This window comes from Theropithecus gelada, chromosome 8 (genome assembly GCF_003255815.1).
Source record: "Theropithecus gelada isolate Dixy chromosome 8, Tgel_1.0, whole genome shotgun sequence".
Taxonomy (NCBI): Eukaryota; Metazoa; Chordata; class Mammalia; order Primates; family Cercopithecidae; genus Theropithecus; species Theropithecus gelada.
The window spans coordinates 102,829,603-102,889,758 of NC_037676.1; the positions used below are offsets into that span (position 1 = coordinate 102,829,603).

Genomic DNA, 60,156 nt, shown 5'->3' on the forward strand with positions numbered 1-60,156 from the left:
AGCTCTCCACTGACCTGACTTGAACTCAAGGCAGTTTCTACAACAGTGTGGTCCCAGAGAACTTTCTGTAAAAATGGAATCTTCTTTACCTGTGCTGCCCAAAAGTACTAGAAATGTGGCTAATATAATGAAGAAAGGAATTTCTAATGTAATTTAAACAGCCACAGGTGCAAGCGGCTACTGCATTGGACAGCATATAGGAAATTTTCAACATTGCCAAGTTTGATTGGACAGTGTTGCTCTAAAACATCCTCCAAGCAATACTCTCTAAATACTGTTATCAGCTAAGCTTTTAAGGAGTGTTAGGTAATGAGGAACTCCAGATTGTAGTCCTTGACATCTAAGGAGTGTGGCCAAATCTCTGTCCCCAGGTGAATGCAGACACCTATGCCTCTGGCTGTGGAGCAGTCTGGTTGTGCTGTGAAAAGTCAAGATTGGGCAACAGAACAGAATGCCAGCCTATGTGTGCTTCGAGGGGAGCCAAGGCCAAGATCCCCCCCTAGAAAATAGTTTTGAATCTACTTGGAGCACAAAGGAATGAACCTCATCTCAAAGTTCTACTTTAGCACAGCTGGAATTGCTTCGTCCTGAACAATTTTAAAGGTGGTTTAATCAGACACTGGCCTCATTTTCCCAAAATGTTCTATTAACTTTGGGAAAAGCTACTTCCTGGTGTTCACTCCAAGATATACTATTTGGAAAAGTTACATCAAGATGACTAAATAAGGCTGAACGCAGTGGCTCACGTCTGTAATCCCAGCACTTTGGGAGGCCAAGGTGGGCAGATCACTTGAGGTCAGAAGTTCAAGACCAGACTGGCCAACATGACGAAAACCCCATCTCTACTAAAAATACAAAAAGTAGCCAGGCGTGGTGATGCACACCTGTAATCCCAGCTACTAGGCAGGCTGAGGCAGGAGAATAGCTTGAACCCAGAAGGCGGAGGTTGTAGTGAGCCTAGGTCATACCACTGCACTCCAGCCTGGGTAAAAGAGTGAGACTCTGTCTTAAAAAAGATTAAATAAGTTAAGCTATACGATGGGTCTCAGATAAGTAGGAGTTAACAATTGTCAAAATCAATAAAATGATTTCACATAAATTATGTAATAGAAACACAAAATAAAGGGAAAGAAATTTATAATAAAATGTATATTTCAATATGTAAATGCTCAGGCCCAACTACATTAGAAGAAACAACAAAATCATTAATATCTGTAGTAGAATTATGTTGATGACTTAAGTATAAGTAGCACTGCTGTCAATAACAAGATTTTTAAAAAGCGGTGCAATTCTTGATAAAGTTTTGAACAAAATGAAGTCGAATCTTCCCTTAATTATCTTGTGGCTGTATTCTTAGAAAATTTATGATACATTAACACTATACCAAATAATATCTTGTTTTAAAATGTGAAATGGCTGGGTTTTAGGTTCAGATATCTAAAATTGTTTTCTAAACACATGAATGTCCAGCAGAACATTCAAGAATCACGTGGGATGTAGAACAATCCTTTGTTAGGCTGAACTGTCCCATGTACTGTGGGATGTAAAACAACTATGGTCCCTGCCCACTGATTGCCAGGAGTGGCCCCAATCACTTCTAAAACCATTAGTCCAAGCCTAACATATGAATTCTACCAACCCCACCCCTGCCAATGACTGGTTCATCAATCCAGGCCTAAGTCAACCTGTGGAGGGTATTGGTTGGTGTGAGAATGGGGTATGTGATATAATGTCAGCCAATGAAACAGCTTAAGTTTGCATCAAAGTCCCCTAAGAGGGAGTCACAGGAAAGACGGTCTCTTCTCTACGTGGTTGTAAATGGATGTGATGTCTAAAAATTCTGTACTCATCACAGAACCAGTCGGAGGAAGCAGTCAACAAAGAGGGCAAGGCAAGAGCACAAGGGAACTGGGCTAAAGATTCTGGATGATGTCACCCTTGGGGTCTACCCTACCTTTTTATGTAAATGGGCTTTATGTGACTGGACTTCCAGTTACATATACAAATACATTTCCTATGGGGTAAGCTGTTTTGAATTTGGATTTTGGTTCTTGCAGCTGAAAGCACTTTGATACATGCATAAACAATTTCACAAGTCAAAGACTGAGGCCTGGTTTTGAAATAAAAACATCGAAACCAAAACAGCAGCAGTGGCAGGTGAACATTGTTCCTGGGCTTCTATACCAAGCGGTAAACTTATGGCAGGTGCCGCTGATCAGAAGCCTGTATGCTCCACAGGTGTGGGGTCTCCACACTGCCAGCCTGTATAGTTAGTTCATCAAGCTACAGACGCGCTGTGGAAGGAGGACCAAACACAGTTCACACCTGCAGCTTGTTGCGGGGGATGCATAAAAGGCAAAGAGCTATTAAACCTGAAAAGAAAAAATATAGCTACAGGTATTGAAGTAATGTTATTAGTATTTGTGTACAAAGAGCTCTACAGGATGCTCTGTGGACAGATGAGGTTATAAAAACAGACCAAGTCCCTGCTCTCATGAAGCTTACAATTAAACAAGTTAGAAAGAAAATCATGTTTACAGAGAAACGGATGAAGGAATGCAAAATACAAGTAATAAACCTGGGTGTGGTAAGTGGTGGGGAAGGGAGGGGTTGGGAAGGAGGCAGTCAGGTATGGTTAACTGTGGAAGACTTTCTGACAAGCCAGGGTTGGACTTTGAGTATTAAAGTTTCTATCGTTGGGAAGATGTGTAAAAAAGGAAAAAAAGTAAGTATATAGGACCACGAGTGGAAAATTTAGTAATGTCCTGCTGAAATGGTATCAGGCGAGGTTCTGAATAAACATGGTTCCATTTCCAGATTCATGAAAGACAGTGGGACAGGAGGAAAGAGCAAGCATAATTGGGGCTGGAGCCTTAATCTGGAATCCCTCTTCTACCAAGACCTACCTGTTTGACCTTGGACAAGTTACTTAGCCTTCCCTGTGTCCATTTTCTCATCTTATAAACTGGGGACATGTAGTGCTCAAGGGAGCGTAGGGTAAAATGAGGTGAGGCATGCTAAAAACTTGCATAATTGGGAGGGGCTTAATTGTGGTAGTTATTATCATCACCCTTAAATCTACAAGCAATTCACTCAAACTAGTTTGAGTATTTATAAGGCAAACATAAATGAAACTCAATATACCTATTACATTAGGTTTGAAAAAAAGCTGTGTTTTAAAAAGCAGCTAATTGCAATCCGTTACAAAATCCCCAAATTACAAGAAAAACTATAATACACTTAAAAAAAAAAAAAAAAAGACAAATCATGATTAAGGGATATATAAATACATTTATTGGTAGTATTCCTGAATGATGAATGCAGAGAACAGAATACAAAATCAGCACATACAAGGAACTATTAATCTTCAAAAATGCTATATACTTACATTTTGACCAATTTTGCATATTTGTTTAGATTTACAAACAAATGTAAAGCAAAGTTTTCTTCTGAATATACTTCAAATTTGAATTGTAGTGTTCTCCATTCTAAAGCCAGCTGTTTTTTGCTGTATTTACACCAACTATGATTTACTTTGTTTGTATCTAACCTAAAAGCAAGACTCTGCAAGCTGATCCTGAAGCAGCCAGTTACTCAGGAATTTTACAACAGCTATTAGAGAGAGGATAAAGCCACATGAAAGAGCGAGCCTCAATACTAGATATACAGATACAAGAGAAAACACCAAGAAGCAAAAAGAATCACAGAAATACCAATTCTATTCTAAAGCATAATTTCTAATTCTAGCAGCAATTCAATTAGCAATAGCTTAGGTGCCTGTATTCCAAAAAACAAAACCATTAGTTCTTTCACTACAATTTCCTGACTTTACCCAATGAATAATTACCAAGCCTTCATATTCTTTTTTAATAACTCAAGAACATAATTCATACATTACAGGATCATTAACAAAAGAGGCCTTCAAACATATTGCTGAAAGCTGCAATATAGTTTGAGGGCCAGATTTCAATTTACATAATATTACCATTCATAAAGAGTTTATGACACCCAGTACAATACTGTTCAGCACGTTAACTCAGAAATGCTCCATCCATTCTTGCCATCAGAGAATTACAGATATGGATGGGATTGTTAAAAGTCTAACAGGGCCTCTAAATAGAACTGCACATGAAATAATTATGAACTATGATAAAACTGTGACAACACAGCTAGCTTATAGAACTGAATTTTTCACTATAATAGCACTACAGATTTATGACAGTTAAATATCAGAATTATTTTTCCCTGCTAACCCTTCAATAGAAAAAGGATTTTCTGACTGTAATTCTGATGAATGGTTATCTCTGATGAATAGGGTACTAGGGAAAATCGGAAAGTGAACAAAATGAACTCGTTTATTTTTCACAGATATTAACGAGCAAAGCAGTTTACAAAAAATCAAAAATTAACCTAAAAACAAATAAATATAAGATCAAATCAATCACCTTTGAACAAAATATAGCTCACTTTCAAAAGTTTTGTTTGGTTTGTGACTAGACTTAAAAATACTAAAATAAGCCGAACAGATTCTAACAATACTAATTTGCTGCACAAGATTTGAAAAAAGTACTTCAAGTTTTAAATTATCTCTTGTCCCTAGAGACAGTAAATAAAAAGTGGCTCTTGCAAAAATAAATGAAAACAAAACCACCAACAAAAACTAATCATATAAGACATTGTTTTTCTTTTTGAATACTTCAATTGGTCCTATATTAGGATAAGGTTTTGATAGCAAGGACTTCCTAGCCTCTTCCTTTATCTTCCATTCTCTAGTCATTTGTGTTTTTACCAAACAAGGCTATGTGCAGGTTTTCCTACAAAGTCAGGTTGAGTCAGAGGTAGCGTTAGGATGCAATATACTTGATCATAATATGTAGTTAGTTCAAATGAACACATCGTTATCTAAAAGGATTACAATAATTAAAAATGCAAAAAGAAACATGTACCGCCCTCACTGCTTTGCATTAAGAAAAATTCTGAGAAACTGAGAACAAACATTGGAAGCCAGGAAATAGGCAATTCATTGCCTCATCTTCCATGAGCTCCTTTAATGCACCAGTTCAGGCTGGTTTTCCACAAAGGGCAGCACCCCGCTCACATAATAGGCAATGCCAAGAGACAGCAAAGCAATGACGAAGATCAAAAGCAACACTCTCCAGAAGCCCAGATCCTCCACAAACTCCTGCCACGTGGTTCGGAAGCTGGAAAGGACCCCTTCACCTTGCTGCAGGTTGGGATTGAGGAGTGAATGGCTTTCCATAGCACTGTGGAAGAAGAAAGAGCAAAAAGGGCATTAAAAAACACAGCAATTCCAAAAACATAAAACTATAGGACTATTATTTAGAAAAGACCAAATACACACACACACACACACATATATACACTCTTACATGCTTATGTATCTGAACAATATATCCTAAACTGTAAATTGCTAAATGGTAATGAGTATGTTTCTCTTGGTTTAGAATTTAGTAAAGTCAAGTTAAAAATTCTGTTAAAAAGGTCCTGGTTGGGCATGGCGGCTCATGCCTGTAATCCTGGCACTTTTGGAGGCCAAGGAGGGAGGATCACTTGAGCCCAGGAGTTCGGGACCAGCCTGGGTAACATAGTGAGACCCCATCTCTATTTCTTTTAAGGTGTCCTGAGCAGAAGTCTTGAAATAGGTTAAATGAGTTGTTTCCATCAAGATATTAAACCACAATACATTATTGTTATGTTAAATTTAGAAGATTCAAAGGGTAGACTCATAATTTAAGAATGTATTAATATGAATAATCAGACACGCAGGTGATAACACCTGAAGAGGACAGTCATCTACAAGTCAAGCAGGGAGGCCTTAGAAGAAACCAACTTTGTGACACCTTGATCTCAGACTTCTAGGCCCTAGAACTGAGAAAACAAATGTCTGTTTGAGGGGGCAGTGGTGGGAAAGATGAGTAAATCTAAAAAGTCACTTATATAGTGTGTGTGAATCTTAAAGTTAAAAGGGAATTTTTATTAATTTAGTTCAATAATCTGACCAATGAAGGAATTCCTTCTTTAAGTGTAATTCTCTAATAATGGAAGCTTACTCTTCAGCCTGTTGTCCATGTGGACTCGTCTAGTTATCAGAATTTTTTTTTTTTTTTTTTTTTTGGAGACAGAATCTCACTCTGCCGCCCAGGCTGGAATGCAGTGATGTGATCTCGGCTCACTGCAACCTCCACCTCCCCGGCTCAAGCAATCCTCCTGCCTCAGCCCCCCAAGTAGCTGGGACTACAGGTGCACACCACCATGGCTGGCTAATTTTTGTATTTTCAGTAGAGACAGGGTTTCGTCATGTTGACCAGGTTGGTCTTGAACTCCTGAGCTTAGGTGATCCACCTGCCTTGACCTCCCAAAGTGCTAGGATTACAGGAATGAGCCACCACAGCTGGCCTAGTCATTAGGAATTCTTAATAGTTTCTTCCTACTGGTTTTAGTTCTATCTTGTACAATAAGACAGAATATGTTCATTTCTCTTCTGCATAAAGGCTAGTCTAATTGAAAATAAGGTAGTGCAAATACCATAAAAACACTGATTCTGGTTTTCAGAACTTTATCAATGAGAAATATGACTACCACAAAGAGAAACTGCATCTGACTTTGGTACTTGGAAGCACTAAGGGAAGAGCACCCATGGTTATGTCACAACATACAGGCCCAATAAGAGGGTATCATTTAGATTAAAGCCACAATGACCATGATCATAGGAACCAACTATCTACTGGTTATCAAAGTTCATTACTATCCTTCCTAACTCCCATAAAACAATCTCTTAGAGTCTCATTCACTATGAACTATGAGTAAACATGCACAACTGGCATTTTTTTAACCTACAACTTTATTTTACTTCTTGATACCATCAAACAAAAGTCCTTCAGCCTTTACCATCATTAGAGGTCTTCTCTGATCATGGGAAACTGACTTCCTAATGGGCCAGTCTACTTAACACCCAAACTTTTTTTTAAATAATTAAAACATGTTTATTCTCTGAATAAGAGATGATGTTTTCAGTGGGAATCTACAGCAATACAGTAATTTCGGACAACTTGAGAGCAAGTTTAAAAATAAGATTAGAATTTTGAGAAGGCCTAAAAGAGTAAAACCACAAATGGATAACAAAGTTCTGGAGAGGCTTAGTTTGGCCTATGTAAAATTTACTGATTATGAGTTGACATGCCCTTATACTCAAACATGTTAGGTATAAAATGAAAATTCAATGAGCATTCTCTCATTGCTCTTCAGAGCTCATGAAGCGCTGCCAATCAGGATCTTCTATAAAGACTTTATCCAATGAAATGCTTTCTACTGTCCAGGGAATATCTGATTCTAACATAATGGGGTGTGTGTGTAATCCTTTTTTAAAAACGTGGTATCTACACTGTCTTTGGGGGTTGTGTTTGTGTGTACCTTTTTAAAAAAATGTGACAGCTAAACTGTTTTTGTTATCCCACACCTACAAAGTAAAAAGGAATTAAACTTAAGAGTTTATATGGAGGAGTGGGGAAATATCTTCCATTAACTTGATTTATAGTCCCTTCTAAGGCCTGTAGAAGTTGTGCTGTCTCGGGGGACTCCTAAGAGAAATGAAAAATATTATAGTAAACACATTTAAAACCCTGCTTTATCTTCTGCTCTAGAAAAAGCTGTTACACAATTATGCCATAATGCCGTGTGCTAGCCAATCTCTTTAAACCTTTTCCTCTACTTTTTATTGAGATATAATTCACATCCCATAATATTTACCTTTTGAAACTGTACAATTCAGTGGCTTTTCATATATTCCCAAAATTATACAACCATCTCTTCTAATTCCAGCACACTTTCAGCACCTCTATCAGAAACTCTGTACTATTAGCAGTCACTCCTCCATTGCCGCTTCTCCCAGCTCCTAGTCTACTTTCTGTCTCTATGGATTTGCTTATTCTGGATATTTCACATAAATAGAATCATATAATATGTGGCCTTTTGTGCCTGGCTTCTCCCATGTAGCATGTTTTCAAAATTTATCCATGCTGTAGCATGTATCAGTACAAAATAATCATATTAATAATATTCCACTGGATGAACAGATGATGTGTATTCCTTCGTCAGCTGATGGATGTTTGGGTGGTGTCCACGTTTTGGCTATTATGAATAATGATGCTATGAACATTCATATATAAGCTTTTGTGTGGACATATGTTTCAGTTTTCTTTGGTATATTCCTAGAAGTGGCACTGCTGGTCAGACGGTAACTCTATGTGTAGCTTTTTGAAGGACTGCCAGACTTTTCCAAAGAAGCTGTTCTACTTTCCATTCCCATCAGCAGTGTATGAGGGTTCCAATTTCTCCACATCCTTCAGAGCACTTGTTATTATCTTTTTAATTGCAGCTATCCTAGTGGGTGTGAAGTGGCATTTCACTGTAGTCCTCATCTGCATTTTCCTAACGACATTACCTTTCAACTTTCTGATTTAAACTTCAACCACTGAATTTCTACCATGAAACTGAGGGGTAGAAGTAAGATAGGAAAACTAGGCAATAAAAGTGTTAATAACTCAATTTTTGAGAAACGAGCTTTACACAGTGTTACAATTAATACAAACTCTCATGCTGCAGTGAAATGGCAGGTATGTGAAGGAAGCAGGAGTACTTCAACTGCTCATCCAATGGAATTTTTTTTTGTACTAATCACTTCTTAGTAAGTAATCACAACTGAGGCAAACTAAGGCCAAAAGTATATTTCTGCTAAAGAGGTGCCAAGAAACTGGCTATTAACAAAATAAAGGCCCTAAAAATATTCCAAACAAAAACACATTCTTGGCTGTTTTTCATGGTAAAGAAGCTTAAAGTACTTAATGTTATTTTATAAAAAGATAAAAATAAATTTCAAGTTATTTTGGAGGAACAAATCTGTAACAAATAATAGTTAACTCAATGTTGTTAAAGTGCTTATGCCATTCTGTCAATCCAAAGTACACAGGAGAGAAAAAAAAGGGCTTGTAAATACATCTCTGACTTCTTGTTTATCTGTCAGCTTTCAGTGATCACTCATGAGGAGTATGCACTGTTCCAGAAGTAAAGCTCCTGGATTTCCTCAGGACTGTACTAAGTGCTTGAAAGTATCTAAACAAAACAGACCTAAGCTTCAGAGCGGAATTAATGGTCCCCAAAGAGCACATCAACTGGCACAGAGAGGAGGAAAGCAAAAACAGGTACAAAGGAATCAAATGAACGGTGAGCTATGAAAAACAGAGAGGATTTCATCTAGAACTCACAGAAACAAGGATCCCAATGGTCTAAGTGGATTATGTGATTCTAAATCCAAGTCCTAGTCCATCAGCTACTAGGTAAACAGCTGATGTGGGCCCTTGTTTATTCTACTTACAACCTACCAAGAATGTTGGGAAGAGACTATGGAAGCTCAGCATCCTTTTTCCTTCACGTGTATAAAGTGCATGGTGGTCAATCAGACTATATGCTACTGGAACTAAGTCTGGCCTATTAACTTTACGTATTGAGCCCAGTGATGTCAGGAGAAAAGATGGTTTGCCACCTTTTTGGAGCTTCCTGAACTGTGTTCTCCATTGCTTCTAGATGAGACATGATGAGCTATTCAAGACCCAGTCAGTCACCACATCTTAGCTTCAATTACTTACAGGAGTCCAAATTTCATTAGCTCCAACTCATATGATCATCACTTTCACTTTCACATTACTGAACTGTGCATGTGTTAAATACTATCGTGCTTTCCCTCTCCTGTTTTCTTGTTTCTCAGCAGTCCACTTCCCTATCCGTGAAACTACCTTTTGGTCTTTTCTAAAATTGCCCACGTTCTTGGCTTTACTTATACTTCTCTTTTTTTTTTAAATTCCATTCTTTTTGTGACCTGTACTTAAACCAAAGCTCCAGTTTCCTTCCCTTAGATTCAGTTGTTACTATTTCTTCTTTGTACTGTCAATACAGCAGGTGGCTAACAGAACATTATGTGCACATGACATGTAGTACTTTCTGTTAATAGCTTCTCAATTGTAATCTGCAGCCATAAGGTCCTATATAAAGTTCAAGTTGCACTTAAAAGCAAATGAATATTAAAGTTCACAAAGTTACCACAAATCCAGGTACTTAAAGTGACTTTCCCCTTAAAATCATATTATCTTGCTGGGCGTGGCTGCATGTGCCTACAGTCCCAGCTAGTCAGGAGGCTGAGGCAGGAGGAATGCCCAGGAGTTCAAGTCCAGCATGAATAATACAGTGAGAGAAAAAAAAAATTTCCGGTACCTTTCACTTTCAGCTGTCTGCATGGTCTCCAGTTTCGAGTGGGCTCCTCTGTTAAATCCTTTTACCTCCTGTTCTTCCAAAGATTCCAGCAATCGGATGACATCTTTATTTACTCCTCTGCGCTTTGCCAGAACTAAAGGGGTGGCACCTTGATGATTGCTAAAAAAAGTTCATAAAAATAAAGAAGCCATCATAGCAGTTACACTACATTGTCAGTTCCATTTTTAGTACCCATTTGTATAGATCTCAGTGAAGAAAGAATGGGCCCAATTAGGACCTACCCTAGGGCCGTGGGGAACCAAAGGAGTATTTGGCTCACTGCAACTTTTCTACCATAAGCCTTGACCAGCAGGCTGCAATCAGACTTTGCCTGATGGGATTTCTGCACAGTTCATCACAGAGGCCATTATCCTCTTACCCAAACACGTCCCCCACCTCCAGCCCCATCCTCACACTGAATGTCTCCTCAACAGCAGATTGTGGTGGACGTTATAGCCGTGTGCCTCCATTTTTTTTCTGAATTGTACTACAGAAAGTGTTTATGAAGAATAAACAAATCACCGGGGGGGGGGGGAAGATGGGTCCAATTAACTCAAAAGTAAAACCCAGAGCTGAGCCAAACATCCAGTGGAGCTGAATTTTGAATTAACCCTTGTTTTTCTTTCTTTCTTTCTTTTTTTTAGTTCCAGGGAAAAGGAAAAAGAGAACATATAGTCAAAAAAAAAAAGTGGATAAATCTAGTTCTAAACTCATTCTTATTTGATATTTATATTTTATGAGACGAGTACTTTTTTTTAACGTCTAAGAAAAAAATGTCAAATAAGCTGCCGTGGTTCACGCAGCTATTTAACGCTAATAAAAGGAGAGAACCACATTAAATCCTGCAGTCAATTCCTACCCCATTGTGTCCTGCAGAAACAGAAGCATTTACTGTCTTATTCAGATTTAGGGGCGTTATGGCATCAATAAATTAGGGCAGTATGTAACTGTAAAATTTAAAGGTCAAGCTCAGTTTTACAGGTGACTTGACATCATTCCCACTGAAAAAGCAGAGTATCACTAAAACAAACAAAAAGCCCCATGACTTCCTCAAATTGTTCAGTATAAAAAGGATCTTGGACTCCAGGGAGATTACGAAGCTCACATGGTGCATTACATGACAGAAGGCACACAAGCGTTAGAGTCAGCGGAACTAGGTTCAAATTCCAGCTCTGTCCCTTATAAACTGTGACCTTTTCAAATCCTCTATAAACTGTGTGAACTTTGTCCAATCCTTTTTTTGTCTTAACTATCAAATCTGTAAAATGAAGAAAACACCTATCGTGAGAGCTCTTCATTCTGAGGACTAAATGAGCTAACAAGTAAACAGGGTCCAGCTCATAGATTTTCAACAAATGTTCTTTTCTTCTTCTTCCCTTGTTGTAACACTACACAATTAATTAGTAGCAGAAACTACCCACTATTTTCATAGAAAAAAATATGCTGCTTCAGCAAAAACCCAGAGGTCAGCCCCTCATTCCCTTACTTGCCTAACAGGATTACACTGTCTTCAATGCCTTTCTGAACTTATTTCAACTGATTAATGAGAAAACAAAATCCAAAGACCCGAGATAAGACTATCAGCTGAGAGACTAATGGGAAGAAATGACTAGACTTCTAAAACCATAGAGAACTTACCAAATATCAATTTTGAGTCCATTGGAAACCAAAAACTGGATAGTATCCACATGGCCACAGAGGTGAAGAGCCGTGTTTCCTTGATAATCTGTGGCCAGAAGATCAGCACCGAATTTATGCAGTAACTGGCAGATGTCTACATTCCCTCGAGCTGCTGCAAGGTGAAGGCCTGTTCTGCCCCTGCTGTCACGAATATTTGGGTCAAAGCCACTTTCCAAAAGCCGCTTGGAATAATTAAAGTCCCCATCAATACAGGCTTGTAGCAAGGGCACGTTAGTCTGAGAAGAATCATTTACAAAAACATACGACATTGTTCTGATGTGGTGGATGGAACACACCTGTAATGAAATAGGTGAGTGAGATGCCATGAAGACAAATGAAATCAAGGCAAAGGAGTCATTTAGAAAAGCACTATTTCTCATCCTTTTTGGCCTCCTGCCTCTAATAAATTACTTTACCAAACAGAAACAACAACAAAGTTATCAATTATATTTTATTTTCCATTAAAACATTTTATTTTCTTCATATCTGCTGGATTAAAATTTTAATTACTGTAGGCCGGGCGCGGTGGCTCAAGCCTGTAATCCCAGCACTTTGGGAGGCCGAGACAGGCGGATCACGAGGTCAGGAGATCGAGACCATCCTGGCTAACACAGTGAAACCCCGTCTCTACTAAAAATACAAAAAACTAGCCGGGCGAGGTGGCGGGCGCCTGTAGTCCGAGCTACTCCGGAGGCTGAGGCAGGAGAATGGCGCAAACCCGGGAGGCGGAGCTTGCAGTGAGCTGAGATCCGGCCACTGCACTCCAGCCCGGGCTACAGAGCAAGACTCCGTCTCAAAAAAAAAAAAAAAAAAAAAAAAATTTTAATTACTGTAAAGCTCTATTTTGCTTTTCATCATGTAAAAAGATTAAGAGATATTTTTAAAGTTAAGCAAGATATAATAGCTTAGATTTAAGTATTACGTTGTCAGAACACATAGATAACATGATGTTTAAACATCAAAGAACTACCCATATATAAATGCTACCGCTGGTAGACATTCTTATTTAAACAAACTGATTATCTTTGATATATTTGCTGCTTCTTGTATTTGAGATATTCTACATGGTAACTAAAACTACTTGCATGAAAAGAAGTTATACTCAACAAAGACCTGTAGAATGTTATGTTTATAGCACAATTTTTTTTTTTTGAGATGGTATCTCACTCTGTTGCCCAGGCTGGAGTGCAGTGGCATGGTCTCAGTTCACTACAACCTCCACCTCCTGGGTTCAAGCGATTCTCCCACCTCAGCCTCCCAACTAGCTGGAATTACAGGCGCTTGCCACCATGCCTGGCTAATTTTTTGTATTTTTAGTAGAGATAGGGTTTCACCATTTTGGGCAGGCTGGTCTTGAACTCCTAACCTCATGACCTGCCCGCCTCAGCCTAGAAAAAGTGCTGGGACTACAGGCGTGAGCCACCGTGCCTGGCCTATAGCACAAATTTTAAGAGAAAGGCTAAGGAAAGTAACAAACTGAATTTAAAAATCAGAGCATGAAATCAATTCAGATTATGTTTCTTTTTACAGTATTGATCTTATTCTGCTGTGCTCTGTGGTTATCTCAATATGTGACTGTGCCAAATTCCCACTGTCCAAAGACTGAGAGGTGAGGAAAAAACAAGTAGGGCTGTCTGGGAATACCAAGTCAGGACAAAGCAGCAATCTCAACCAGGTCTGATGTGAATTTCATCTCTGAGACTCATCCAGCTCACCAGTTTGCCCACATCTCTTTCACGGATGTTTCCCGGCCCCACTGGTGCACCTGAACTCAGGCGAGAGTTCAGCACCTGCCTGCTGCACCTGAACTCTCAGGACATTCTGCTCTACCAAAGTGCATACAACTAGGTCTCTCTCTCTTCCCCTAGGTTCATTTAAGAAAGACTTAAAGCCTGTCAAAAGAAACTTCGCTACAAAATTGACAAGAAAACAGAAAGGCAGACACCAATGCTTTTCTAGAGATGGCTTTTTAGTTCTTAGGTTACAAAAGCTTAGTCACAGATGGACTTGGCTTATACAGCTGATCAGGTAAAGTCTCTTTCTGAAACACTGATGGAACTGGATGCTAGACCCATCTATTCTTGTGCCTAACCTCAAGGGGATTCAGGGAAGCCTGGTTGCTGAGTTTGGTGAGATCGCTGCCCCTATTCCTTTCAACTTGGCTTCTCAGCAGAGCCATTGTCCCAAAATCTGGGGCTGCCTTACACAAGGGCTCTGCTGCTACCATGGGCTCTCTGTGGGAAGAGTGGGCATTAACATATATTGAGACTTGTTCTGAGCCAGGTGCCAACTAGGAGGTTTTAATGAATTTAATTTAATCTTCCTAACAACTCCACAGTAAGGTTTTTTTAATACCTGAATTTCAGTGAGGAGCCACTGAAGGATTTTTTGTTTTAAATTGAGACAGGTTCTCGCTCTGCCACCCAGGCTGGAGTGCAGTGGTACAATCATGGCTCACTGCAGCCTCAAACTCCTCGGTTCAAGCAATCCTCCCACATCAGCCTCCTAAATAGCTGGGACTACTATTTCAATGAGTCCAGCCCATTGAAGGATTTTAAGTCAAAGAAATGGCACAGTCTTATTAGTCTTTCAGAAAGATTACTTGGATGGCAATATGGAGGGTTTGGATTGTAGAGAAAAAGACTGGAGGCAGGGAGATCAATCATTAGGTCACTGCAGCTATCTAGGCAAGAAATGAAAACCTGATCTAAGGCAGTGGCAGGCAGAAGGGGACACACTGGAGAGGAATAGAGAAGACAGAATTAGCACAACTTAATGACTCACTGGATATGAAATGAAGAGTGAAAAGGGGCTGTTAAGAATAATTTCAAATAAGAAAAAAATATATGTTTATGATTTAAAAATACAGAGATTAAAATAAACTTCAGATTATGATACATATGATGACTTTTTAAAAAATCTGGCTGGGCACAGTGGCTCACACCTGTAACCCCAGCACTTTGGAAGGCCAAGACAGGAGGATAGCTTGAAGCCCAGGAGTTCGAAACTAGCCTGGGTAACATAGCGAGAGACCCTGTCTCTATAAAATATTTAAAAGTTAGCCAGGCATGGTGGCACATGCTTTTTGTCCCACCTGTTTGGGACGTTGAGGTGAGAGGATCACTTGAGCCTGGGAGATTGAGGTTACGATGAGCTGAGATTGAGCCACGGCACTCCAGCCTGGGCATCAGAGTGAGACCCTGTCTCAAAAAAACAAACCAAACCAAACCAAACCAAACCAACACACAGAAAAACTCAATGAGAAGAATTTACTCAATAAAATAGTCAGGAATTCTTTTGTGAGGGTAATCTAAATATTTTCCCTTACAGCAAGGGTGTCCAACATTTTGGCTTCCCTGGGTCACACTGGAAGAAAAATTGTCTTGGGCTACACATAAAATGCATAATGATAGCTGATAAGCTTTAAAAAATTGCAAAAAAAAAAATCTCAGGGCCAGGCGCGGTGGCTCAAGCCTGTAATCCCAGCACTCTGGGAGGCCGAGACGGGCGGATCACGAGGTCAGAAGATCGAGGCCATCCTGGCTAACACGGTGAAACTCCGTCTCTACTAAAAAATACAAAAAAAAAAAAACTAGCTGGGAGAGGTGGCAGGCGCCTGTAGTCCCAGCTACTCGGGAGGCTGAGGCAGGAGAATGGCGTAAACCCGGGAGGCGGAGCTTGCAGTGAGCTGAGATTGTGTCACTGCACTCCAGCCTGGGGGACAGAGCAAGACTCCGTCTCAAAAAAAAAAAAAATCTCAATGTTTTTTAAAAGTTTATGAATTTGTGTTGGGCTGCATTCAAAGCTGTTCTGGCCTGCAGGTTGGACGAGCTTGCATAGCATTGAATCATAAAAATGGAAAAGCTATCATAAACCTTTTTAAAAATGAAATGCCACATATGAAGTACTTTTCAAAAGGTAATGTGTTTTGGTTAAATTTTTAAGAATAATTTTTAAAATCTACTTGGCGTTTTTGATTCAAACACAGTAAGAATTCTTGTGGTTTGCAGACTAGGATTCTTCTGAATGTTGGCTCAGCAAGAAATACAAGTCTCTGTGTCTATTTTTCAGGTGAGAATAAGTGTGTATTTTGTCAGTTTCTCTGTGTCCCTGAGCAACTGCTAAACTTAATCCCACATTTAATAAGCCCAATGATAGATATTTTTCATCTTGATCACAGAACTGAATCTGCCCTAAAGCAGTTCACTGAAGGTTTCACATCTTGTGAGGAAGTCCACAGTAGTAAATACTCACGTAAGTCTAAAGATTAGATCTTTCGTTCAGTGGTCACTCAGCAGTTTCTCTGAATTCTCAAGAAGGTTCAACAAAAATATTCTGTAATGTGCTGGCAAGGATCTACAGTAAATAGAAAATTCAGTTATAACAGAAGCGTGGTGAGAAAAAGAACTCACTGTTCTATTAAATACAGACAGGTTACTGAGCCTGTAGAAATTCTCTAGAAAATCTGTAGGTGAGGCATCAATTGTGAAGCCAGAAAAATACATGATGAGTAACAAAGTAGTGAAAAGGAAGGAAAGGCCACAGACTTAATAGAAGCTGCTCTGTGGCCCACAAACAAGAAAGCAAGACAGAAAGATAAAAGAATAAGAACCAAATTATGTGCCATCAGTAAAGAACAAACTGGGCTCCAAAAATTCTCTCAGTCATTACTTGGAATTCAGAATGCATATTTTTCACATTATAAATGGAGGCTACATCCCAGATTAGTTCACAAAAGCATTTTTATAAATAAAATACTATTCATAATGGGAAAAAAATGAAAGTTAAAAAAGCCAGTACTTGTATTTAAACCAAACAGGATACATTTAAGAAAAAATGTTTCTAATCTACCTTGAATGCTGATACTTAAATCTCTTTAAATCTGTTCCCTTCCCTGTCTTTTCAGTGTGAAAGAAAACCTGGCCCAAATCTATCTGTAATCTTCTTTACATAGCCTGACCCTGCTCCCCCTTAACTGTGGTGCTGGCCTGCCCAGGCTATACCCCTCTGCACTGAGAGAGACTACAAGGGCACCCTGTCTACCCGCTCAACTCTTCTCTGGAGGGACCATGGAAGCAGGGCCATGGGCAGGCAGTAAGGACCACAAAAATAGCAATATTAGTTCATGAAACAAACATTCACTGTATGCCTGAAACGTGCTAGATACCATGCTATCAAGTCCAAATCCCAAATTCCTGGTCAGGGTGAAATACAGGTTAACTTTTTACTGGTCATCCATGCTCATCGTTATCGAATCCCTGTGAACAAATTTATATAGGGAAATAATTAATGGTATTTTATGGAGCTCCATTTACAATATGTAAGTCAGACTGTATCATAAAGGCTATCAGTGCTAAGCTGGAACTGATGACAATGGCTGACAAACTGTACGTGAGGACCAATCCCACATGAGGGTCAGCAAATTTCACGAAGACATGATAATACACCAAACATCTACGCTCCTCATTTCCTACTTTTTTTTGTGATACTACAGTATCAATTTAGACAAACTTCGTATCATGGAGCCACTTAACTTGGTTTCCTTAAACAAATATTATGTATTCACCCAAAGCCTAATATTTTTCCTCTCTTGTTCTGACAGCTAGAGCTGGGTCTTTAACAACTAGAGCCTGTCTTTAATGTATGATTTGGTTTCAATTTTCAATGTTAATTAAAATGGTGCAAGTGGGTTATTCTGGATGTGGCAGAGCTCACATTATGGAAAAAGAATAACTTTTGTTTTTTATCTAGAGATAGAATTATAGTTCATATGGCTATGCCCGCCAATAATCCTAATGTTCTCTTAAATCCACAAGAAAGACAATGCTTCTGTAATTTTCTTTTTCCCTTTTTTTTTTTTTTTTTTTTTGAGACAGAGTCTCGCTCTGTCGCTCATGCTGGAGTGCAGTGGTGCAATCTTAACTCACCTGCGGAGGTCTCCTGCATTCAAGTGATTATCCTGCCTCAGCCTCCCCAGTAGCTGGGACTACAGGCATGTGCCGTCATGCCTGGGTAATTTTTGTATTTTTAGTAGAGATGAGGTTTTGCCATGTTGGCTAGGCGGGTCTTGAACTCCTGACTTCAGGATCTACCCATCTTGGCCTCCCAAAATGCTGGGATTACAGGTGTGAGCCACCATACCCAGTCTGCCATTTTCTATGGATATTACAATGCCCCATAAGAAAATACACTTGAACAAATGACAGATTTGTGTGATTTCATATTAATATTACACAAATTCATTAGACTAAATTACTAGAAACCTGCCAAGAAAACTTCCAAGACCTCAATTAGACCTTACTCACTAGACTCTATTAATAGCTGACCTAAGAAGTCATAAAGTGAATACAAATCAGAGCACATATTTAACGACTGTCAAATGAGTGGAGTAAAGACTTTTTTAAATTAAACTTTTTGAGATAATTATAAATTCATATGCAATTGTAAGAACTAACACAGTGATCCTGTGCACCCTTTACCCAGTTTCCCCAATGGTAACATCTTCCAAAACTATAGTACAACATCACGACCAGGATACTGACACTGACATAGTCAAGATACAGAACACTTCCATCACCACAAACCATCTCTCATATATTGCCCTTTTATAGCTATTTCTGCTTCCCTCCCATTCCAGTCTCTCCTTAACACCTAGAAACGACTACTTAGTCTTCCATTTCTTTAATTCTGTCATTTCAAGAATGTGTAAATGGAGCCATACAGCACATACAAGAACCTTTTGGGATTGGCCTTTTTCACTCAGTATAACTCTCTGGAGATTCATCCAGGGTAGCTATGTGTATCCATAGTTTGTCCATTTTTTATTGCTGAACAGTATTCTGTGGCATGGGCGTACCACAATGTAACAGTTCATCTACTGAAGGACATCTGGTGTCTCCAGTTTTTGGCCATTGTTAAAATTTCTACAAACATTTTTTTGTATGTGGCTGTAAATCTTCATTTCTCTAGGATAAATGGTCAGGAGAACAACTAGTGAGTTGTATGAAGGCCTAAAGATTGTGACTAAAAGACTGTTGAGCATGATGGTGTCTATTTTCCCCATTCAAGAAGAACGTAAGGTCATCTTTGGAGTCATGTGTCTCAGTGTCAGGTTATTTATGGAAGAACCTGTAGGACCAAGCATTTGCAAGGTCACATGTGGATATACTGGTATTTACCAAAGGGAGTGTTTAATAAAAACCATTCTACAAACAGAATTAGAGGCACTAATTAAAGTGTCAACAATGAACCAGTAATCTTTCAAGATTCACTGAGGACTGAGTCTGTGCCCCTGTGAATGGATGTGAAACCTAAGTAAACACAATGAAGCCTGCTTGTAGAGGTGGGAAAAGTAGGGGGGAGAGATATGTGATAGTCTGACTCTCCTGAAAGGCACTACTCTTACGAGTGTACATAGAGAGACAATTTTCTTGTCAGATGCTGTTAAAAGAACTTGATTACTCCACCCGGAACATATATGGAGCTGGACTGCCTGGGTTTGAACCCCAGCTCAGCTACTTACTAGCTGTATGACTTAGTACTCAAAAATAAGTTATTATCCTTTTCAGGCTAGCACAGCTCTGGGGAGACCGTCCTCAGCTGTACAGAAGAAAGTTGGCATACAGCACTGAGCCCCTGGTAATAAAGCAGCTTCTGATAATGGGGTGACATCTAGTGGGGAGTGAAGACCTCCAGGAAAGAAAAATAAAATAACTGGTTCCTGGCAGAGGAAAAACCACGTAGTCTAGTGCAAGAACAGCCAATATGGGAATAACCACGCCCCAGAAAGGACACTGGTTGCTGACCAGCGCCCTGGTTCCCAAGGAACAGTGTCCATGAGGAACAGTGTCCAACGACTGGTTCAGAGGCAGACTAGCTGGCATTGTTAAAAGCAGAACTTTGGGGGTCAGGTTTTAGAGGGCTGGTGCAGCCTGACACTTAAAACTCCTCACTCTGTGTTCTGTGCCACAGCCTGAGAGACTCGATGAAGATAGAGTCATTTATCCTTTCTTCACATGGCGCAGTCACTTAGATCTCGGCAACAAGAGCTTCTTATGTCAACCAGCGCGCTTGTCCCAACCCAAACAACAATAAAAAGATTTTGATGGAAGCTTGTGATTCACTGACTTGAGGAAAAGTCATGCCTAATTTTCTTTTATATCTCAAATTCTGGATCCACAATCTTAGGTCAATCTGTAAAACTTTAAGATATAATAGTATCCTTAATGGTTTACAACTAATGGAGAAAATATGTTTGGTTAATGCATACTTATAATAACTAAAAACTGTTCTATATCCAATATCAACAAGAATACATAATAGATTGATTTTTCATTTTGAAAGGCCATTTGGAAAGGCCGGACTAAGTACCACATTCTTGCTTCAAATGGACTGACTATATTATGCCTACACAAGCAATTTTGGTCAGAGATCAAAGCACCAGACATTTCAGCAAAACACAAGGAAGAAACGACACAGCTGGAAAGATATTCTATCAGATCTTATTGCCTTTGCCATTTTCTAATGTCAAAGAAAAGTACTAAAACTGAAAAAATGAACGATCCACAGTAAATGAAACCCCAAATCTAGATTCTATCACTTGGTTATTCTTATCCTTTTACGAGGATGCAGTTGTTTCAAAATACAATCTCAGAGAATTATAAAACAAAAATTTCCAGTGAAGTCATTAAATCCGTTAAACTGCTAGTACTTTAAAATTACTGTTCTTAAAACCTGAGCTCTGCAAAAATCCAAAGATATTGGGCAAGGAAAAAAGCCATGTTGAAAAGAAATTTAGCTGTAAGCAAGTAAGAATTTTAACAATTTAAAATCCTTCCCAAAACATTAACAATATGTTTCTTCAGTCTGCTTATCTTCAGCAGCTATTTAAACAGTAACTATTTCTCTAACAGAGTGATCTTAATTCCTAAGGCCCACAGGCATTGAGTCTAGGGCCATACTGCTTTAAGTGGCAGGGTGACGCTTCATATTTAGTTTATATATTTTCAATGTGCCCTGCAGCCACTGTAAGTTGTCAAGATAATCAGGAGAAAACAGTTCATGTAAAACTTTGTTGCTTGTTCACAGCCGTCCTAAAATTCCTGCCAGAATATGTTTCTAGAAGCCAAGAAATGGGTCTGATTTGTCTATATATACTGGCTGACTGTAATGCCTGGTACATTAATTTTTCTTGAAGTCTAGACATAGGGAAATCCAATAATTCTTTCCTGAATGTACACTCAAGTTCATTGTCACAGGATTTTAAAGTAATATTTTTTTCTTATGACTAGTTCTGCAGTGCATTGTAAAAATTTTTAGGAAATAAATATGAAAAAAGAGAAGAAACTAAAGGCTGCACACAATCAAATCAAATTCATGATTCAACCAACCATGAATCAAAAATATTCGGGGAAAAAAATTGCATCTGTACAGAACACGTAAGTACACTTTCTTTCTTATTTCCTAAACAATACAGTGTAACAACTACTTCTGTAGCATTTACATTGTATTAGGTATTATAAGTAACCTAGAGATGATTTGAAGTATATGAAAAGATGTGCATAGGTTATATGCAAATACTGTATCATTCTGTACCAGGGATGTGAGCACCTGTGAATTTGGTAACTGCATGAGGTCCTGAAACCCATCCCCCATGGATACTAAGGGATGACTGTATTCTGGGTATGTACCATAATTTTATTGAATTCCTTAGCACATTAAAAGAGAATACACATTACGTATTCTCTGTTGGAGAAACAGTTATTGTTTAAATAGCTGCTGAAGATAAGCAGACTGAAGAAATATATTGTTAATGTTTTGGGAAGGATTTTAAATTGTTAAAATTCTTACTTGCTTACAGCTAAATTTCTTTTCAACATGGCTTTTTTCCTTGCCTATAAATTTGTCCTATATTTTTCCTGTCACATAGATTCATTGACATTTTTGGCTAATCAAAATATAAACAGAATTTTGTGATGCAGATGAAAGCTGTCTAATGTATGGCTGTGGAACCAGTCTCTGACCGGTGAACAGTTTTACTGTGATGACAATCTTGATGCAATGCTTTCTTTGCTCACTGCAAAACTTCTAAGATTCTGGTTTACGGTTCATCCTAAATCTGGCTGGATTTAAGTTCCTTATTTCTCTATTTTTTAGAAAATTGTATTACAAGGGCCTAGGAAGTAAATTCTCCCTGATCATATGGCTAGGACCCCAGTTTTTAACCTTTTAGTGATCTGTCCTAAATAAAGATAAAATATGTGAATATTTATTTGGATTCTTAGGAAAAGAGTTGCTCTCTTTCTGCAGGAAGTAAATAAAAGAAGGAACTAAGAATACTATCCTTTTAGGATATCCCAGTACTATGAAGAACATTGGAAGGAAAAAGTTTATAAGCAGAATCTTCTGAATTTTATTTCCAAGGCTCAATAATAACAAAAGTTCCAATTTTTAGCAACTTTTTAGAGCAATTTTTAGGCAGATATGGATCTACCACAAACACACATTTTTATTTTATATCCAACTTTGTAGAAAACACACATTTTGTGTTATTTCCAACATTTTAGTCTAATGTGGCTGTGTCTAAAATTAACTTCGTGATGTCTTCAATACAAAGCTATTAGTAACTTCATAATTAAAACTATTAATGCAGTAAAAGTGAGGTTAATTTGAAGTATGTGAATTACAGAATGATACTTAAAGACAGGTCACTAGCCAGGTGCAGTGGCTTATACCTATAATCCCAGCACTTTGGGAGGCCAAGGTGGGAGGATTGCTTGAGCCCAGGAGTTCGAGACCAGCCTGGGCAACAATGCAAGACCCTGTCTGTACAAAAAACAAAAAAGGCCAGTGCATTGTGTTAAGTTCATATAATAATTAAAACTCGGTTAATCAGCTATTACTTAGATGATGTTCTGGAATTAAGCTTAATGAAAAGGGAAAAAAGAATTTCTTGTTTGTTATGTCTGGTATTACTATGCAAATAATTACTTGGCAACATCTGAGATACACAGTATTCTACATTTATTAAGTTACACTGCAGGCATAGTTCTAAGTGTTTTTCCTGTAATAACTCATTTAATCCTCATAGAAGCCCTACAAGGTACTGCATACTATCATTATAACCATTTCATGAGTTAAAAAAAAAAAAAGTCACTAAGTTTGTTTCATAAGATTTTTTGTCTAATGAATTAGCTTAGCAAATGTCTTCAATCAAACATAAGAACATTAGTCTAGCATATACATTCCATATAACTCTTTACAATCATTTCATTCAAACTGAACTTCTTTTTAAATTGTAGAAACAATACTTGGAAATGTCTTTTACTTTACAGAAAATATTCTAGCACACATAAGCCAAATTAACTCTTTTTAATCATCTTATACAAAGTAACTTTTTAAAGTATGGAAAAATAACAATAAAATATTTTTGGAAAAATCTTCTGCTTCACAGGTGACTAAATTCTTAGATTCATTATTCTCAAGTACTTCTTACTGACTGGGATAACAAGAAAACACCTAAATTTTTCTTTCTCCTTCAGGAAATCAAAAAACACCAAACAAGGATTTCTGATATATTTCTGGCAATATTTATATTGCTTAACTATTATTTGTTTGCATTATTAAAGTTTAGTTACAATTCAACTTTTAGAAAAGGTACTGGCTTAAGACAAATCAAAATTAATTGTTCACAAAAGGAATGCTGGTTATTTTGGATATTTTATTTCACATTCTAATATCTTAGTATTTTCCAAAATCTTTACTACGTAATTTTACCATGTTTAAAATTCTTAGCAAGGGACTTCGTCCTCAGGAGGCTTCCAGTTTATTGTCTATCATTACATAATAAAGTTATTTGATTCTTTAGAACTGTTTTCTCTAGTTGCAACAGCACTTTACTTATATGGCCTAAGAGTGCCACCTTGTGGCCTGCGTAGGCTTCAAGTTCAACAGCATCTAGTATGGCATAAGGTGAGAAGACTGTACCTCTGAAGTTTCACCGTTCCATTTCAAGTTATTTACCATAATTCTCACTAACTTAATTTGTGAAAATCTAAAGTTGGGATGAAGTTCAATTTTCCTTTTAAAAAAACTTTATCAAGAAAATTAATAGCAAAAATATGATTCTAGGCCTATTCAGAAATCTAAACCTCATTAAACTCACCTTAGCAGACTGTATATAAAGTGCTGCTTAAATGGCATTCTAACTTATTCATTTATTGTGTTGTTTCAAAATATAAGAATTGTAGCTTTTGCAAAATATTCCTTATTTTCTAAATAGTCTACAAAATTTAAACCAGACTTCACCCTAAATAAGTTTGAAGGTATGAGACTGTATTCTTAGAAGAAGCTTAACTGTAGTAGCCATGTGTCGCTTAATGATGGGGATATGTTCTGAGAACAGCACTGTCAGGTGCTTTCACTGTTATGTGAACATCAGAGTATCCTTAGGTTCCTACACAAGTCTAGAGGACATAGCCTACTACATGCCCATGCTATACACGACTGTATTTCCACAAAATTCTTAGAGCTGGAAGGCCATCCAACATCATTTAACTCAATCTCATTATTTTACAAATAAGGACACTGAAACCAGAAAGGCTGTAACTTTGCTACTTTACACGTTACCCCTTATCCCCACAGGTTCCAGTCCTATTCATGATTCACTGTCGAAATACAAAATGCAGTCGTGCACTGCATAGTAACATTTTGGTCAACGATGGACTGCATATATGAAGGTGGTCCCGTAAGATTAGAATACAGTATTCTTACTATAACTTTTCTATGTTTAGATACAAATATTCACCACAGTGTTAAAACTGCCTACAGTAGTCAGTACAGTAACATACCGTATAGGGCTGTAGCCTAGGAACAGGCCATACCATATGGCCTGGGGGTGCAGTAGGCTCTTCTATCTAGGTTTGGGTAGTAAGTACACTCTGCAATGTTTACACAATAGTGAAATAATCTAATGGTGAATTTCTCAGAATGCATGTGCCTGTCATTAAGCAATGCATGACTGTACATCATCTTCAACATAATAGTTTATTTTTCACAATTCTGTTGTAATTTGTTCCTTTCCACGCTCTAGATTATGTGCTAGATGGGTACAAGCATGTACTGCATCCTTCACACAAAACACACCTAACGACAGTGGGTGGACAACGGCCCTCCTCCCTACACTATAAAACCCTGGAGGATCTAGTGGACTTCTTTAAGGTGGGGTCTGCTGTGTGTGAAGCTATGCAAATCACTCTAGCCTACATTTACCATATATACATCTATGGCCTAGGTAAACCCTTAAAATTCAGAATTCCTTACGTATCCTTATTACACCCACATCCCACCTCACTCACTCCAACCTTCTGGGGCCCTCGTAAATAAGGATATACAATAAAAGACAACTGGACAGTGGACTAAAGAGATGGCTTAGTCAAACTGTATTTTTAAAATGGCATGTTTCTAGAACAGACGTGAAACAACTGAGGAACAGCAGAATGACTCGTATGTGTGGTATTAGATGTATTTCTTTTCTCTCCACTGGAAATGTTGATTTAATGCTGAGACTTTTGGTAGAAAAGGAATAAATAGTCTTATATCTAAGGGAGTTGAGCAGTGTCTGTGGGTTTAAAGGGAATGTGTGGCTCTTTTCCTGCTGTCCCTGCTCTGGACTGGGGGTAACCTATTTTGGGAAGGAGTCTTTTCTGCAAAGAAAGTAGGAAGTACATGCTTAGAAAGGGCTCCAGATTCACAAAAGAAAAACAGAGATTCGCTGCCCCCCAGGTTTTCTAGCCTAGTTTATGAGGATAGAAATAAATAAAGGATTATAGGCAGAAGTTGTAACTTTTGGCTAGCGCCTTCTTCATGCTGCCAATTAGGAAGGGGTGGGGCAAGAAGTGGAAGACATCAATATTCTAAAGCAGAGCTCAATCACCAGTCCTGATAACTTCTTCAGTAGAGTAATAATTTCAAGCAGAAGACAATGAATTACAGCAATTCTCTTTCTGACTGAGCCCTGGCCCCTACACACAGCCTCTCCTATTAAAATGGTGAATCTGTGAGTTAGCTCAGTTTACATGTGTGCACTCAGCGCATTCTGGACAATCTTTTAGAAAAGGGAATAGAGGATGACAAGTTCCTGTATCAGTTTCCCATGGAGCTATTTTTGCAAACTGCCCAGAGACCAGAGACCTGCCCATTGTGACTAACATGGGAAAGAATGGTCAAAGACTATGGATCTTAAGTTTTAATAGCTACATAGCTCTTCCAGATTTGCTGCTTTCTAGGAAATGTCTTTAATAAACAGGCTTTGTTTAAACACTGTCAATTAAAACTAATTCCAAAACTAATTCCTAGTGTTAGCAACTGTTAATACAAACCTTATTTCCTTCTAATTCTTATTCTCAATCTCAAAACCATTTAATATTTTGCCATTCGTTCTATAACAAATACTAAGGAAACTGGAAATAATATGGTAAATTTCTTTATCTCAAAAAACAATTTTCTAAATGACTTGTAGATAGGAGCAGGACACAATATAAAGCTGTTAAGAACTCGTTTTTAAAAGTCTGAACAACTGCTACTTTAAACTTTTGTCCTTGTACTCAAGAGAACTACAGTGTTAAGCAAAGATAATTATGATTTAAAAATTGTTCTTTAAAATGCTATCAGAAGATAACGGCTTCACAGTCTTCAAACAATAAGAGAGTAAGTTTCCTGTTTTTAAATAAATAAATTACACTCTGAGGATTGACAAGCTTTGAATTTGGGGAAATTAACTATAATATAAAATGTTATATCTTCAGCTGTAGAGAAGTATAAGAAAAAACACACAAAAACAAATTAAAGGCAAACTTTCAGGTTTATGGTAGCTATTAAATTTACCACTAATATTTTTGCATGTCTTCTTCAGTGACAACTACCAAAATAAATCTATTCCAAATACATCTAAATATTTTATTCAAATAGTGTCCTTTCATACCATGTCTCCCTGGCCCAAATTTTTGTTTTTAATTTTATTTTATTGGATGGTTTCAGCAGTGTAATCATTTAAAGATTAACCCCAGAGTTTTTAATGTCAAAGACCTTTATCTCCACATCACTTCCATCACTTAGTTGGACTTTGCACACTTAGAACTTAACTCCACCACCCAGATCTTGACTCACAACTACCTTTTCTATTCCCTTACACTTTAGGAAATATTTCTCATTTATGTCTCTCAATCTCTCGCTTATCCTCCTTTTGGCTACCCCTAGCAGGAAGAAATCTGCCTGTACCACCATCCCTAACTCTCTTCAGCCAGCTTCTGGTCCATCTAAGGCTCAAAGCAGATCCCTTCCACTTCCACCAGGAAAGAAAATCCCTTACCCATCCATGAGATCAAGACATACAGAAGCAAGGACAATGAACATAAGTATAAAGTTGGGGAGAGGCCTAGCAATTGGAGAAAAGACTATAATCAACATCTAGAAAGAACTGAGCATTGGATCAAATCTCAGTGTCAGGATTCTGCTAACCTCAAAGTACAACTTGCCTCTCACTCTAGACAAGGCTGAAGCTAGGAAAAACAATCAAGTGATCTTAAATGATAAACAGCGAAGGCAGACTTCCAAACTTGAATCAAGAGATCCATGATCTGTGAATTTATCCAGAATTATTTTTCAGGATAAGCAATAAGTACTACACACCAATCAAAAGGTTTGCATCTTAGGTCCCAACTCTGCCATTTTCTAAGGTACTCTCTTGAGTAGTCCAACTCTAAGAGTCCCAGTTTCCTCATTTGCAAAACTGGGATAATATCTGTCTTACCTACTTCACAATATTTTTGTACAGAACTTTGAAAACTATAATGAAATATACAAATATAAGATGCCATATATTTTTTTCTTAGTTTCTTAGTAAAAGTTTCCCTCAAAATAAGTTCACTTTGAGTTAAGGGTAAAATGATTTCCACATCTTGGTAACAACAAGTAAAAAGATTTCTGCCTTGAACGGGGTCAGAGCAACTTGTAGAGTTTGGTGCTCTTTACAGAGTGAACAAGCAGAGAAGCCCAAGGAGATAATAACAGTATTGTACACTGGCACAGGAGTACGTACATAGGGCAGATCAAAGTCTCAAATGGATATTTTGCCAAAGCTTTAATATCATATCTAAAACCAGCACTCCAGAGGCTGGGTATGCTGACTCATGCCTGTAATCCCAGCACTTTGGGAGGCAGAGGTGGGAGAATTGCTTCAGCCCAGGCATTCGAGACAAGCCTGGGCAACATAGTGAGACCCTGTCTCTTTAAAAAAATATACATATATACACATATACACACACACATATATATATGTGTGTGTGTGTGTGTATGTATTAGTTGGGTGTGGTGACACGCACCTGTAGTCCCAGCTACTCGGGAGACTGAGGTGGGAGGATGGTGATATGATTTGGCTTCGTGTCCTCACTCAAATCTCATCTTAAATTGTAGTCCCCACATGTCAAGGGAGGGACCTGGTGGGAGGTGAATGGAGCATAGGGGTGATTTCTCCCATGCTGTTCTCATGATAGTGAGGGAGAACTAACAAGATCAGATGGTTTTAAAATTGACAGTTTCCCCCACACACTCTCTCTTGCCACCATATAAGATGTTCCTTGCTTCTCCATAACCTTCCACCATGATTCCAAGTTTCTTGAAGCCTCCCCAACCATGTGGAACCACGCATCAATTAAACCTTTTGTTTATAAATTACCCAGCCTCAAGTAGTGTCTTTTCTTTTTTTTTTTTTTTTTTTTTTGAGACAGAGTCTTGCTCTGTCGCCCAGGCTGGAGTGCTGGGGCGCAATCTTGGCTCACCGCAAGCTCTAGTTTGTGGGTTCACACCATTCTCCTGCCTCAGCTTCCCAAGAAGCTGGGACTACAGGTGCCCGTCACCACGCCCGGCTAATTTTTTGTATTTTTTAGTACAGACGGGGTTTCACCATGTTAGCCAGGATGCTCTCAATCTCCTGACCTCGTGATCCACCCGCCTCGGCCTCCCAAAGTGCTGGGATTACAGGCATCAGCCACCGTGCCTGGCCTCAAGTAGTATCTTTATAGCAGTGTGAAAACAGACTAATACAGAGAATTAGTACCAGGATTGGGGCGCTGCCATAAAAATAACCTGAAAAAATGGAAGTGACTTTGGAACTGGGTAACAGGCAAAGGTTGGAACAGTTTGGGGGGCTCAGAAGATATGGGAAAGCCTGGAACTTCCTAGAGACTTGCTGAATGATTTTAACCAAAATGCTGATAGTGATATGGACAATGAAATCAAGGCTGAGGTGGTCTCAGAAAGAGATGAGGAACTTATTGGGAACTGGAGTAAAGGTCACTCATGCTATGCTTTAGTAAAAAGACCGGTGGCACTTTGCCCCTGCCCTAGAGATCTGTGGAACTTTGAACTTGAGAGATGATTTAGGGTATCTGGCAGAAGAAATTTCTAAGCAGCAAAGCATTAAAGATGGGGCCTGGATTTTTCTGAGTGTACAAATGTGTTCACAAAGAGATAATCTGCAATTGGAATTTATGCTTAAAAGGGAAGCAGAGCATAAAAGTTTGGAAATTTGCAGCCTGACTGGTAGAAAAGAAAACCCCATTTTCTGGGGAGAAACTCGAGCATGCTGCAAAAATTTGCCTAAGCAACAAGGAACAGAATGTTAATAGCCAAGAAAATGGGAAAAATTTCGCCAAGGCATGTCAGAGATCTTCATGGCAGCCCCTTCCATCACAGGCCAGAAAGCTTAGGAGGGAAAAATGGTTTTGTGGGCTGGGATCAGGCCCCTGCTGCTCTCTGCAGTCTCGGAATATGGTGTCCAGCGTCCCGGCTACTCCAGCTCCAGCCATGGCTAAAAGGGGCCAGACTACAGCTCAGACCATTGCTTCTGAGGGTGCGGGCCCCAAGCCTTGGCAGCTTCCATGTGGTGTTGGGCCTGCAGGTGTGCAGAAGACAAGAGTTGAGCTTTGGGAACCTCCACCTAGATTTCAGAGGACATATGGAAATGCCTGGATGTCCAGACGGAAGTCTGCTGCAGGGGCAGAACCCTTATAGAGAACCTCTGCTAGGGCAGTGTGGAAGGGAAATGTGGGGATGGAGCCCCCACACCGAGTCCCCACTGGGGCACTGCCTAGTGGAACTATGAGAAGAGGGCCACTGTCTCCAGACCACAGAAAAGTAGATCTAATGACAGCTTGCACCGTGCGTCTGGAAAAGCAACAGGCATTCAATGCCAGCCCATGAAAGCACCACAGGGGCTGTACCCTGCAGAGCCACAGGGGCAAAGCTGCCCAAGGCCATGGGAGCACACCCCTTGCATCAGCATACCCTGGGTGTGAGACATGGAGTTAAAAGAGATTTTGGAGTTTAAGATTTAATGACTGCGTGGCTGGGTTTCAGACTTGCATAGGGCCTGAGGCCCCTTTGTTTTGGCCAATTTCTCCCATTTGGAATGGGAGCATCTACCCAATGCCTGTGCGCCCATTGTATCTTGGAAGTAACTAACTTGCTTTTGATTTTACAGACTCATAGATGGAAGAGACTTGCCTTGTCTCAGATCAGACTTTGGACTTGGACTTTAGGTTAATGTTGGAATGAGTTAAGACTCTGGGGGACTATTGGGAAGGCATGATTGGTTTGAAATGTAAAAAGGACATATTTTGGAGGGGCCAGGGGCAGAACGATATGGTTTGGCTCTATGTCCCCACCCAAATCTCATCTCAAACTGTAATCCCCATATGTCGAGGGAGGGACCTGGTGGGAGGTGACTGGATCATAGGGGCGGTTTCCCTCATGCTGTTTCCATGATACTGAGGGAGTGCCCATGAGATTTGATGGTTTTAAAAGTGGCATTTTCTCTCCCTCTCCTGTCGTCATATAAGATGTGCCTTGCTTACCTTTTACCTTCCCCAGGGATTCTAAGTTTCCTGAGGCCTCTCCAGCCATGAGGAACTGTTAGTCAATTGAACTTCTTTTGTTTATAAGCTATTTAGAGCAGTGTGAAAACAGACTAATTCAAATGGCTTAAGCCTGGGAGCTTGAGGCTGCAGTAAGCTGTGATCATGCCACAGCACTCTAGCCTGGGCAACAGAGTAAGATCTTGTCTTAAAAAATAGAATAAAATAAAATAAAACCAGTACTCCATACATACACTCCAAAGACACTGCTCCAAAATTCTCTGCCGGTGGTAACAATACCTCCCTAGAAACCCTGTCTTCAAATCCTTGATGCTTTCTTTTCTCCTGACACTGAATCAGACACAAAGCCCTGTCAGTTCTTTCATTGTCTTGCAAATTCTTTTTCCATTTTATTGACACTGCCTTCACTCTTAATTTGTGCCCTAACAAACAATTTTATACATGAAGTTTTCCAGTATCTTCCTAACTGGTCTCTCAGTCTCATTCTCTCTTCTGTCACCCCCTAACCCCAGTCAATCGCATGAAGCTACCATGCTCATTTTTTCATCCCATGCTTTGTGAACATCACTTCCAAGCTAAAAGTATTTTTAGTAGCTCCCATGGCCCAAGCATGGCCTTCTACTTTAGTTATTCTCCATTTCCACTTTTGCCTCTCTACAATCCGTTCTCAATACAGGAAAAAAAAATCTTCCAAAAACACAAACCATTTCCTTACCTGAAATATGTCAATGGCAGCCCAATGCATTTAAAACAGCCAAAATCCTTAATAAAGGATAAATTATAAGGCTACAAAGCCCTGATAATTTTGTTCCTGCCTACTTCTCCAAATTCATCTTTAACCATTCCCTTTCTTGTTTTCTATACTCTACCCGTGATTGCCTCCTTTACATTCCCTGAAGCTCCTTCCTGCCTAAGGGGTGCACTTACTTCTCTTTCTGCTGGAATGTACTTCCCCTGGATGGAGAATCATTCAGGTCTCAGTTCAAATGTCACCTACTTCTCCCCACGTTACTTCTCACATCACCCTGCTTACTTTGTTCGTGTTTTCATTACAATCTATAATTTTCTTATTTATGTGCTTAATCATGATGTACACATCTCCCCAGTTTGAAAGTAAACTCTGAGTGCATGAGTTTGTCTTGTTCTGCACTATCCACAGTATTTCACATTACCTATTACACACTGAGTGCTCAACCTGTATCTTTTCTGTTAAGTGAATGTATGGTCCAAACACAAAATATGCATTCAAACAAGTCTTTCAGTGGAGTCTGGAAGTCAGTATAAATGCTTATATGATGACAATGAAAATGAAGGAATTGGCAGGGCGCGGTGGCTCACGTCTGTAATCCCAGTACTTTGGGAGGCTGAGGCGGGTGGATCACGAGGTCAGGAGATCGAGACCACCCTGGCTAACATGGTGAAACCCCGTCTCTACTAAAAATACAAAAAATTAGCCGGGTATGGTGGCAGGTGCCTGTAGTCCCAGCTACTGGGGAGGCTGAGGCAGGAGAATGGCATAAACCCAGGAGGCGGAGCTTGCAATGAGCTGAGATCGTGCCACTGCACTCCAGCCTGGGGGACAGAGCGAGACTCCATCTCAAAAATTAAAAAAAAGAAAGAAAATGAAGGCATTCACTGAAGGTACCCAAAAAATATAACTAAACTAAAAATGTATGACAAAAATTGGGTACCAATAAAATTGATATCACATTTAAAAAGAAATCATGTTCACATGACTACTTCTTGAACATCTTTTAATGTCCGAGAAATAGGAGTATTTAGAAATAATAAACATTTGTTGACTCTTCCCATAAGCAGGTACATATTAGATAGAAATGCAATATGATATACACCTATTTATGTATCCACAAAAATTTTTAGAAATAAGAAATTTTTTTAAATTAAAAACAAATTTTAAAGATCTACTCAGAAATGAAAAAAAAAGAAAGAAAGAAATGCAATAGCAATATGAAAGCAAAACAATAGTTTGGGTATTTCACACTTATTTTACATAATATGGAACATTAGCATTAATGCTGGTTATTTTTTTTTTTTAATTCAGATTTTTTTTTTAAACAGATGGTGTCTCACTATGCTGCCCAGGCTGGCCTCAAACTCCTGGGCTCAAGTGATCCTCCTGCCTTAACCTCCCAAAGTGCTAGGACTACAAGTGTGAGCCACTGTGCCCAGCCTGGAATGTTTTAACAAGTTAAATATTCAACACATTTGAAGTAAAAAACAACATTTCAGAACATTAAAAACCCATAAATGTATAAAAATACAAGTGTTAAACATATATTGCCATTCTAATATAAATTAGGAAAAGAATAAAGTGAAACATTTTAAAAGAAGCCATATAAAAATGGGGAAAATTTAAATAATCACCAAAAAATTGAGAATAACATTCTGATTTCTTCAAAAGCACAATTCTGCAAAAAAAATTTTTAAAAAAACTGCATTACTAGTATCACGACTGAGCTGTGAACATATCTTTCATTATTTATCTTTTTAAAAATGGTCTTTATTTTTTAGATCAGTTTTGGGTTCACAGCAACACTGAGCAGATTTCCCATATCCCCCACCCTGCCACCACCAGAGGGTACATCTGTTATGACTGATGATCCTACACTAACACATCATTATCACCCAGAGTCCATAGTTACATTAGGTGAACCCTAATGTAAACTATGGGTTTAGACAAATGTATAATGGGTTTAGACAAATGTATATGGGTTTAGACAAATGTATAATGACATGTATTCATCATTATAGTATCATGCAGATTAGGTTCACTGCCCTAAAAATCTTCGGGGCTCTGCCTATGCATCCCTCCCTTTACCCAACCCCTGATATTTTTATTGTCTCTATCATTTTGCCTTTTCCAGAATGTCATATAATGGAAATCATACAGTATGTAGCTGTTTCAGATTGGCTTCTTTCCCTCGTAATATGTATTAAGTTTCCTGTATCTTTTCACGGCTTCATAGCTTCTCTTTATGACTGCATAATATACCATTCTTTGTATGTATTACAGTTTATCTGTTCACCTACTGAAGGACATCTTGGTTGCTTCCATGTTCTGGCAATTATGAATAAGGCTGATGTGAACATCCACATGCAGGTTTCTGTGTGGACAGTTTTTCACTCCTTTGGCTAAATACCAAGGAATGTAATTGCTGGATGGTAAGAGCATGTTTAGTTTTTTTAAGAAACCACCAAATTGTCTCCCAAAGTGGCTGTACCATTTTGCATTCCCACTAGCAATGAATAAGAGTTCCTGTTAATCCACATTCTCACCAGCATTTGGTGGTGGTGTCAGCATTCTAGATTTTAGCCATTTTAGTAAGTGTGTAGTGGGATCTCACTGTTTTAATTTGCATTTCCCTGATGACATATGACGTGGAGCATCTTTTTCATATGTTTATTTGCCATGTGTATATCTTCTGTGATGAGGTGTCCATTAAGATCTTTGGCTTATTTTTAAAATCAGGTTGTTCATTTTCTTTCTTTCTGTCTTTTTTTTTTTTTTTTTTTTTTTTTTGAGTACAGGGGACTTCATTGATGGTACACGACAAGGTAGAGCTTTGTGGGGTCTGCATGGAAATTGTGAGGAGGGGAGATTCCAAGTGTGGTGGGGGACTGAGCGTGACAGGGACTCCCCAGAAGCTGAAGGTCTCTCTCTTCCTCTTGTGTTCTCACTGGGGCTGGCTGTCGAGGAGTCTTACTCCTTGGAGGCCATATGGGCCACCACCCTGTTGCTGTAGCCAAATTCATTGTTGTATGAGGAAATGATCTTGACAAAGTGGTCACTGAGGGCAATGCCAGCCCCAGCACTGAAAGTGGAAAAGTGGGTGTCACTGTTCAAGTCAGAGGAAACAACCTGGTGTTCAGCGTAGCCCAGGATGCCCTTGAGGGGCCCTCCAACGCCTGCTTCACCACCTCTTTGATGTCATCATATTTGGCAGGTTTCTCCAGATGGCAGGTCAGGTCCACAACCAAGACATTTGCAGAAGGGAACATGGAAGGCCATGTCAGTGAGCTCCCTGTTCCGCTCGGGGATGGCCTTGCCTACAGTCTTGGCAGCACCAGTAGATACAGGGATGATGTTCTGGAGAGCCCCACAGACATCATGCCACAGTTTCCCACGGAGACCATCCACAGTCTTCTGGGTCACGAGTCCTTCCACAATGCCAGAGTTGTCATGGATGGGCTTGGTCAGTGGGATTAAGCAGTTGGTAGTACAGGAGGCATTGCTGATGATCTTGAGGCTGTTTTCATACTTCTCATGGATCATGCCCATTATGAACATGGGGGCATCAGCAGAGGGGGTAGAGATAATGACCCTTTTGGCTCCCCTGTTACATAAGCCCCGGCCGAGATTCTCCACGGTCATGAAGATGCCAGTGGACTCCACAGCGTACTCAGCGTCAGCATCACCCCATTTGATTTTGGTGGGATCTTGCTCCTGGAAGATGGTGATGGGATTTCCATTAATGACAAGCTTCCCATTCTCAGCCTTGACGGTGCAGTGGGATTTGCCATGGGTAGAAATACTGGAAGATGTTGACCATGTAGTTGAGGTCAATGAAGGGTCACTGATGGCGACAATATCCACTTTACTAGAGTTAAAAGCAGCCCTGGTGACCAGGTGCTCAATATGGCCAAATCTATTTACTCTGGCCTTCTTCACCTTCACCATGGTGTCTTACAGACATGGCTTTGAGAAGAGGATGGTGAGCACTGAGCAACCCCGGCCAGCGCCCATACCCACCTTTTTGTTGAGTTTTAAGAGTTCTTTGTGTATTTTGGATAACAGCCTTTATCATATATGTCTTTTGAAAACATTTTGGGCTGGGTGCAGTGGCTCACACCTGTAATCCCAGCACTTTGGGAGACCGAGGTGGGCGGATCACCTGAGGTCAGGAGTTCGAGACCAGCCTGGCCAACATGGTGAAACCCCATCTCTACTAAAAATACAAAAATTAGCCGGGCATGGTGGTGTACATCTGTAATTCCAGGAATTCAGGAGGCTGAGGCAGGAGAGGAGGTTGCAGTGAGCCAATATCGCACCACTGCACTCCAGCCTGGGTGACAGAGTGAGACTCCGTCTCAAAAAAAAAAAAAAGAAAACATTTCTCCCAGTCTGTGCCTTTTATTTTTATTCTCTTAATAGTGTCTCTGCAGAGAATTTTAATTTTAATGAAGTCCAACTATCAATTCTTTCATACTGTACAATTTCAATTAAGTGACACTCTGGGAAGGACAAAATTAAAGAGACAGTAAAAATATCCATGGTTTGGGGTTAGAAAGGAGGGAGAAAAGAACAGGCAGGGCACAGACGATTTTTAGGGCAGTGAACCTAATCTGTATGATACTATAATATGGATACATGTCATTATAAATTTGTCCAAACACACAGAAAATGTAACACTGAGTGAACCCTAATCATGAAAGAAATCATGCCTTTGGTGTCGTATCTAAAAAGTCATCACCAAACGCAAGGTCATCTGGATTTTCTCCTATGTTATCTTCTAGGAGTTTTATAGTTCTGTGTTTTACATTTAGGTCTGTGATCCACTTTCAGTTCATTTTTACGACGGATGTAAAGTCTGTGTCGAGATCAAAATTTTTTGCATGTAAATGTCCAGTTGTTCCAGCATCATTTATTGAAAAACTATTTTTCTCCATTGTATCCTTTGCTTTTTTGTCAAAGATCAGCTGACTATATTTATGTAGGTCTATTTGTAGGCTTTCTATTTGGTTCCATTACCATAGCTTCCCAGTAAATCCTGAAGGTGGGTAGTGTCAGTCTTCCAACTTTGCTCTCTTCCAATCTTGTGTTGGTTATTCTGGGTCTTTTGCCTTTCCACATAATCTTTATAATCAGTTTGTCAATATCCACAAAACAACTTGCTGGGATTTTGACTGGGATTGATTAGGTTGGGAAAAAGTGACATCTTGACAATACTGAGTCTTTCTATACACAAGCCTGGAATATCTCTCCATTAGTTTAGTTCTTCTTTGATTTCTTTAATCAGTTTTGTAGTTTTCCTCCTATAGTCTAATGCATATTTTGTTAGATTGCTTTTGGAGGGTGCTAATGTAAACAGTATTGTGTTTTTAATTACAAATTCTACTTGTTCATTGCTGTTATATAGGAAAGCAATTAATTTTTGCCTATTACCTTTGTATCCTGCATTCTTGCTATAATTGTTTATTAGTTCCAGGAGGGGTTTTGTCAGTTTATTCAGATTTTCTACATAGATGATCATGTCATCTGCAAATAAAGGTAGTTTTATTTCTTTATTCCCAATCTGTATAACTTTTATTTATTTTACTTTATGTTTTGAGATGGAGTCTCATGCTGTCACCCCGGCTGGAGTTTAGTGGTGCAATCTTGGCTCACTGCAACCTCTGCTTCCTGGGCTCAAGCGATTCTCCTGCCTCAGAATCCCAAGTAGCTGGGATTACAGGCGTGAGCCACTGCGCCCAGCCTGTGTGATTTTTCTTTTCTTTTCTTACTGCATTAGCTAGGACTTCCAATATGACATTGAAAAGCAGTGGTGAAAAGGAACATCACTGCTTTGTTCCTCATCTCAGTGAGAAACCTCCAAGTTTCTCACCATTAGGTATATTAGCTGTAGGGTTTTTGAAGATCTTTTTTTTTATTGAGTTAAGGAAGTTCTCCTTTATTTGTAGTTTACTGAGAGTTTTTTCGTAATCATAAACAGGTTTTAGATTTTATTAAATGCTTTTCTTACATCTACTTATAGTATCATGTGATTTTTCTTCTTTAGCCTAATGAATGTGACGAATTACATTAACTGATTTTCAAATGTTGAAGCAGCCTGGCATATCTGGGATAAATTCCACTTGGTGAGGATGCTAAGTATTTTTGTACATTGTTAGATCTGATTTGCTAATATTTTGTTGAGGATTTTTGCATCTTTGTTCATGAGAAATATTGGTCTATAGTTTTATTTTCCTGTAATGTCTTTGGTTTTGGTATTAGGGGAATGTTGGCCTCATTGAATGAGTTAAGAAGTATTGCCTCCGCTTCTATCCTCTGAAAGAGGTTGTAGGCAGTTGGTATAACTTCTTCCTTACATGTGTGGTAGAATTCACCAGTGAACCCACCTGGGCCTGATCCTGTTTTAGGAGGTTATGCATTCTTTATTAAATTTCTCTAATGAATGAATATACGCCTATTCCGATGGTTTATTTCTTTCTGTGTGAATTTTGGTAGCTTGTGCTTTTCAAATAATTGGTGAATTTCATCTAGGTTATCAAATTTGTGGGCAGAGAGTTGTTCGTAGTATTCCTTTATTATCCTTTTAATGTCCATGGGATCTCTAGTGATGTCCTCTCTCATTTCTGATATTAGTAATATATGTCCTCTCTTTTCTTAGTGTGGCTGGAGGCTTATTAATTTTACTGGTCTTTTCAAAGAACCAACTTTTGGTTTCCCTGATTTTCTCTATTGATTTCTCTTTCAGTTTTATTAATTTATGCTCTAATTCTTATTTCTTTTCTTCTGCTTACTTTGGGTTTAATTTGCTCTTCTTTTTCTAGTTTCACAAGGTGGAAGCTTTAGATGGTTGATTTTGGATATTTCTTCTTTTCCAATATATACATTCAATGCTATAAATTTTCCTCTAAGCACTGCTTTTGCTGTATCCCACAAATGTCAGGCTATGTTTTCACTTTCATTTAGTTCAAAATATTTATTAATTTCTCTAGAGATTTCTTCATTGACTTACGTTATTTAGAAATGTGTTATTTAATTTCTAAGTATTCAGTGATTTTCCAGCTATCTTTCTGTTATCAAATTCTAATTCAATTCCTTTTGGTCTGAGATCAGATATTGGATGATTTCTATTTTGGCCAATTCCAAAACAGCTACAGCCTCACTCATTACTTTGTGCTTGTACTCTATAGAGATGGTTAACCTATTTACTATTCTGACTATACTTTGGGGCTTTTTTTTTTCTCATCAGTTATTGCCAGGTGCCCAAACATGAATTTAATATATTACTTTGAGTGAAAATCAACTATGTGTTTTTAATTTCCTCAGATGTCCACGGCCTACCTAGACTCCATTCCCACCTGTTCCGCTGATACTCAGCTCTACTACTCTTCACTGCTCATATGCTCTGGAGGGGTCAGTCTTCATTATCTAAAGCCATGTAACAGATCACATTCCCCCAGCTATTGTGGTTTATTTAAAGGTGAGCAAGTGACCAGTGCAATAAAAACTCTTTGCTTGGAATGCCAGAGAAATACATTCACTTTATTTTTCTAAAAATATGGTGTGTAAATGAGATATCTAAAACTGCTTTTGTCATTTTGATATATATTTCATAGATAGCAAGTATACAGAGTGAGGCAGAACCGATAAACAGGGCCAAGCCTTGGGCTTTTCATATTACAGGTATCAAGAAAGGATCTTTTTAAGACAGTTTAAATTAGGTTTTCTGTTACTTAGAACAAAATATCTAAATGACACAGAATCTGAAGTGGTCATTACTATTTGATTTCCACTCTTATCTGTTTCTGTCATTGCTTCTTAAAAAAGGAAAAAAATACTGTTTGTAGTACATGTTTCAGCAAAAGACAAAGGTCAAAGGAAGGGTGAAGTACACTGATATTTAACTCCCTTTGAGAAGGAGTTGAATTAAGGCCTAAGAAATCTCATGTTCAGCACAGGAGATTGAACACTGACTGAGAACTTGGTAAATTCTAGGAAATAACCAAGGAGATAACCTGAAGAACAAGCTGAAAGGATATTCTTAATAAACAAGTGAAATAAAAATAAGCCTATTGTGGGAAAACTCTTTTATAAGCAATCCACAGTTTCTGTTGTGTTTAAAAAAAAAAATCAGCATTAACAGTCAATGGGCAAAATACAGCCAAAAGACTGAGGAGAGGGCAGAGGGGCAGATTTAAATTAAAGTAGCAGCACTGCTGGGCTAATGGAAAAAAGATGACTGATAGTAGGACTAAAACTGCCACCAAAGTTAAAATGCCTATATAAGTTGTTTCAACAAAGTCACACTCATAACATTTTTGTTTTTGTAATTAAACTTAGGCAGGTTGGGCTCGGTGGCTCATGCCTGTAATCCTAGCACTTTGGGAGGCCCCAGTAGATCACTTGAGGTCAGGAGTTTGAGACCAGCCTGGCCAATATAGTCAAACCCCGTCTCCACCAAAAATACAAAACTTAGCTGGGTGTGATGGCATGTGCCTGCAGTCGCAGCTACTTGGGAGGTTGAGACAGGAGAATTGCTTCAACCCAGGAAGCAGAGGCTACAGTGAGCTGAGGTTGCACCACTGCACTCCAGCCTGGGAGACAGGCAAAATTCCACCTCAAAAACAAACAAACAAACAAAAAACAAAAAAACTTAAGTGAACCAAAAAAAGGCATCATAATGTAATAAAAGAAAATACAGGTTATTTAGCTAGTTTTCATATGTTTAGTTTAAAAAATAAAATACAGTGGAGTATCGAATGTCATAAAGACCCAATATGGAAAGGTAGCTAAATAAACCATTTGTGCTCTTACATTTGTTTCTGATTTACTTGGTACCATACCTAAATAATATTGTGCACAAATCTTTTAATTGATTGTATTCAGAAATTTATTAAAAGTACCACTTACTAGTTTATTAAATGCATGCAAGTATCTGTATATGATTTCTTTGGCATATGTGTGTTTAAGGCAACATGAGAGAGAGCTAGAGACAGGAAAGCTGTCCATTTTAAAATCAAATTGGTGTATATCTCCTGTTTATTCAACATGTTTTGGCCTTGGAATTGTTTCTCTAATAATGTACTGGCAAGTCAGACATTAAGTTATTTAAGGTATCTAAACACTGATTTGGTGGAAGTGCTAACAATCCTTGTGAACAAAGATAAGCTTCAGAAAAACCGAACAGCACTAAAAAAAAGTATCTACTTTGGAAAATAATGATCCTTTGTAATTGATTTTGGTTTTAGATATAAAGTTTACATTGGTAATTTCTAATGTCTGTTTACCAGTTTAATTTTAAAAAGTACTTGGCTGGGTGCAGTGACTCACACCTGTAGTCCCAGCACTTTTGGAAATCTGGAGCAAGAGGATCACTTGAGCTTAAGGATTCCAGACCAGCCTGGGCAACATAGTGTGAAACCCCATCTCTACAAAAACATTTAAAAATAAACCTTGCATGGTGGTGCGTGCCTGTTGTCCCAGGTACTCGAGGCTAAGGCAGGAGGATCACTCAAGCCCAGGAGGTGGAGGGTGCATTCAGCCATGATTGTGCCACTGCACTCCAGCCTGGGCAACAGAGCAAAGCCCTGTCTCAAAAAAAACACAAGGAAAAAAAAAAAAGTACTTAGCCAGGCACAGTGGCTCATGCCTGTAATCCCAGCACTTTGAGAGGCTGAGGTAGATCACTTGAGGTCAGGAGTTAGAGACCAGCCTGGCCAACATGGTGAAATCTCATCTCTACTAAAAATACAAAAATTAGCCGGTGTGGCGGTGTGTGCCTGTGGTCCCAGCTACTCAGGAGGCTGAGGCAGAAGAATCGTTTCATGCAGTGAGCCAAGATTGTGCCACTGCATTCCAACCTGGGTGACAGAGTGAAACTCCACGTCCAAAAAAAAAAAAAAAAAAAATACTTTCACAAAGATATAACCATAAACTTAAGTTTTAATAATACTGAAAGTTATTTTAAATAGAAATCTTTTACAAACATCACAATAGTGTTTTTTATAGAATGCCTAGACAAAACCCAATTCTCTATTTTCCTTATAGGAAATCTAGAGAAAATCTTCAGTAGAATGGTACTAGTATGACAAATTCAAAATTATAGTCTCAAAAGTTCTTTCATTTTTAAAGGATAAAAAAAAAAAAACAAAAGAAAGTCAACATGGAGTCAGTGAAAAAATTCTACACCAGAAGCAAAGAGGTGCACTAGATCTACATGAAGAAAAGCACACCACTGAGAATTATTTACCATAAGAAAATGAAAAAAATCCAGAAAAATATGGTGCTCTCAGGGACATACAAAAAATTAAGAACTCAGGGTGCAGGAAAAACAGTATTGGAGAAGATTGGGACTTAAAAAAAAGACTAAGTTAAATAAAAACACAACAGAAATTTAAAATCCAAATTGCAAGCAGTAAGGAAATCAGTGATGGAAGGGCCTAACTTAAGAAGCTATGCAAAAGAAAAAAGTTAGAAAGGATGTGTGAGATGACAGCAATGGGAACAAGAAAGGAAAGCCAACCAATGAAAAATTCCTGGAGAAAAAAACAAGAAGAAAACAAAAGGCACCAACTTAATATTTTCCTCAGCTAAAAAGAAAAAAAGATTTCAATGTATAAAGGACCTGTCACCTTTTAGATAAAATTATTGGATTTAAAAAATCAGTAGCTATAACCCTAAACTTTGAAATATTTTAATCATTTTACATCTACAATGCAACAGATGGCTGTATTTGCTATGGAAAAGGCACATGTGTTCAGTCAGGATGGTGTAAATCTGGTATTTTACTGCATACCTTGATTATTTTGTATTTGGGTTTGGACATTAACTTGCTGAGGGCAGAAACAAGAACCTGAACTCATGTCTTAAGGTTAAAATTGCATTCTTTTTATACACTTACTACCTTTTGAAACTATGCAGTGGCTCAATCATGGCTCACTGAAGCCTCAATCTCCCAGGCCCATGAGATGCTTCCACCTCAGCCTTCCAAGTAGCTGGGACCACAGCTGTGTGCTACCACGCCCAATTAATTTTTAAATTTTTTGTAGAGATGAGCTCTCCCTATGTTGTCCAGGCTGGTCTCGAACTCCTGAGATCCTCCCATCTCAGCCTCCCAAAGCATTGCGAATACAGGTATGAGCCACTGCGCCCAGCTCCCCCAAGCATTTTTATGGGCTCTGAAATGTACCATGTAAAAAGGACAAGCTTTACTGGTTTAGAAAGTTAAGTATACATTATTATTATGATTAGCAGTAGGATAGCTATTTTATTTCCACCAGTCATTGATAAAACAATTCAAGTGTAGTAGGTATTAATCAGTAGCTTAAGTTAGAAATAAAAATTTATTATGGGAATGACTACAGTACTTTCAAATAACCGACATATGAAAAATTTACAGCTAACCTCTTCCAAAGAGCTGCCCATACTGCAGTCTCCAATTCCTTTCCTCCTGTTGTCTCCTGAAACCACACCAATCAGGTTTTCTTCCTCACTATTCTCCTGAAAATGCTCTTGCAAGGTTACCAAGGACCTTCCTATTACTAAATCCAATGGTCATCTCCTCATCTTGTCAATCAGCAGGAGGTGACACAGTTGGCCACTTTCTCCCTGAAATACTCTTTACTTGGCCTTCAGTACTCCATACTAGGCCCCTTTCCCTCCTACCTTCAAAAGCCTCTCCTCTGTAGTCTCCTTTGTAATTATTCATCTCTCCAATATCTGAATGTGGAAAGCCCTAGGGCTCAATTCTCATTTCCTTACACTAGATCTCATAGGCTCATGGCTTTAAATACCACCCCCCTTCCATGCAGGGGTGGCCAATCTTTTGGCTTTCCTGGGCCACAGTGGAAGAACAACTGTCTTGGGCCACACATATAACGATAGCCGATGAGCTTAAAAAGAATGCAAACAATCTCATAATGCTTTAAGAAAGTTTACAAATTTGGGTTGCACAAGCTTGCATTAGTGACTCCCAAACCTCTATTTCCAGTTGGACCTTTCTCTTCAACTCCCGTCTCTATAACTCCACTTGAACAGGCATCTCAAACCTGACTAAAACTGGCTCCACCTACCTTCACATTCAGTCTTCTCCATCTCAGTACACTGTAACTAAAGCCTTCCAATAGCTCAGGCCAAAGGCCACAGAGTCATGCTTCACCCTTTCTCTCATAAGCACATCCAAACCATAAGCAAATCCTATCAGCAATATTCAGAATACGACAGCTTCTTACTGCCTTTCTTACTACCCACCTGGTCTAAGCCACCATTCTCTCTGGCTTCCATTACTGCATCAACCTAACAGGTTGCCCGCTTCCATCCTTGCCCTTACAGTCAACTCTGAACACAGCAGCCAGAATGATCCTTTAAAAATCCCCTCACTCCTCTGCTCAAAACCCTCCAACCACCTCCCTTCTTACTCAAAGTAAAAGCAAAAGTCCTTACCCAGGCCCATTAGCTCTCTGACCTTGTCTCACCCTCCTTCCCATCGGGTGCTCAAATCTACTGGCCCCCTTGCTCTTCCTCCAACAAGACTGACAGGTTCTGGGCTTTTGCCCTTGCTTCGTATGCTCTTTCCCGAGACAGCTGCACGGCGGTCCCCAATGCCTTCAGTTTTGCTTGAGTCTTTTCCATGGCACCAGTCCTTATTTTAAAACTGCACCTGTTCCTGCCTTGGTGCTTCCTATCCCCCTTTGCTACTTTATTTTTCTTCTTAGTAACTGTTACCAGCTAACTGCAGATACATTAACTTTCACAAACTCTGTTTATTGTCCCCAACCCCACCTTCCCCCAGTGACATGTTAGCTCCTGGAAGACAAGGACTTCATTTGTTCACTCTCACATCCCAAGTGCTTAGAACAGAGCCTGGCCATAGAAGGCACTCAATATATGCTTGCTACATGGATGCCGAATATGCAAATTCTTAAATCTATAATAGGTAAGGCTGAGAAGTTTGGGACTATAAAGCCCAACTTCTTTCCACAATGGGAAATACAATTTCCCTTTTGACAAAGAACTGTGAGAATCCCTTGTTTTCCATAGTAAGTAACACAATTTACTCTAAATAACATGCCAAAAATTCCTTATCACTTCACAGCCTCTCTCCAATGCCTTTCCTGTATTCTGTAAAATATTAACTATCATCAAAAAATATTTGATTTCCCTCTGGTACTGCTATCATAATATTGCAAAGGCAAAGTGAACTCATTAAAAATGGTATGGAAACATAAATAATGAAGAAATGTAATAAAGTGTGTTAACAACCAAACAAATTCATCTCGATTTCAAATCAAATTGTACTGGCACAGTGAGAACCCCAGTCCAAGTTTAACTTTATTATCACTATAGTCCTTAATGAGCTAACATTTTTCTTATTAAACTCCTTTTAAACTAAAAAGGAGTTCATATAGGACTCCTGCATATAGCCATGAAAACTAAGCCTCAGAGAAAACTGTTCAGGCTACAAATCTAATTGATAAAACTCTTAGCACTACATGTCTGGCTAGATAACAGACGCAGGGATACTGAGGTAAGGAAGATGAGACCAAATCTCGCTCAGCCTTTGCTAGCTGTCTGACCTTGGACAAGTCAGACTCTCGGTGCCTCAGTTTCCCTATCTGTATAATGGAAAAGGTACCTGATAGGGTTGCTTCAAGGATTAAAGGTACTAGGTATTTAAAGCAACGGCACCGTGTCTGACATAAAATAAGCACTGAAAATAGCTATTACTAGAGCATAAAAATAATCCCCACACCACTCATATCACAGCTCTTTAAGAGGCTCCTAGGTACCACCGTCATTTTTTAAAGATTGAGAAGTGTTACTATTCAATGGCATATTTTTACTTTATTACGTTCTGTAGCCAATTCCGAATACCGTGGAACGTTTTAAAAAACAGATTTTTTTTTTTTTTGAGGTACTTTTGGGAAAACCTCAGAGAGAACGATCTGCTTTTTAGCATTGCACGCCAATTCAGAAAGGAAGTTTGCGATTACCCGAGCCCTAAGAGGAAGGTGTGCAAATCCTGCCTTTTAACACGGGCACCCCGTGTTAAATGTGCCATTCTGGAGAGCTCACTCACACCCCAACAGCTTGTCCCGGCGCCTGAACTGTGCGCTCCTCCAAGCACACACCGCGAAAGCACCGTCTCGCCCCGGCCGAGCGGCTGGACTTGCAGCGGGGCTTCCGCGCTCACCCCCAGATTAACCGCGAGCCAGCGCTGCCCGCGCCGCCGAGGGGTTCCCCAGACCACAGCCCTAACCCACAAGCGCAAACGAGAAGCCTCGCAGGCCTCTTCCCGGCCCTCTTGAACACACAGACCGCGAAGAAGCCATCACGGACCCGCGGTCGCTTCCTCGGCCCGGCTCCCTCCAGTCGCCGCGGAAGGTGCGGGGAGCCGGGGCACCCTCGCCCCTCAGGGCCCTCGGCCAGGCCTACTGGACCTCCAGTGCCACAGGGACGGTGCAAGAGGTATCAAGTGGCTCTCGCCCAGGCTCTGTCTGCCCATGGGCCCCGGGCCAGTTACCTGCGACTCCAACGAGCGGCGGCGACGGGCGGAGGGGAGGGGCCAGACGGGCGCAGTCGGAGTCCCAGCTGGGCCAGAGCGGTCTCGCGCTGCAGCCCCCGGCGCGCCCCCTGCAGGTGGGCTGTCCTCACGGTGGCTCGGGCTGCTCTGAGTCAGAGACTCTGGGAAAGCTTGCTCTGAATTAGGGAAAGCATCAAAACTGTGGCTTCAGAAGAGAAAGACAACCTAGAAGAGGTTTATCCGATCTGAGTCCGGGAGCATTTCGCACTTTTCACGTCCTATTCTAAATTCACATCCAATCTCCTTAGCTAAATGGGGGCTTCAAAGGCAAGGGCAGTTTCATTAGGTGCTATAAGTAAGCATCAATTAATCGTTGCTGGCCGCTAGGCAGGTCTTCTATAGACCCCAAATTGACATATCAGGAATAGCCACTAATGATTGGCTGCGCTATTTCTAAAATATAACCCTGCATTTTTATTTTTTTCAAAAGCAGTTTGAATTTTTTTTCTTTAGACGGAGTCTCACTCTGTCGCCCAGGCTGAAGTGCAGTTGCGCAACCTCGGCTCACTGCATACTCCAAACTCCGCCTTCCGAGTTCAAGCGATTCGGTTTTAATCCTTCCATCCTACTTTGTAGGGTTCCTTGGTTTATTGCAACATGTACAGTCAAGACTAACTAAAAGCACGGTGGGACATTTATATGCTGGAAACATTCTTTCATGCAAAACTAGTTTTTTCTTTTTTTCAGTTTACCAACTCCAGTCCTACAGCCAAGACACTCCCACTGCACAGTGACCGTCCGCTGATTTCTAGCACCCTCATCCAACCAAGCCACCCTCTATGGCAAACTTGTCCAACCCATGGCCCACACCTGCAGGCTGCATGCAGCCAAGACAGTTTAGAATGCAGCACAACACAAATTCGTAAACTTTCTTAAAACATTATGAGGGTTTTTTTTTTTTTAATTTTTTTTTTAGCTCATCAACAATTGCTGGTGTTAGTGTATTTTATGTGTGGCCCAAGACAATTCTTCTTCCAATGTGGCCCAGGGAACCCAAAAGATTGGACACACCTGCTCTAGGGTATCTCATGGTTCATTCATTCAAGGACCATCTACCCCGTCCAATAATTTGTTCTTGAAAATGTCATGTAAAGGTTTAGGACTATTGTCATATTTGAGGAAATCACTATTAAATTTCTTTCACGTAAGAATTTTAAGATCTGGCCATGCACAGTGGCTCACACCTGTAATCCCAGCACTTTGGGATGCTGGGGTGGGCAGATCACTTGAGGTCAGGAGTTTGAGACCAGCCTGGCCAACGTGGTGAAACCCCGGTTCTACTAAAAATACAAAAATTAGCCAGCCATGGTGTTGCACACCTGTAATCCCAGCTACTCAGGAGGCTGAGGCACAAGAATCCTTGAACCCCAAAAGGCGGAAGTCACAATGAGCCGAGATCTCACCACTGCACTCCAACCTGGGTAACAGAACAAGACTCCATCTCAAAAAAAAAAAAAAGTTTTAAGATCTCAGGGCATTTCACATTTTATTGTGCTATGACTAATCAGCAATATTACTTGTTAAATTGATGACATTTATTAATCAGTTCGTTATTGATATCCTCCTTGTGGTCATGTATTGAGTTTGTAATATCTCCACTGATGCCTATAAATTATGCCAAATTAGCAAGGAAATTAAAGCTTTTCCCAATGTATTTGTAAGATTTACTCTTCATTAGTTGACTCATCCAACAATCTGAGAGCCACTCCTTTTACTTCTGTTCAAATTTATCTCTTCCTCTTCATGAATTACTGCTTTTGATTGATATGAAAAAATTTAGGGATGGTGAAGACAGCTTTTTCTCTGATGGGATTAAAGAAGTGAACTGCATGCTGCACATATTCTATGACTCCTTCATATTACCACACCTGGGCACTTTGACACAGTGGCTGTTGGGAGCTGATATGGTTTGGCTGTGTCCCTGCCCAAAATCTCATCTTGAATTATAATAATACCCATAGGTCAAGGGCAGGACCAGGTGGAGATAATTGAATCATGGAGGCAGTTTCCCCTATGCTATTCTTATGAGAGCGAGTGAGTTCTCATGAGATCTGATGGTTTTATAAGGGGCTTCTCCTTTTGCTCAGCACTCATTCTGTCTCCTACCAGCCTGTCAAGAAATGCCTTCTGCCATGATTGTAAGTTTCCTAAGGCTGCCCCAGCCATGCAGAACTGTGATTCAACTGTGAGTCAATTACATCTCTTATAAATTACTCAGTCTTAGGTATTTCTTCATAGCAGTGTGAGAATGGACTAATACAGGAGCGTTCATAGAAGCCATTGCTACACTCCAGCAATAACTTAATGCTGCATGGAAGTGACCATGAATCACATGAACATGTCCCATTAAATGCAAACCCAAGTACCCGCAACTGCATTTCTGCTTAACTGGATCCCAAAAATGCCTCTAGTCACTCCGATGTTAGCCAGTAGAAGAATACTCAGGAAGTCTGAGTGGAAAGAGAAATCTTAATCAATTGTAGGTAAAGTATTTTAATTTTGCAAGCTTTACAAAAACATATAACCATGTCAACACATTTCCAGACTGCTTCCCAGGGTCTTGGAAGGGGCCTGAACAAGGGAGGGCTGTATATTGGCTTCCTATTGTCACTGTAACAAATTATCCTAAATTTAATAATTTAAAACAAGAATTATCTTACAGCTCAAGAGGTCAGACGTCCAAAATCAGTTTCACTGAGCTAAAATCAAAGTGCGGGAAGTGCTTTCCTTCTGGAGATTCTCTGGAGAGTTGGTTGCCATGCCTTCTCCAGCTCCTAGAAGCCACCTACATCCCCTGGCTCATGGCTCCTTTTTCCATCCTTGAAGCTAGCAGTGTAGCATCTTTCCTCCCCTCTGACTTCTGCTTCTGTCCTTGCATTTCCTCTATGATTCTCCTGCCTCCTTATAAGGACCCTTGTGATTATACTGGGCACACTTGGATAATCCAGAATAATCTCCCCATCTCAAGATCTTTCACTTAATCACATTTGCAAATCCCTTTTTACCATGCAAAGCAACATTTTCATAGATTCTGGGGATTAGGATTAGCATGTGGACATCTCTGAGCAACTGTTATTCAGCCTACCGCAAGAGCCCTGAAGCTTAAACTTCATTCTCTTCAGGTAAGTCTGCCTCTTCTTACCAAATCTGCATGGAAGTGACCATGAACCACATGAACAAGTCCCATTAAATGCAAACCGAAGTACCCCCAACTGCATTTCTGCTTAGCTGGATCCCCAAAATGCCTCTAGTCACTCCAATGTTAGCCAGAATTACCAAAATCTATTTGGTCCTGAGTTTTGATTGTGAGAGTTCCAATGGCGGGGGAATGCCTAGAATTACAACCGGGATAAATGTCATGAAGGGAAAGAGAAAAGATTCCTTGAGGGCAAACAATATGGGAGTTAATTTAGATAGAAGGGCAACAATGTCTTTAAATAAGTGATATTTAATCTAAGGTGCAAAGCATGAGGAATTAATTATATAATGAACAAGGGAGGTATTCTAGACAGAGGAGATGATATGTGTGGCCTGTGAATGGTGATAGCAGAAAGCTGTCACCTTCTGCGGCAGTATCTCTACCACTGAATCCTTAGCACCACCACAGTGACTGGCACATCAGATGTGTTCAGGAATATTAGCTTAGTAGTTTTCAACCTGCCAGCACGTTACAATCATGCAGCAGCTTAAAAAATACCAGTGCCAGCCGGGCGAGGCATCTCATGCCTGTAATCCCAGCACTTTGTGAGGCCGAGGCGGGCGGATCACGAGATCAGGAGTTCAAGAGCAGCCTGGCCAAGATGGTGAAACCCCATCTCTACTAAAGATACAAACATTAGCTTGGCTAATGTTTTTTTGTTGGTGGGCTCCTGTAATCCCAGCTACTCGAGAGGCTGAGGCAGAGACTTGCTTGAACCTGGGAGCCACAGGTTGCAGTGAGCCAAGATCGCACCATTGCACTCCAGCCTGGGCAACAGGGCGAGACTCTGTCTCAAAAACAAAAACAAACAAACAAAAAAAACAGTGCCTGGACCCTAGCCAAGATCAAGTTAGAATTGTTTGGAAGTACGGCCCAGATATCTACATTTTAAAAAGCTGCTCAGGGGACTCTAATGTGCAGCTAGGATTGAGTTAAGAATCGCTGTATTAGATACAATTGAGTGAATTAATGAATAAGTGAAAGGAAATATTTGCTTTGGGTAGGGTTTTCATTTAGAAAATTTTCTTATTAGGAATAAGAAAGGTTTTGGCTATATTTGTGATATAAGTTCCTATCCAGTCTTAAAAAATGCAGACAGACTTTCAAAAATATTATACTTGAATGCTCATCAAGAGACTGAAAGTGATCTAGCAACTATCCCAATGTAACTAGTTGTCTCTGTAGAAAGGAGATGTGGTCAGAATGGGGAGGGGTTTGAAAAAAATACACCGCACCTACGAAGTAAGGGGTTTTGAGCTCTACTTTCCTATTCTAGGGTGCATTTGGTTTCTGTAGTACTGATGAATGACCGTGAGAGGGAGACATGCTCCTGACAGGTGTTGCTTCCATGGGTTCCCCCATCTCTTAAGCCCGGCTAGCATGAATCAGGTGTTTTCCACAACACTGTGAGTTCTCGGGCATAACAATGGAATGAGTAAGCTACAGGAGAGGGGACAAGTAGCACATATTTATCTACACCAAAGTTAGGGTCATTTCAGTTCCCCAACAATTTTAAACATTTAAACAACCAGAAAAAAAAAAAAAAGCGAAGTGTTTTGTGTGCCGGACATATTTGCGAAACTGTTAGGGAAAACATTTGAAGCCTAGGAGAATAATATTTTCCTAGAGCAACTGGCACAACTAAAAAATATTCAAGCAAAACTTTCAGAAAGGGATCTCTTTTGTTAATTGCAGCGTAAACATCTTAGATGTCCTTGAGTTTCTGAAGTTACTAAGATAACAGCTGGACCCTTGGAAAGAAAAAAAAAAAGATCTCAGCTCCTTGCCATAACATCCACCTGTCATTTCTCTTTCCACTTACCTACACATGCCAGAACCACACAGATTGTCACACACACACACACACACACACACGCAGCGAGATAATGTGATGGGATGTACATTTAGGCAAGTTACCTAACATATGGTACTCAGTTTTCTCATCCACAAAATTAGTTGCAAGAGCCTATGTGTATGCTGGATTATTTTTGTTTTATGTCAGTTTGACTAAGTTGGAAACTACATTCCCCAGAATCCCCTCTCCCTGATTAATATTCCCTTCTAAAAATTAAGGAATTGATTGTAAGGAAATACCTTTTGCAAACGTTTAAGCAAATGCTGTGTAAGGCTTGTAAAGGTGGTCAGTGAAATGCTGGTATCAGTCAGGGAAGCAGAACTACTGTGTTATGGGATAACAGATTTATTCCAGGAATTCCACCTTAACACGGCAGCAGCAGGGGTGCAGAAAGTGAAGGTTTGGGAGGGATTTTTCAAGGATCAGATAAAAAATCACAAACTAGTCTGATGATTCTGGGAAGCCAAGCATGGCTTGGGTCCCTACTGATGTGGAGCCACTAAGAGGAAGCTGGTGGAATGGTCTGTGGATGCTGTTGCCTCTGTGTAGCTACTGCTTCTGAGAGGCCTCCACCAAGCATCTGGTGGTGGGCCTGGGGTTCTGGTGGTCTGAAGGGCCAGCAGTCAGGAAGAGCTGAATATGGACTGGAGGGTGTCAAAAGTAAGCTGGAGACTGCAAGGCACCTCTGCCTCTGCATGTCACCCTATGTGATTGTAAAAAGACCTTCAGAGGGTATCAGCCATTCCCTTATTGTCTCCCAACTTTCATGCAAAGTCCTCTTTGGGCTAAATCTAAACTGGAACCATATAGGAGAGGGGATTCTGGAAAAATGTAGTTCCCAACTTAGCCAAACTGACAAAACACAAAAATAATCTAACACACATGTAGACTCTTACAACTAAATCTGCAGATGAGAGAACTGAGTACCATGTAAGTTAGGTAACTTGCCTAAATGTACATTGGTAACTGGAGGCAGAAGCAAGCGTAGAGTTCAGATCAGAGGGGTCATCTTCCACTGCACTGTCATGCCTCCCATCTTTTGTGGAACTTAAACACTTAAGTGTTTCAAGCAGATAATCATAGAAATATTTTATGCGTCACTTCTGAGTTTCCTCCCTAGGCTAGGAGTCCATGAGTAGTTTCCGTACCATCATTATGCCTAAGTTGGACTATCTTGATTCTGTCATCTCTGGGCACCTGGGTTACAGGGGATTTCTGGTGCAAAGTTATGCTTGTGGCCACCAGATCTCAAACTGAGTAGTGAGATACGACTATCAGGCATTTTAAAGTAGTACAGTAGTCCCCCTTACCTATGGAGGATAAGTTCCAAGACCCCCAGTGGATACCTGAAGCCATAGGTAGTATCAAATACTACATGTACCATGTTTTTTCTTGTACATACATACCTATGATAAAATTTAATTTATAAATTAGGCACAGTAAAAAATTAATGAACAATTATAACAATATACTGTAATAAAAGTTATATGAGTATAATTTCTCTCTCTCTCAGAAGATCTTATTGTAGTGTATTTACCTGTTTTCAGACCACAGTTGACCATTGGTAACCAAAACCATGGAAAGTAAAACTGAGGATGACAGCAGAACACTGTATCTTACTCGGGATTTAGAATATGAGAACTTGGATTCCAAAGTTCCTAAAAATGATACCAAAGAGCACTGCTGAATATCATTGAAAAAGTCAATGAAAACTCCAAAGTGTGTAAGAAGTGATGATGCCCACGTATTTGGTCATTTATTTTATACTTCAGAACAAGCACCAGAAATTCTGGAAGTCAATAGGCGTCTTAGTCCATTTTGTGTTTCTATAACAGAATACTCAAGACCGGGTAATTTATGAAGAAAAGATACTCTTTTTTTTTTTAATACAATTCTGGAGGCTGGGAAGTCCAATATCAAGATGCTGGCCAGCATCTGGGGAGGACCTTCTTGCTGTGTCATCCCATGATGGAAGGCCAGAGGGTGAAAGAGAGAGCAAGAGATCAACCTTGAAGACTCAAGCCCTTTTATAAGCAGCATTAATCCATCCATGAGGTGAGGGTGGAGCTCTCATGTCCTATACACCCCCTAGCCCTGCTGCTTTGGGAATTAAGTTTCCAACACATGCTTTTTGAGGAACATATTCAAATCATAGCAAATGGTTTGATAAATTTGCTTAGAAGCAGGCAAGGAAAAGTAACAGAATACTAGAAAAGCTCATGGTCCAGGCTCATCTTACCTTTCCTCCAGTTCCTTTCTGACCCCAGTTTCCTTTCTAATCTTGTAATATTTCAACTCCTTTGAGACCAGGATAGTTCATGGCTTCTTACGTCTGGGCAAAGGTAAAGTTAAGGGATCATAAGGGTCCCATAAGTCTCTGGGATACCCATTCAGTTCAGATAATGAGGAGATTTGAGGATTCCAGCAATCTGTGTTGTTAAAAGATTCACTTCAACCCTAAAATGGAACTTAGCTTACCCCAGAGACTTATACTGAACTGAAATCTTAGGCTTAGAGAGATCTTAACTCTCACATTAGCTCAAAACAAACTCCTGGCAATCATTGAAACAGAAGCAAAGCACATCTCTTTCTCAATCTTGAAACATATGCCAGGAGCTGTATTAGACTTTGCCTCAGATCTGCTCTCCTTGTCTCAAAACACTGACCCTGTGGTTTCATCTCCACCTTTACAAAATTGTGATGCCAATGTCAGGGTAAAGCCTGAGGCTATCCTACTCTGACTTTTGAGGATATAGTCATACTCTGACAACTATTTTCTGCAAATACAACTGAACAAACATATCTTTTGAACATACACTCCTGCCTGATTCCATTTAGGCTGCCATAATAAAATACTACAGACTAGACAACTTAAAAAGAATAGAAATTGATTTCTCACAGCTCTGGAGGCTGGGAAGTCCAAGATCAAGGCACCAGCAGATTCCGTGTCTGGTGAAGGCTTCTTTCTACTTCCAAGGTGGTGCCTTCTTGCTGTGTCCTCATGTGGCAGAATTTGAAAGGGCAAAATGCACTAGGGTGTTCCCATCAACCTCCTTTATAAGAGCACTAATCCATTCATGAGGGAGGGCCCTCTTAACTTAGTCATTTTCCCAAAGGCCGTACCTTTTAGTACCATCACTTTGGAGTTTAAGCTCTAACATATGAAATTTGGAGGGACACATACATTGAAACTATAGCAGCTTGTGACCATCAAGAAAGGAAACTTTTGACATTTTTATAAGAAAAACAAATAGGTAGATAAGTAATACAAATTGCTGTTAGCCTATGCATTTATTTTAAGGCAAACAGAATGAGAAAAGACTCTTAACAATGACTTCAAATTATTTTATTTTATTACTATTTTTTGAGATGGAGTCTTGCTCTGTTGCCCAGGCTGGAGTGCAGTGGTGCGATCTTGGCTCACTGCAAGCTCCACCTCCCGGGTTCAAGCCATTCTCCTGCCTCAGCCTCCCGAGTAGCTGGGACTACAGGTGCCTACCACCACGCCTGGCTAATTTTTTCTATTTTTAGTAGAGAAGGGGTTTCACCGTGTTGGTCTCAATCTCCTGACCTCGTGATCCTCCCGCCTCAGCCTCCCAAAGTGCTGGGATTACAGGCGTGAGCCACCATGCCTGGCCTGATTTTTATTTTTCAAAGACCTGAAAACTGAATTTTATATGTTTATCTAGCAGGTCACAAGAGACATTAACAAAATAAATGGAGTTAGTTGCTTTTTGTGTTTTTGTTTTGTTAGTCACCCAACAGGATTTTTTAAGTCCCAGGTAAGAGTTTGCAGTAGGGCAGTAAGGTTTTAGGATTTTTCTACAGTGAATTCACTGGCTAAGATGTCCTCATCCTGTCTTCTTTGTGAACCCCCAGACTGCATGCCTGTCACCTGTTTTAATTTTGACAAAGAAAAAGGGAAAACAGAGGAAGTTAAAAAAAAGGAGGGGGATTAAAAAAAAAATCTATGAATCTATGACACAAACAACCCATAGTTAATTGCAAAAGAGTAACTAATACTTATATTACATGATTAGTAAAAATCCAGTTGCCTGTAAAAATGTTAGGTTTAACCACTATGACTTGTATCCAATCAATAATTAAAAATAAGCCCTAATTTATAATCTTACTATTTTCTTCCTTAATGTGGTGCTATGCAAGTCATGGTAGTGGAATCGCTTTCTCTTTGTGCGTAAGTGGGATACTTGTTGGCAATGTGCCTCTGGAGAGCATGATGTTCCACCAGCTATTGTGAGGCAACACCCAGGTATCAGTTCAATAGCTGATTTTGGAACGAAATTTGCCTTCAGGTAGCTGACTTTTACAATATACCTAAGAAGTTTAATAACTGCCATTTCACTTGTTTTACTCTGCATTTTTGTTTTCTGGAAAATCAAATTCTGAACTTCCCCTGATCAGGACCCAAATACAGTAGTAGATTTCCATCTTCTCTTCCTCTGCACACTAGACACCATGACAAAGGGGATCTCCCCAGAAATTCTGCCAGGACCAGTTTCCAGTGAGGATAAGAGCATGCATGCCCACAGCAAAGCCAACTCAGGACCAGTTTCAGCCTGCTGCTCTGAGTGCCTCTGCCCAGACAACTGCTGCAACTCGGAACCCATCAAATATATATGAGCTCATGTGGACAGATGGAAAACCCATTAGGAAGGACAGCGAACTGTGTGTTCCCACATTTCTGGGAAAGAAACCACATTTGGTGCAGGAGCAGTGCAAAATCACTAAGGTCAGCACCTTTAAATCAACAGAATGTCTAACCTCTTTCAAGCTATCACACAAGTAAAGCTATCTGGTTAGCTAAAGACAGCCTTACAGAAAAATACATGGGCTAGGGCTAGACCAAAGACCCAAGCCCACCAAGGACATCATATACTTTTCAGTAGCTGTCTAATTTTTCTTGAAATTGTGATACAAACAACTTACTTCATAAGAATACAACTGTTAGCTATTATAAAGTAACTTATGAGCAAAATATAATTATACCTCAATAAAGTGGGGAGAAAGTACACTTACAAAGCTTAAAAGCCACCTTGTAAGAAATCATTGGTTAGCCATACTTTTTTAAAGTTAACTCAGCATGTCTTTTTTTGTGTAACAGAAAATCGTACTTACTTTTTTGACATTTTTCTTGGACTGTGGGTGACAGGAAGGAGACCACCCTGTGAAGGAGAGAACTCCTGTCTTCCACAGTCCTGTGTCCACACAAGCCACTCCCCTCAGCCTGCCTGATGGGCCACTGAATGCGCACTGCAGGACAAGGGACAGCTAAAACAGCAGCTGAGAAGGTAGACTTGCCTCTATTGCTGAGTTTTCTTTTGTAGTTTTCCTTTGTTTGGTATTTTAGAAACATTTTGCCACTGTTTTACCACCAAAGGTTGGCACCTACTTGTTTTTTCCACAATTAGGATCACCAAGCTCGTCTCAAATTTACTTTGAGGGTAAGCTTAAGATAATTTCTAACTGAAATATTTAATGCAAAATTTGCTAAAATGTCCATATAGGGATGTGTGCAAGCTGTATGCTGACCATATGCTGATGTAGACTGAGACCTAGTTCTGGGGAGGATGTTAGCATATATATATATATATATATGTCCCAGGGATTTTAGGAGTTAGAAGCCAGGAACCATGGATGAAAACACATATATATCATAACACCACCGGCCACTGATGGGGACAGTCCTTTAGTCCCTTCATGTTGAGTGTGAACACATATTTGTGAAGGCATGTAAGCCAGCCCTCCATACTTTTATCTCCCGATTCTAGACAACCAATGCTCTAATTAGTTGTTCTACTTCTTTATTACTAAATGATTACTCTAAACTATCAGGCCACCCCCTGGTTTTCAAACACAGATCCCTTACATCAAAAGAATATAGAGGCCAGGCATGGGGGCTCACGCCTGTCATTCCAGCACTTTGGGAGGCAGAGGTAGAAGGATCACTTGAGCCCAGGAGTTTGAGACCAGCCTAGGTAACATAGCAAGACCTTGTCTCTACAGAAAAATAATTTTTAAAAAAGGATATATAATTTAAAAGATACTGCCTTATTACTAGAATCTCATGTAGTAATTAATAATTAGTCCAGTCCATCATAGTGTATGAATGTCTCCCAGAGTAAAGTCACTCAAGTTTGCAGGTTTCCTCTCAATCTTGTCAGGTGCCAAAAACAGGAGTGGTCTTGGCAACTGTGTAGCCTCACCCTTTCAGGCATCTAGAATAACCGAGCTGAGACATCATGTCATCTTTTGCTCTGAGACTCTTTTGAGGTGTTAATGTAATATTGAATTTCTTTCCATTAATCACCATTTTTTTCTTTACTCTCAGCTACTATTTCTCCTTCTCTCCATTAATACTCAAACATTTTCACCTTTGGAAGGGACATTAGAATTGCCACTGTGCTGGTTTAGATGGTGGGCAGAAATATTAGTCTAGCAAGTAGCTCCTCCTCAGTCCGCTGCCATTCAGATAGAGTAAGGTTACACAGGTGCAGAACTAGTGAGCTAGTTTTGCCACCAGAGAACATAGCGGCATTCACTCTTGATCCCAATTTCTTAGATGGGGTGAAGGCACAATCCGCCCCCCATTATCCCGTTAGGAATTCAGATACAAACTTTAAAACTGTAGTTACAGCTTCTTGCTTAGAAATCATCCTTGCTTCCAGCACTTGTAGTTGTAGCCCTGGTCCTAGGATCATTGCATCAGATAGAGGAGAGAAAAAAAAATTGAGGTTACTTGGGGAAGAAAGAGAAAATTATAGTCATTATACCAGTGTACTCCTCTCTTGGCAAGAACTGCATAGTGCTATCAGCATCCTCCCCAACCCCTCTCCCCCAGATCAACCAAAAAAAATTAAAAACCAGAAAAATCTAGCGGGTACACTCCTTTAGTCCCACTCATGTTGAGTGTGAGCACCTACCTGTGAAGGCGTGTAAGCCAGCCCTTCATACTTTATCTCCCTGTTCTAGACAACCAACATTTTATACTTGTTCTACTTCTCTATTACTAAACTATTACTCTAAGGAGGTATCTCTCTGCTCATCGTTGGATATTATGGCTTATACATTGTTCCTTGGTCTGAAGAAATGACAGTTGTCTGTACAAATCCATGCATGTCTTCAGTTCTTGTTTGTTCTTTTTTTTCTTTTTATGGTGCTCTGAGCATTTTCATCTTCCACTAAGGAAGCAAAGCCCAGTCCAGAGTCAGCATCTAATTCCTGTCAAGACCCATTTGTAGCCCCCCAGGGCTACCAGCATCAGTCTCACTTGCCAGCTCTGGTCAGGGCCTTCCCACCAGGCAATCTGCCCCACAGCCATCAACAGTTTCTGTCTCTCTTGCTGACAAACAGCACAGTTCTTCTTATTGGCATTCTGTGCCTGCAAGGATGCAAAATGAACATGTTTAGATTCAGCCCATCTCTGTACTCTGCAGTACAGATAATACTCTGCAGTATTCCTATATCGACTCCCTTCAGGGACCCAGGTGGCGACCACAAGGGCAAACACAGAGATAGCTGCTTGTCTATTCCAGTCACCTTCCCAGCCTGGGGAGGAAGTTCTTCTGATGGGCATTGACTTATTCTCCTTTAGCGCACCCCTCAAATTTCTATAGGGCTATATCCCATATGGACATTCCTTTAATAGACCAGATTTCCATTGTCCTCTTGCCTGAGTGTATGGCCAGGTCATTGGTCACTGCCCATGAATCAGTAAAAACCCAAACATGGGGGCTTCTACTACTGTTCAGTTCTTCCATTACTGTAAGAAAAACAGCATGGAGTTCAGCCCATTGAGCTGATCTGTTTTTACCTTCTTTGATCAAAGCAGCAGCCTTCCAAACAGGAGGATGTTGTCCATTCACTTTGGAAATGCTTTCTGTAAACAGAGCAGCTCCTTGTTGGTCAATCAAGAGCTGTTCACAGGGCACTGTCCAAGTGTCTATAGAAACCAGCAGCACCTCACAGTTTGCGTCAGTCCTGGGGGTAAAGAGGCTCCCTGCTCATGAGTATCTCCTTCTTGCATTCCCCAGGTGGCATGATCCCCTAGAAACCATTTCCATGTTATTGTGGAACTCTTCTGGGCACTGCCACTCCCTGTAGCATGTTTCTCTGCTGTCAATTCTTCAATCAAACCTGCACATGCTTCCCTCCATAGGTCCAAGGGGGCTCGGTGGGGCCTGACCACAATTTAATCACCTCTGTCCAATAGTTATTCTCATTATGGTTTGTGTGAAATTTCCAAACTCAGTTGTGTTTGCCTGTGGGCAAATTGCTTATGCTAGTTATTTTAGGAGTATAAACAGCAGTAAAATCTTATATGACTGTCTAGAAGTGGAAAGAAGTGATGGTGGACATAGACATGGCAGGAGAAAATGTGACTGCCTGGGGACCATTTTTGCAGGGATATGAGGAGTGAATCTGTGGACAAAGGCTGGTAATTGGCAAAGCCATGTCACACCCCTTAGGATTAGCAGTTACTGAAGGATATCAACAGTCACCTACCTGATAAAGCCATGCACCAGCTGACGGCTTCTCCAGTGCTGGGGCAGCTGTGCCGGTGGCAGGGACTGCCGCACGGTGAGGTCCTCACCTCCCAGAGTGATGAGGGGGTCTCACTCGCCATCTTCTCCCAGTCCCTGCAGCTGGGGAGCTCACTCTGGCAGCTGAAGTTCTGAGTTTTTACGCAATGATCAAGTGTTTTGATCCAGAAGTGATTTAAACTCCTAAATTCCTAGATAAAACTAGGCCCAGTAATCCCAGAAAAAGGCTAATAGCTCCTTCTTCTCTCACTTAACTAATAAGAAATGTATCATTTTA

General features: G+C 39.8%; 1 protein-coding gene and 1 pseudogene across 3 annotated transcripts; both read right to left on the bottom strand.

Annotated features, from left to right (window-relative positions):
• Nucleotides 1-3,271: 3,271 nt before the first annotated feature.
• ANKRD46 (ankyrin repeat domain 46) lies at nucleotides 3,272-46,255 on the bottom strand. 2 transcript variants are annotated; one of them, XM_025394642.1, is made up of 5 exons: nucleotides 46,205-46,255; nucleotides 16,258-16,359; nucleotides 11,962-12,299; nucleotides 10,285-10,443; nucleotides 3,272-5,264 (listed from the first exon to the last, which is right to left on the bottom strand). In XM_025394642.1, exons 3-5 carry the CDS (start codon nucleotides 12,270-12,272, stop codon nucleotides 5,048-5,050), a joined length of 687 nt encoding a protein of 228 aa, XP_025250427.1. In that variant the 5' UTR covers nucleotides 12,273-12,299; nucleotides 16,258-16,359; nucleotides 46,205-46,255; the 3' UTR covers nucleotides 3,272-5,047. The 2 variants fall into 2 exon arrangements, with proteins under 2 accessions (XP_025250427.1, XP_025250428.1); XM_025394643.1 differs by lacking the exon at nucleotides 16,258-16,359 and having other exon boundaries at nucleotides 46,205-46,246.
• On the bottom strand, nucleotides 34,476-46,224 carry LOC112630401 (annotated as a pseudogene). Its single transcript, XR_003120866.1, has 2 exons — nucleotides 45,525-46,224; nucleotides 34,476-35,488 (listed from the first exon to the last, which is right to left on the bottom strand). The product of XR_003120866.1 is annotated as a glyceraldehyde-3-phosphate dehydrogenase-like (transcript).
• Nucleotides 46,256-60,156: the final 13,901 nt, after the last annotated feature.

Bases quoted from the DNA above. Each gene is read 5' to 3' on its own strand.
- ANKRD46 (XM_025394642.1), bottom strand. From the start codon at position 12,272: ATGTCGTATGTTTTTGTAAATGATTCTTCTCAGACTAACGTGCCCTTG. The intron at 10,444-11,961 runs GTAAGTTCTCTA...AACTTTTTTTAG, and splicing joins GGACTCAAAATTGATATTTG to CAATCATCAAGGTGCCACCC. The intron at 5,265-10,284 runs GTACCGGAAATT...CTTCTTCCACAG, and splicing joins CAGACAGCTGAAAGTGAAAG to TGCTATGGAAAGCCATTCAC.